Raw genomic sequence first — 71,488 nt, 5'->3', positions numbered from 1 at the left:
GGGACCAGGTGTACTGACGACAGTCTGCATGCATCCTCCTCCACACATCCACCAGGTCATGGGAGTAGACCAGCTGCTTCAGAGTGTGCTGGGAAGCTGGATGTGGCTCTGTGTGGTTGCGGTCTAAAAAACCATCTTCAGTACAATTAAAATCCCCGCCCAAAATTAAATAATCCTCCGAGCCGCAGCTGTTTAATTTATTATTAACAATTTCTAAAAACCTCTTCCTCTCTGCTCCATGGTTTGGTGCGTAAATGTTCATAAAAACCAGACTAAAACTGTGGAGCTTGGCTTTGACCAGCAGGCATCTCCCCTTCACGACCTGCTCTACCTCCACAGAGGATGGAGAGAACCTCTTAGAGAGGAAGATGCCCACTCCTCCACTTGCTGTGGTGTTGTGGCTTAAAAACACCCTGCCCTCCCACTCCTTCTCCCAGCACCCCTCAATACTTGCGTCACTGTGGACCTCTTGAAGAAATAAAGTGTCCAAGTGCTTTCTTCTTGCTGTGTCCAACACAAGTGCCCTCTTTTTTAGTTCTCTGGCTCCATTCACATTGAGCGTTCCAATTTTTAAAACCTCCATGTTTGGGATTAAGAGGTAAAAAGTACAAAAATTAAGAAATAAAAACACAGATAAAAATAAAATCCCTGTCATCATTTTAAAAATGTATTTCTTTTCGGACTCGTATAAGGTGCTTTTTTAACCTGAAGATTTCTTGCTCAGTTAAATCTGATGAACTTTTGTTTTTTATTACATGCTTGGCAGACAGAAAAAAGGTGACTTTGTCAGGAAAGTGCATGTCAATGTTCAAGTTTTTAACTCCTTTTGTTTTTTGCAAGAAGCTTTTTATCATCTTTGCTGAATAGAAATGTTTTTCTCTATTAGCTAGAGGTGTTGTTAAAACAATTTGAGAGAGCGACAATTCGCTGCAGTCAGATATGGCGCCCTCACTGTCACTGCTGTCTTCAGCCGCAGCTCCAGCCCCCAGTCTACCAGTTTTCCCTCCCCCCTCATTTGACACTGTCTGCTTCCTTTTGCTGCGTCTCTGAGACGCAGCAGTTTTCAATTCTGGTGTTTCAAACAGACCATACGTTTTTTCAGTCACACAAGACCCACCACCAGTTCTCTCATCCACACCACCCAGTGCTTCAAAACCACCTCCACCCACTATCATGTCCTCTGAAGGATCTTTTTCTTTTCTTTTTCCCTCACCTGATTCTTCTACCTCACCCGTTTCCCTCACCTCACCTATCTCTCTCACCACACCCGCACCCAACTCTGCAACCTTCCCTGATTCCTCTACCTCACCTGTCTCCCTCACCTCATCTGCTTCCACCACCCCACCATTTTCCCTCACCTCACCTAATTCATTCACCTCACCTGTCTCCCTCACCACACCCGCACCCAGCTCCGCTACCTTCCCTGATTCCTCCACCTCACCTACTTCTAACCCCGCACCTGATCCCTCCACCTCACCCGTCTCCCCTCCCTGACTCCCTGACTCACCTGTCTCTCCCAACTCACCCTCTTCCATCTCCTCGACCTCTCCACCTTCGTTCTCTCTCACCTCCTGCTCCTTCGCTCCCTCTTCCCTGCTCGGGCCAGCGGCCCCCCCCGTATCTCCGGAGTTTCTCCGTCGTGGAGCGGGGACGGGCTTCTCGCTCGGAGCTGCCGCAGCCGCGACTGCCGCACCGCCGACCGGACCCGTCGCGTCAGCACCCGCCCGGTTCGGACAGGCTCTGACGAGGTGTCCCTCCGCCCCACAGCCGAAGCATTTTACCTCCGACGATGTGGCAAACAGAGTATAATCGAAGTCATCCACTCGTACGATGAATCGATAATTAAACTCTTCCGCCCTGTTGTTTAATATCATGTAAACCTGCCGCCTATGCGACACCACATGGCGAAGCAGCGGAGATTTACACCCAGAAAGCAACTTTCTGATCGGGGAGACCACCTTACCGTGCCGGGACAGTTTTTGGAGCAGGAACTCGTCGCTGATGAAGGGGGGGACGTTGGACAGGGTGATCCGGGCTGCCGGCTGTGTGAGCGGCTGCACCGCCTCGAACAGCCCGTTCACCGTCACCCCGGTCTCCACCAGCAACTTTACCTGCTCCACCCTCTCTAAAAACAGGACCACAGCTCGGTTCATTCGGGCTGCCGACTTCACCGAGCTGTGTCCGATCCGCTCCCCCACGGCTAACGCTACGTCTTCTACGTTGCACGAGGAGCCGGCACCTAGCTTGATGCCGTGCTTCCTCGACAGGGAGGAGAACCCTGCAGCCGCCATGACGGCGCACCTGGTCTCCTCCTCCCGACCAGACGGCGTCTGGCCGCAAAACACGACAAAACAAACACTAAAAAAAACTAACTCACACTAAAATAAACTACACAAATAGACAAAAAGAACCACCAAAGTGTAAAGAATAGAAAAGAATATAGGTAGCACAATCGCTTCCAATTTTCTCTCTCCCTCTCACGCTCCTTCCGCTCAGAAGAAGAAGAAGAAGAAGAAGAAGAAGAAGAAGAAGATGCCTGTCATTTCATACTTTGATGCCTGTCATTTCATACTTTTACAAACATAACTTTCGTTAAAAAAAAAACAAAAAAAAAAAAAACACGTGGAAATAGTTTATTTTTTTGAAATAAATAACACAACATCAAAAAAAATCAGGAGTTTTTGCAGCAGTGACAAAGAAAGACGAAGCCTTTTAAAACCTTCAGTGTGGCGCAAGAAACTTTTGACAAAGCCTGAATAGAAAAGGGTTTTACGCTCCAGTAAGACTTTTGTTGTTGTTGTTGTTGTTGTTGTTGTTTATTACCCCCCCCCCCCAACACACACACACACACACACACACACACACACACACACACACACACACACACGCACACACACACACACTAAACTATAAAGTATCTGCCAGCCTTGCCTTTGACAGACGGAACCTGTCTGAAGTCGCACCACGCAGGTACTTTCTCCTCTCCTCGTTTCCACCTGAAGGATCCTGGGCTGACGCGGTGCACGTCGGGAAACCGCTGATCTCACCTCAGTGTCTGGCGGCGGCGGCAGACGGAGACGATAATCAGGCTCCACGCTCGCTGATTTTCAGACAAATTAAACGTCAGGGGAAGGCAGAGAGCGCGACTGCTAGGCCTGCTGAGAAAGCCGAGGCTATCATAAATTATTAACGGCACCCAACCTGCCTCGCTGGCGCCTCCCTCCCCCCCGTCTTCCTCTTCCTTCCTCCCTTTCTCACGTGCCGATCCCCTCCTCTCCATCCATCCACCCACCCACCCATTCATTTTCATCTCACCACATCTGTCTCCCCCAACCCTCTCTCCTCCACCTCTTCATTTTGACTACACTGATTTTCACCCCTCCCGTCCAGCTGTTACCCATTAGCTCTTCCCGCCTCAATCTTGATCGTTGTTTCCTGAACTGATGGAGCCGCACCCCCCACGGAGAAATAGAAAGAGAGAGAGAGAGAAAAAACAAAACAAAAAACAAAAGGGTTCAGGTAGCATTAGATTCTAATAATTCCTCTTTGACTTTTACTTGATTTGTATTTCAATTCTAAGTGTAGCAGGTGGCAAAATGTTTTTAAGAAAGAAATGGTTGTTTTTTAGCTTTTCGTTTTGTTTTGTTCTTGTTTCTTTGTTGGTATAATATTTTGGCGCCCACCACTGAGTGGGAAGGACCACTGCTGTCTCCATACCTATAGTCATGAAAACTGGAAGAAAAAAGAAAGAAAGAAAAGCCCAGTCTGCCTTTCCGAAATAAAAGCATCATTTTAGTTTGTGTGCCTGTCCTCAAATCCTGAGGGGACTAAATCATCTGTGCAGAACACAGAACTTCTTCCTAGTGAGTCACCCAGTCGGGCCGTTGCTCTGGCTATTCAACACAACACACAATCCTGTTGATTGGCAGGTAGAGGTTACAATCTGTCTGCCTCAGATGGAACAGCTGTGGGACCCTGAAGCGGCTGTTTCCTGTTAAAGTCATGTGAGTAAAAATAATGCTTATTTCAGAAGACCCCGCTGAAAACTTTAATGCTCAGAACGGGCTAGCAAGACATCTTCAGCACCCTAAGAGGTAAACTACACAAACTACACTCCAACCAAAGCCAATCAGGAAGTGGTGAAAAACCTTTTGTGCCGATCTTTACTTTTTTTTTGTCAGGAATTCTTGTTCAGCTCTGTTAAAACTGACATTATCGTGTTTACTCTTGTTTATCTGCCAGTTAGCTTGCTAACTAGCTACCGAGCTAAACCTTAGCTGTAGATCCCGCCTACTTTTCCTTATAAAGGATGCTGGCTGGCCATGTCTGCTTTTTCTCAAAGCTACATGTATATACATATATATATATATACATATATATATATATATATATATATATATATATACATATATATATATATATATATATATATATATATATATATATACATATATACACACACACATATATATATATATATATATATATATTAATATATATAATATATATATATTAATATTATATATATTTATGATATATATAAATGTGTGTGTGTGTGTCTATGCACTCTCACCACTTACTGCTGTCACTCACGCACATACCTACACACACACTTCACACAGCCACCCCGGCGAGCTGTGGTAGAGGTGGCGCTGAAAATTATGATAATGAATCTGGGCCTCTGCCTGCCGTCCATTGTCACCTGTTAATGAGTTTGTCCCCGAGGGCGCCGCTGTAATAGCTCATTAGCAGCGGTGGCTAATGCTGCGGCGCAGTTGCGGCAGGTGCGTCGTTCGGCCAGGGCTATTTGTTTTCCCGCCGTTTCATCACCTATCAGCCTGCATGGGTTCAATTACGGATGAGTGACAGCGTGTGTGTGTGTGTGTGTGTGTGTGTGCGCGCGCGTGCCAGCAGTAATTGTCCAGAAACGGCTGCTTCTAGGCACAAAAAACAAACAAAAAAAAAACAAAGAAAATTCAGTGCCCTGCTAGGCATCAGTAAGTGACTTGTCAATTAAATGTGTTGTCGTCGTTCTTCAAATGACTCGACCGTCTTTTCCCAGACGAAAACAAATACTTTGAGCAAGTAAGTTCATGCCTGCTCTGTGGCGCAGACACGCTCTTACTTTGTTTGCAGGGAACCCATTAATGTCCCTTTTCGCCCACTGCATCAGTAAAGTTTGATGACTATAGCTCTGAGGTTCTGAGGTAAAATGGACTGTTTATAATAGTTACAGTTATAGAATAATGGCTGTGGAGCGTTAAAGCCAGATATACTTGACTTTTACTGGGTGTCAGTGTCCAGGTGTCTTCTTCTTCTTCTTCTTCTTCTTCTTCTTCTTCTTCTTCTTCTTCTTCTTCTTCTTCTTCTTCTTCTTCTTCTCGTCATTATTATTATCATTAATCAATCTGTGTGCCATGGCAAAATGTCAATGGCCGAAGTCGTTGAAGCTAAAGGATCGGGTACTGACATGTGAGTCACACTCAAACCTTCCTTCCAAATGTCTGTCAGGATCCAACAAACCATCATTTTTTAGCATGAGGGTGTAAACATAGTTTTTTTTTCTTTTTAAATGATTGCTCCTCAAGGCTGATCCACTGATATTCCAAGTATATTTCTGCCGCTGCTAACTGCCGACTTCAGGAGGCCCCGGTGTGTTACATGAGGTGAAGCGAACCTCCCGAGAGCATACATCAGAGACGCTGGTCGCACTTCAGCCATCTTGTGTGTGTGTGTGTGTGTGTGTGTGTGTGTGTGTGTGTGTGCGTGCGTGCGTGCGTGCACGCAATCTCATCTAACGAGTCAATCAGCCATTTTAGCCGCGGCAGGCATGACTAAATCAGTCAGTCGGAGCAGCGGTTGATTAATATGCCTGGACGGGGAGGAATGGCGTTGGAGAGAGGGAGGGAGAGAAGGAGGAAAGACGGGTGAGAGAAATGGACCGGCGAATGAATAATCACCGGTGGAGTGGTGGAGCGGGGCTGCTTGGCTCATTATAATCAAAGTTTAAGAGGAAGTTTTTTTCAAATCTGGTTCCGACCATGATGGTGATGATGATGATGGGGATGACAATGATCTGTGAACTGTTTCTCTCTTCTTTTTGATTTGAAAAGAAGAGTAGACTGAGACCCTTTGGAGAGCTGACGAATCCTCTGTGGACATGAAGGATGAAAGTGATGATTGTAGAAAAGGGCACTCATCCCTTTCAAATGTCTCACAGTCCCTCAGATACACCTGAAAGAATTCGACTACTAATAAAAAGGTAGAATTATTAATGTGTCATGAAATACAGTTTCTACTTTCTTTTGGCTTCTTTTCTCAGTCATTTTGGGACCAGCGATCCAACATTTTTGGGTTGCTGCTTGGAACAAAAAAAAAAAAAATTGTCGACACATCCAAACTAAACTGTTCGACAACCCAGACGGCCTGTTCAGCAGCTGCGCTCAGAAATTCAATACCCAAAATGTAATACAGCAATTTTTCCTTCCCTCTCAAAATTGTAAATTATGGAAGGGGGTGCAGAAATTGCGCCTGTTGCTTCCGTTTTCGTGAGCCAGAGGTGACATTTCAGGGCTCATTGGCTCAGTGTTTTAGTTGCTTTCACCATGTGTGCCGGCTGGAACAGTTCCAAGTTGTCCTGGATTGATTTCACATGTCCATTTGGGGATGAGCCCTTAGAAAATGTCTGGAAAGCGAAAGTCACTTGGAAGGTGATTGGACAGAATCTTCTGTTCATGCAAAAAAGAAAATTGCAACCAGTTGCAGATAGCCTCACTTTGCTACAGTGTTTTAGCTAAACTCTTGCAAAAGCCAATCAGGAGGAGAGAACGGCATCCAGCATCCTTATTCTGTGCCTCCTTGTAAAGTGGCAGCTCTCTCAAAATTGAATTTAAGTTTTGATGAAGCAGTTTTGATGAAACCCCCTCTACTGTAGCATCTGCGCTGATGTTATCAGCGATTGCTGTTATTTACAGCTTGCAAATGCTTCTTCTACTGTGTTTTTTTTAGGGCAGCTTGCTGCAGCTACTTCCTGCTTTTCTCTCTTTGGTTGCTGTCATTTATTTGAAGTCAAAGGACTTGTCATAGGATAGGATTGTTCATGCGCTTTAGTCAGAGCTTGTAAGGTGGCCACACCCAAGATTTCAGACTTGTCTGCACTGCAACGTTAACTTCTTACCTTTTCAGCAAAATCACCAACAGCAGTGAGCATCACTGAGCCTTAAGACATACAGTTTCCCCAAATAGCAGAAATATAAATTCAGCCTTTAAAAGGGAAAATAAGCCCACATCCTCTCATTTCTCCAAGGTGCAAATGTTAACGGCAGCCACAGAGGACGTGCCTTGCATCGCACCAGTCAAAGCAAAAACAGGCGACAGTGACGAGAAACGTCTTCCACAAAGCCGCAAACCTTGTGGGATTGTTATGCAAAAAAGAAAAAAAATGAAAGTCAAAGGCATGGATGTTGTTTTATCCCCCCAAAGATATTTTGAGGCTTCTTAGGTAAAGCGACATAATCCAGCCTGGATCCCACCTTCACACTGGGAGTTTTGGGAGTTGGCTTCTTGGAACTTTGCCCGTCTTGGAGGCTGGAAGTGTCTCGGAGGTCTCGGAGCACGTTGCTGACTGGAGGGGAGGAGTTAATGAGGGGCACAAACAGGGCGGCACAGCTGCTTCCAGCTTTCCTGGCCGCTGTCTGCCATTTAGTCGCAACTGCTCAGGACAGTTTTTAGCAGGACTTGACAGGATGATAACAATAGGCATGTTTTCCTGACAAATTTGTAGCTTCAAAAAGCCTCAATAAGAATCTATTGTTTAATAAAACCTTTTTGGTGCCCCAGGTGAGGCTGTTCAGGCTATTGGGGTTTTACGATTTCACCAATTAACCAACAAAACTACAAATCCTACTAAATCCTAAAGTTTGATTCCTGGAGGATTTTAATCCCTGTTTGTCCGATATGAATCACATTCAGTCGCAGCTGGTTCTACACGCAGGAGCAGAATAATCAAGCGGTGAAAACAGCAGCGGCGCCGTTCCTGGCGTCCCGTGTGATGAACCTCAGTAACAAGCGGTGGGTAATTCCTCCGTGGGAAAGAGAGTGAAGGTTGCAAGACGTGTTTTCATCACAGAACTTTGGACTCACTCCAACCTCATCAGACAGAGAAACGTATTGCAGAGTCGGAAATGCATCAGCTTTAATTTCACGCTGCACGCATTTCGATAGCAGGGGAGAAAGCCAGAAACCGGCGGGGGGGGAGGGCGACGGTGGCGGCGAGTCGACGAGGAGAAAGATGAAGTTTAATTTTCTGCCAAGAGTCGGCACACCGAGGAGAATTAACGGCCATTCAAATCACCAACGTGCGAAGAGAGGCGGAGAGTCAGATAAAGGTGTTGGAGGATGGAGTGACGTTGAGGTTAGCGAAAACACGTTTGTAGCAATATGCCCTTTGTGATGTCACCAAGGGCAGTGGCGTCACAGTGAGCCATGTGTTGGCTCCGCCCCCTTAGGCACCTTCTAAACTTGGAAGGTCCATTTGTCGGAAGCTAAAACCCATATATATATATATATATGTATATATATATATATATATATATATATATATATATATATATATATATATATATATATATATATATATATATATACATATATATACATTCACATGTTCAGGTCTCCTTCCCTGGAGTCTGGGATGGAAACTCTAAAGCTGGAATTGATAGTAATATGGGACCTTCGAAGCTCGGAACGGCAGAAGTTCCAGCCATGTCTAATCTGTTGGGTAGAGACTATTTCCTGGACCAAATCCACTTCCTTTGGGAGCGTGATGCATTCAAATATCCCAAATTTGAAAAACCTGGCAATAAGCCCCCTGCGCTTGGCTGGCTTAGAAGTTTCGGGGGAATTAAAGGTCCTAAAATGGGAACCTGAACTTTTCAAAGTCCCTTCTGTTCACGAATAAAGCCAAAATATTTCCGTCTTCCATAGCAGCGAATGCTGCCGGGAAAGTCCGCCTGCCTCGCCCAAGAGCTTCTAATTGTTTAAGGAGCAGCAAAATGTGCAAAATGCAGTGCGGTGAAACTCAGATCCTTGTTTAAGAGGCGTCGCACAGGTTTTCAAAAGTGTTTCTTTATAAATACAAATACGAGTTTCACCGGAATCAAACCCGCAACCTTCTCACTGTGAGGCAACACTGCTAATCAACCACTGCAACACTGCGTCTCCCCAGTAGTTATTTGTTATTAACACTTTACTTTTGGTGACTTTCGGCCTTGTTTTTGTAACTCTGAGGACTTTTTTGTGGCGACACACAGTAAACTTGTGCCATTTTAATTGGGATATTTTTTCCTGCAGTACATGGGAAGTAAGATTTTTGTGTGTGTCTGTTTCAGTTGGAAGGAAATGATGCCATACCAGACACTAGCCAGAGTAATTAGAGGTGTTAGACTCCTGTCTGCTGCTGTCTGATGGTGTGTAGCGTAAATGGGCTTAATGTGCACAGCGGCTTGACCCATGCTGAGGTATGTGCCTCGTATGCAAAGTGTGGTGGTACATTGCGAAATCATATCCATTGAAAAGTTCATACTTTTTTTATGATGAAAGACAAAAATTCCAAAGACAATGAGTCTGAGACCTAGCATCATGGTACAAGTACACATGTGTGTCCAGGCTCACAGTCGCCTGGACACACAAAAGGGGGTTGCGAGTCACAGGCATTTAGAACAGGACGTGCGTCTCGTCTCCCCTGGTGCTCGTTTTCACAGTTTAATATGTTCCACGCTGTGTGCGACAGTGACGGATGACTTTATGAAACCGGGTCCGGCGTGAAGAGAAACATGTTCTACATGCACAAGCGAGAAAGCAATTATGGCAGAGATAATATTCACACTACGCGGGCACACACGCGCGCACAACACAAATGTCGTCTCTCCCACGTCTTCCTCTGTCACCCCTGGTTTCTTGACGCCGCTGGCTCTCTTAAAGGGCTAATACGTGAAATTCAGCGCCAGGTGATTAGATTGTTGCTCTGTGCGGAACCAGCGGTGTCATGACATCAACACTATGTTTGTGGATGTTGAACCTCCATCAGACGGCTTTAAGATTAACAATAGAAAGTGTAAAAGCGAACGCTATCCGATGCTAATGCTAGCCTAGCCTGCTGTAACGCTAGCGTAGGCTGCTGTAACGATAGCGTAGTCTGTTGTAACACTAGCATAGCCTGCGGTAACGCTAGCGTAGCGTGCTGTAATGCTAGCCTAAGCTGCAACTTGCTGGGAAACCAAACAACCGAGCTGGTGGTGTCGGGTCGGTAACTCAGAATCAGCCTTTCGTGCACACTTTTGCCCGCCCCACCACTCCCACCTCGCCGCCGCCCCCTCGCAGCCGCAGCCAGAGTTACACGTGCGCACCGTGCTGAGGGCTCGGTTGCCATGGTAACATTGCGCGGAGTACGCGCGCCGCATCGTGTTTGGTCACTGCTCCTTTGAAAAGAGGGGGGCCGTCCCCTGCGGCCCCAGAGCAGATGAGAGCGCCGGCTGCAGATATGGACTGCACTTCCCCTCCAGCCTGCGTCAAGGGCGAAGAGATTCGCCGAGATCTCTGCTCCTCTGAGCCCCCGGGGCTCCCAGCCCGCCTTTAATGACATGCTGCTGTTTACGTAACGCTCTCCTATCCTCCAGATCCTTTGGACGGACGGAATCTATTTTTAGCCAGCGTTAAAGGTGCTCAAGACGTGTCTGTTTTGACCTCATTTAAAGGGATGATTCACCCAAAGTTGAGATTTCACCTGTAGGCCGGCAACAGTGAAAGCGAGCCTGTTTTTTTATGGTCTCTTTAATCCTTCAGTCCTTCAGTCCTCTCGTATTTTTTTTTTTTAATGATTATATTTAATGCACCACTCAGCACAAACGTGTTTCTTTGTTGCTGCTTTAGGCTTGTTTTACAATTTTAAATTGTTATTTATTGTGATTTTGTGTTTTGTGTGTTTGCAGTATACTTGCCTACTACGCCCCCTGAATTGCCCTTCAGCCACAATACAAATTGAAGTGACTCTTTCCCACTTTGATTGGCTCATCTTGAATGCAGTTTTTCTCCAAATGTGTTCTTTGGATTCTTCCTGAGATGGATGTGTATAAAGAGAGAGAGCCACGTGAACACAGGGTGCGTTTGTGTTTGTGTTTGCACCGCTGGTGTGATTCACTTCACACTGAGCCTTCATTATCACAGCGCACATCACGCATTCCTTTGGTCTTAACAGGGGTAATCGCTTATCCTCGGTGGACACACGCTCGCACACACGCCGGCACGCACACACACACCTTAGTCACTCTTGGCCTTCTGCTGACACCATCACAGGCGGAGCGATGAAATGATTTTCCCCTCGACTGCTTTTCAATTCACATTAGGGCGAATATCGCACTCCCCTTTTAAGACGAGCGCAGCTAAATCAAACTCTAGTGGGTCCTCTAAAAACTCTGCCGTCTTCATCAGCGATCGAGAGCAGGGAACCTCGTGTGGCAGGATGCTGGTTTTCTTTTGGCCTGCGTTTATTATTTCAGCACAGAAGAACCCCTATTGAAGTTTTCAGAATTATGAGACCAAAGCAAAGAGACTTTTTTTTTTTTGTAAGCTCGGCAGGCCGTCTGTATGAGTCATTTCCTACAAGTTATGTATTCTGAGGCGAGTTAGAAATAACTGGGTTTAAAGGAGCTATATCTGCTATTCAGCTGATTGGACTGAAACAGAAACAGAAAAAAAGCACCTGAAAGTGACACCACAGCGCCCCCTGCCTGCTGGCTGCAGCAGCAGTGTGACTATGTTAATAATACCTGCGATGCACTCATTCTGAATTTTCATCGGAGGAACTTTAAAAGCCAGTATAAACTACAAACTACTGCCCGGAACTGGGAAACCTCTCGCCATGTTTTCTGCTCGACGCCGTAGTTCTTTGCGAAAAAGAAACCTGCAGCTTCCTCAGCGGCGGCCAGAGAGGGAGCGATCGAGACGCCTCGCGCCAACTAGAGGCGCAGCGGTCGTGGGATGTCATTCGTTACCTCGCAAAGTTTCTGGAGTCAAACAAAGAGCAATTCCATTGAACAAAAGTTTAGAGCGTTATTCCTTGCCCGCCGGTGTAATTCATCACATTTAGCGAGGCTGTCACAAGTTAAGTGGATTGCCAGTAATTGTGGGTGGTCCACCTCAAAGCAGAACCGACGGGGGCGGCTCATCGGGGACGGGCTGCCGGGGCGGAGGGGAGCGATCTCTTCATCCCCCGGCGCTCAATCGAAGGTGGCAATCTCTCTTTCTCTTAACTCGCCTCCTCTCTCGGCGTGACGCCTCCCTCTGTTATTATCCGCCTCCAAGCTCTGACGCCTCGCGGATGTGAAACAGATGTGTTTTCGAGTCTGTCAATTGGCGCCTGTTTTGAAAGTGCTTAGCCGAGTCATTATCGGCAGACAAATCTCTCAAAGTGTTCCCGTTCCCTCACCGACAGCACGTTTCATCCCGTCTCCATGCTGCTGTGGATGCAGAACACAAGGCGCCGTTTGTTTTTCTTTTGATTTGCGCATTGCAGATTAGCGCACACAAAGATGTGAAAACAGTAGTAATTATGTTCAACCTTTTCCCAAGGTGCCCCCCCCCCCCCCGGCCTCCAATTCTATAAACGAATGATGCATCTTAACTGATGGAAATTGCTCTGTCAAACAAGCGCTAAAGTAGCTAAAGTGCTACTCATGTGACATTCCAGGGTAACAATTAACTGTTTTTTCTTTCTTCCAGTTTCACTGGCAAACAAAAATGATTTGCTTTTACTCTTAATCAGAAAATGCCACCCTGTTCTGATTAAACCGCCGCTACTGCAGCTGATGCTAATGCTAATGCTAATGTCTGCTAGCAGTGGTTGCTTCCTGCGTTTCCTCTTTTTCCTCTTCTTCTTTTGATTGCAGCGGTCACTTCCTGTTCTTGGTCGCAGTGCTGCTATAATGTTAGCGGAAACAAGACGGGTCAAAAACGCTTCAGGCTTGAGCTGTGCCAGACGGACGTGCTGTGCATAGTTGTTTTAAATAAAGAAAATTCTGCTTCAGGTGAATTTGAGGGAGGGATTTTTCCAAAGCAACTGTTAAGTACAAAAACTTTACCAGTCAAAAAAAGGAAGATCCTTTCGTCACCACTCGTGCCTGAACGCTAATCTAATCTGATCTTCTAAGATATAATGTAATATTTATTAGAATATGTATTACTATCTAACTTCCTGCAATCGTTCCTTCCTACTTTAGGGCAGCACAACCCATCATTTAATACGACTGTCTGCTCAGAGTAGCTTCACGTGGAATTAAGTCACCTGTCAGTGCACTCTGTGGCTCTATAACAGCAGAACGGCACAGAAACCCTCTTAACTATCTCATCATGCTGCAGCCTGACAGCGTGGAAACTCTCTCCCTTTCAGGGTCGCTTTCTGAAGCGGTGATGAATTTCTCTTCCTGTCATTACGGGAGACCTCGCAGGTTTTGAAATGGTTTTGAAATGGGGATGATGAAAAGCTTGAACGCAAAATGCGATTACATGCAACGGGTTGCTCTCTTACCCCCCACTGCTGGTTTCCTCTGCTATTCTGCTACTGCACCCGTCTGAGAGTGACAAACACCAGGATGTCATCAAGGGCTTTGAGCTTATTCCTGTCTGAGGTTTTTGTTTGAAAACTGGGTTGCAAATGTTGTGTTTATTTATTTACCTCTGGTGATTTCCTTCCCCCAAAAGGGGAAAGCGAAGAGGCTGCGACCATCCAGGCCGAGAATAAAGAACGGGAGAACAACGGAGAGCGAAATGTGAAAACTGCTGATAAGCGGCTTTAATGTTCAGTGTTTTGTCAAAATGTCAAATTACAAGTGAGTCTGCTGACTAAATTCAAAGCAACATGAAAAAAAACACACCAATGTTCACTAAACCACTTGAAATTCCTCGAGAATCAACTGCAAGGCTTTTCCGAACGAAAGAACGACACTTCCAAATTTTTACCTTGGTTCAGTGTTACTCAGCGTTCAAACGCCTCTGATTTCAACCCCCAAAATGTTGCTCGTCCATCTTGCCAACCTCAAACAGATGGTGGTTTCCAGTCAGTTTCCACCGATGCATACAAAAGACATCGAAACTAAAGCAAGAATTGCCCCTTGCGCTAATAGGGATAATAGGGACGATCTGATCTCATCTTAAACAATTCCGACTGCGCCAGTTGACTGTGACTGACAGAGTCCAATCAGAAGCTCTCTATCCGCCCTCTACCCAGTCGCCTTTGATAATTCCATCGACCGTGTCAGGTTGTCAAAGAGGGGATTCGTTATTTCAGCGGGGTTCTGAGTGTTTCCGTTTGCGCTGCGTCTATGTATTCCTGCTATACACTTTCTGTATCTCGCTCGTGCACGCACGCACACACACACACACACACACACACACACACACACACACACGCACTCATTGCTCCCTGTTATTCTTTCTCTTTCTTGGTCCCGCCACGGTGTCTCCTGTGCATATCCTCCTCCTCCTCCCCCTCCTCCTCCCAACCTATTCCCATCCCCACTCTCCAATCATTGACATTTTCGCTCCCTCACCACCCCCCCACTCCGCCCTCCACCCCCGGCTCCAGACCTGCTATCTCATTCGGATGCACGGCCGTATATTTGGCCTTTTTGTCGAGACAGCCCTGCTCCTGGAGGATTCTTCTGGAATCAATTTGGCCCGCCGGTGCCAAGTCACTGATCAACAATTTACAGGCCATCAACTGCCGGGGCTGCTGGGAGGCCGTTTAACCGGTATATTAGGTGTGTGACATGACAGAGCACCCCCCCCACCCCCTCTCCTCTCTTCCCCTCCACTATCCCCCCCTCACACTCCCCCAACCTAACCTGCTTTAAACACACAGGAACACCTTTGAGGCTGCTTTTCCTCCCCCTGCGTACGCGGCGTTTCTCATTGCGGTTGCCAGTTGTGCTTTGCCTGCAGCCTCCTCTCATGTGTGCTGACATGTTGCCTTCTGGGACCTGATGGATTTAAATCGATGAGGGAGGGTTTTAGTGTGTCAGAGCGCGAGGCGCGGGCAGCAAAAGAGTGCGAGTTCAAAGCTGCTGGATGCTGCTGGTTCTGACATTTTTCCGTTTTTTTTTTTTCTTCTTTTTCTTCATCCCAAGCGTGGAGGATCGGCTTTAGCTGCCTGGTTATCACAATTCTATTTTCTAGCTTTGAATTGGCCAGCCAGAAGCCAGAAGCCAAATTGCTAATGTAAAACATTCAGTACCTACACGGGCCAAGCGTGGCCGCGGACTCTTTCCGCTGGAGGGGGGAAGGAAAAAAAAAGCCATCCCTGCTCATTTCAGCGTGACTGGAGGTTGAGTTGGAGCCGGCGTGGATTTATCTGCAGCAGACCTGCATTTGTGACTAATTTAGACAAATAACCCAATTACAGATTGCTCACATGTCCCTGCTTCCCTTTGTTACACTGCGTCAAATACCAGCACACAATTAAAAAAAAAAAAAAAATGCCGCATCCGTGGAGATTAATTAGCTTCTTGGGGATGATTTTTTTTTTTTGCTGTCTGTGTGTGTAACAGGAAGGAGGTGGGGGGGGAAGGAAAAGCAGAGTGAAAGGTGGGAAAACAAACAGAAGAGGAGGTGCGAGGCCCTGCCGGCTGGAGTGTGGTGGTTGCCATGCCGACCGCCGTGGAGTGACATCAGCTGCTGTGATGCTACCTGGCGGTTCTCATCAGTGTATTAGTCAGCTGACCGGCCTGCCAGGAATCACCACCAGGCCCAGTTCCAAAAGCCCAGTTCCCAGGTTAAAAAAAACGGAGCTGGAACTTCGCCGCAGAGGTCAAAGGTCGTTGCTCCCGTCCCGAGTGGGAGTTTGAAGGACCAGCGCGTCACATTTCAAACGTTCGATTGATATTGGCAGTTTTTTTTTATTTTTTTTTATTTAAAGCTGTGACAAAACGCCCTTCAGCTCCCCTTTAATCAGAGCACAGATGGCTCCCGTGTCATGAAGGGTGTGTCAAGTAAAACGCCAACACGCACACACACACACACACACACACACACACACACGCACACACACCTGCAGGCACACTAGACGTGGAGGTCTTATCAGGACGCCCCAGCTGTGTTGCCAGACGTCGGGGCTCGGCTCTCCGTCTGTCGGCCGAAGTCGAACTGCAGGTGTTTAAAATTAGATTTGGCATCGATCACCCCCCCGACCCCCCATCCCCGCCTTCCGCCCTCCACCCCAACTTGAATTGGCGGGGGCGGGCCCGGACGGCAGAGGTGATCCCTCTCCGGCTGTCCGTCCGCTGGACCCCAGTCCGGGCCAGTCAGGAGGGAGAGAGGGAGGGAGGGAGGAGGAGGCAAGGAGACGTGGAGGGGAGGAGGGGGCAAGGAGGGGATTCGGAACAAAAGGGTTTTGGTTTCTTGATAAGAGGAGTAAGGAAGGTTGGAGAACTTTAGCAAGTACAGAACAGATCAATACCTGATGTCTGAGTTACAAACACAGGGAACACAACGTTTGCTCTCATGATTATAATTGGCCGCAATGACGTATTGGCTGGAGATTGAAATACGAGCAGTGGCTGCAGTTTGGATTCTTGAACGGGTATTTGGTTTTTAGAAACAATTTTAATTAGACTTTTAATGCCCAGAAAATGTGAACAAACACACACATCACACCTCAACACCCCAACAACATCCAGTCTTAAACTGGTATCAGTGTCAACATACTGATCAGGATGTTGTTGCCACTCTTCTCACTGGTTGGCTGGGGTGATGATTGGAGGCTACAGGCTCCCTTAGTCATATCACTGTTGTATATACTATATTTGCACGTTAATTGCATTTTCCAATACTACGCTTCTCCTCCTGAAGTGCACTGGACTGAAAGCTGATTTTCGCACTTTTCTGCGTTTCCGTCCGAGCTGGAAACACATTGCCATTCTCACCGCTGCTGACTGGACATCGGGAGGTTTTATCCTGCCTCCACCCATCAGCCACCCCCCCCCCCTCCTGCTTGAACCTCCGGGAGCCTGAGCCGCTCGTCCCTTTAGCGGAGAGGCGCCATAAAGTCTCGCCAAGCGTGACGTCCGCTCATTCCACGCCCGCTAACGGCCCGCAGCTGCAGTGGCTCCACTCACTGGACTGTCGGCGCCACCATCACTGCCCCTTGTTATGTCTGTGAAGTACTGCCTCGCCAAATGTGAGGTACATTGATTTTTTTTTTTTCTTTTCGGTTAACATGCACCCACCGAGGTGTGCAGCATCCCGATGTCAACCTCAGCGCCTCTGCAGGGCCGTATTTACGATCTCGAGACGACTCCGGTTCGGATCCCTCCGATATCTCCCAATCTCGGCTGTTGTTTCGGCTGATTCCCCAGCGGCCCGTCTCACCGCTGTCTTAATCGTCGTCCAATTAGAGCTCCCATCGCCCCGAATGGGAGGCACATTAGCCTTGCTGCCTTCGACCGCGAGCTGCGGCGGAATCTTTAATCCAAAGGGGCCGTTTGGGAACGCAGGAATGGGTTTTGCCACATTGATGAAATCATCGCAATGCCATAAATGTAATCAGCGCGCCGCGGTGCCTTCGCGGTCTGCGCTTTGCTCGTGGATTGAAGCGGGGAACGTCTTGAAGGAACCAAGAAACCAGTCCAGCTGCATCCAACTCAGCACGTTGGAACTTTTTGGGGCCAATGGCTTCCACTTATCGGCTTCTCCCCAAACGCTTGTGTCTGAGTTTTCCAGCAGAAGGTTTGAACTCACGTTAAACTCCTGCTAGTTGCTGTTAATGTTGCCCTCCGCCATACAACCTTGATTTTTGCCGTAAAAAAAAAAAATTTGAGCTGAAGCCAGTCAGTTAGAACGGAAGCGACAAGCAGGGAGTTTGCTTTTTACCGTATCACATCAAACTCAGTTAAACTCACCTCTCCTCTCTTATTTTCCCCTCCCTCCATCGCTGTCTTCTTTCCCACTCGACCCTGCCGCGATATCCATCTATGCCGAACTGTTGAGGGACGCACTCATTTCACAGGTCAATTAATTTTAATCAGAGTGTGTCAATTTAATCTGACTTCAAACCGCTAGACGGACACTTTTGTGAAAATCTCATTAACCTTCCCGTTTCCAATCTGCTCACTTCATCTGCAGGCAGAGCAGCGGCATAGCCTTTTTTTTTGTGTCTCCACTCCCCCGCAAGATTTCCACGCTCATTCTGTTGGTAAACAAATTTCAGCAGAATACTGATAAAGTCATCGGGATTAGGGATGCCCCCTGCTGGGAGGCGCTGACACTGCCGCTGACCCCAGTCTCCTCACGTACCTGTTTTAATAGCAATAACGCCGGCGAGAAAATCAATGTGATCTCAAGATAAGGTTAAGGTTAAATGATTGTCACGGCGATAAGAGATGACTGCGGCGGGAAGAGGGCGGAATATAAAAAGCCCAGGAAACGAGGGCGGGCCGCAGAGAGCGCCAACATAAAAGTCTTTCCTGTTGCACCAACCTGAGTGTGAAAGTTACACACTGAAGATAAAAACGGACGTATTTTTTTTTCCAATTCAAACACGTTCTTTTGCAGCTGTGTTGTTTTTCCCGGTTTTTGGCTGTACCGCTCTGCGTGTGAGAGATAACTGTTATTAGCGCTCTGTGTCCATTTGGCAGGAAATCCATGGAGGAACACCAGCCGTAAACACACGGCAGCCTATCAACTATAATTATTTCTGTTGTTGTGATGTTTATTCCATTCCAAAGAAATTACATTTCAGGGTGTTTCTGGGTGAAAACTGGGGGGACGGATTGTCAACAAGAGAGAGGAAAAAAAAATCTATAGCTGCACGGAAGATAGGACAAGAAAAACATGATCACGTGATCTCTCCAACAGAGAGAAAAACTACCATTAAACTAACAATAATATATGTGAAGAGATTTTTTGAAGAAAAGTGCTATAAAATGTTAAATATATTAATGCCAAATATATATATACAGTATATATACAGTATATGTATACAATATGTAGAAGAACTACAAATGTGACGACTAATTGCAGATTCGTGAATATCTTCATAAATCCTTGACAGAGTTGGCAGAAAAGAAAAAGCATTTGCTGTTGAATTCTGCTGCCCAGTATGATGAAAATATGAAAAAGAAAAAAAAGCTGCACCAGAGGCTCTGAGAAAGCCCCAAAATATTAAATAAATCAATGAACCAGTGCTTAAATTAACTGCTGTGTATTTCTGCTGATAAGTGTATTTACAAAAATTGCATCATTAGCATTTTAACGTGCAAAAATGGGCAAAAAAAAACCCCACAGTCCTTTATGTTATAATGATAAACAGCGCAGGCCTTGCGACCAACATTGCAATTACAGCAAACATAGCAATTAGCCGCGGGGCTGCTGCACGTGTGCAGAGTTGTCACAGATTAAACAATGTAGACAAACAGCGTCCTGTAGACCAGTCGTTATTTTCATCATCGCACAGCAGCTTTAAACGAGAGGTCCAAAATGTTTTTTTTTTTTAAATGTGATTCGATACTTAAAACACTTAATATATGCTGAGTTCTGGTATTACCTCAGGGGGCGCCGCACACACTTCATTAGGCCCGACTCTTGCTGCAGCTGCGGCGCTTTTGGGTACTTCTGCAGACTTCTGTAGAATGAAAAGCAGCGAGCGAGGAAACATGATTAAAAGGTCAGTAAGCAAGATTCAGTTGCATCTAGTGGCCAGACAGCAATACTGCAACTGAACAAATGGGTGAATCTAAGCGGACTGGCCTGGAGAATGCAGACAGCAGCATCATGCACAGACATTTCTGGATGTCTTATGAGTGAATTCCATCTGCAAAGGTGTAATTTCCTGTAATCTGGTGTCCCTGAAGGTCTCACATATTTCTTTATGAGAGCTTTGAAATGTGTTAAACCTGTGAGATTCACCTTCTGTTCGACTATAGAAACATGATCAAGGACTTTCTCTTTATGTAATATAAAATAATAAATGTGAATTTTTTAATTTTTAAATTCCATTTCATGGCAGTTGCATCTGTGTTGCATACAAGCTTGTTTGTTAGTTGTTGTTTTTTTTGGATTTGTTGCTCCGGAAGTGGAGAGACGTGCAGGCCTTTCATCTCCGTCTTTATCCCCATCCGCTCTCCCATTCTCTTTCTTTACACGGTTGCACATACCCCACCTAGGATATAATAAAGAAAAAAATAAGAGAAAAGGGGTCTGAAGGCGTTTCTTTACGTGCCGTCACAGCTTGTCATTCTCACCTCCAGGTGATTTGACTCAGTCCACCTGCTCTGCACGCTGTCCTATACACGGAGTTCAAACTCTGGGAACGTTCTTTTCCTTTTGAGGGTGTTCAATAGAGGACATTTGGCGTGAAACTAGATGGATTCAAGAGGAACCGGCGATTGTCCCTGCTACCAAACACAACTTCCTACCTTTTGTCGAGCTTGTAATTTTTTTTTTTATGGAGCAAGAATACGAGAGCATAAACGCAGCCGGGCAGCAGGCGTGCATCAACACTCCGGGGCGCGCTTCATGTACAGGCGCTGACCCCGGTCTCTTTAGTATTCTGATGATGGTGCGCGATTCTCTGTCAACATTTGACTCCGCAGGCGGCGGGCATCAGACTAATACAGCGAGAGGCCGGCGGCCCCGTGGCTCCGCCAGGATTAAGCGGACAGAAAAGGCAGACTGACAGAGAGAGAGAGATTCGGCGGCGACGACTACGGTGACGGCCGTCCTTACACGTGGTGTTAAATGTTGGTGTCCAGTCGCCGATCTGAGCGGATCCGTGTGTTGTCAGGTCACGGTTGCAGACGGGAGAACTGAAGCTTGTGAGACTTTCTCTAGGTTGTTTCATTCCTGCAGAGTCTGATGTGTGCAGCCACATAGAGACAAACCATCCATTTGCACTCACGCACGCACCTACGGACAAGTTAGAGTTCCCAATTCACCTCCAATAGCTACCAATGAACAAATCTCGTTTAGGTTCTGGCAAAAGAAGGGAGCTGATGCTGCAGGTTGCACTTTGAAAAAAAAAAAACACCAAAGAAGAGAAAGGAGAAATACACAAAGTATCACAGTCGGAACAGCTTTATGAGGATGGTACATTAGCATAACAAAACAAAAAAGCAACAAAAATAAAACGCGTTGCTCTTTCAGCAGGACGTTAATATGCAGCTTTGCATCTTTGAAAATGTTGTAAAATGGCTTAACTTGTTGTTGGAGTCTGATTAATCATCTTAAAGTGACAATTTACCACGAGATGTTGTATTTTTGCGTTGCATGTTCAGCCTATAGAAGTGTCCTCAGCAGTCTCCAGTGTAGCAGCAGTGAACCTCCACTGAGCAAACTAGCAGAGAACAGATACGATGGGACCGTCATTGTTTCATGGAAAGGAACTTTTAGTGTGGTATTTTTGAAGATGTGAAAAAAAAATAATAATATGTGAAATAAAATTTAAAAAAAACTAAAAGCATATAAAACAAATCTAGGAAATGATCCTTGTGTTCACTGTGGTTAACTGTAGCTCAGGACGTGGAAAAAAAAGCCCCTCAAAGTCAGACCCTCCGCCCTTCATGTCAAACGCTACATTATAATGAAGCAGTTTTGCTTTAAGCCCCTTTAACATTCCCCTCACACACTGATTGCCTCTGGATATGCTTCAGCTGGAGTACATTTACGCCCCGGCATTAAAATGCGTCGGCAGTACGCGCAGCGAAAATTGGATTTCTCTTTGCCTCGCTATGATGCAGATTGTGTCCTTCACGTCCTCGGAATGTGACAGTAAACATCTCGTCTCGCCGGCTCGCTCAGATGTTTTTTGACAAGTGTTTCGTACTCCGGGACGCTCTGTCGGCTCCTGCGTTTGCTCCTTGTGGGTCTTTAGCTAACATCCATCCATCCATCCTGCGTCGCTCATACTGTCCCGGCCACCTCAGGCTGCCGAGGGGCGTCGGGGGTGATATCCTACACACACGCACACACGCACACACACGCTCAGGGAAATACAGCCAATGCTGCTGCAGTAATGTCCTGATACGAGCAAAGCTGATAAATAAACAGGCTTTGGAGCCGTCGCTGAGAATCTAAACACATTTACGCTTCTGATAGTTCAAACCCAGGAGACAGCTGCTGAGAGGGTCTGAACCCAAACACACTTTTTTTTTTTTTTTTTTTTAATATCTGCAAGTCCGATTTATTATCTTTGAGCAAAGCACCTCAAGTCATGAAGGGATGGTTCCACCAAAATTGGAATTTCAACCACACTGTGATGTTTTCAAATCCACGTAATCTTTCGGGAGTTTTTCGGAGTGAAAGAATGTTAACATAATGCAGTGCCAACACAGTGGAGCCTGCAATGTCGTTTACTGCAGAAACAAACAATCGAGCCAAAAAAACCCCACAGCAACAGGAAAAATGCGACACTTCTGCATACGAATCACCTGGCACCACAGAAGCTAGTTCTGTCGACTTGGCCGATGGATGACTGGAGAATAGTCAGCCACGACAATATTCGAAAAACATGTATTAGGACTATGAGTGTATTGTGACCTCAAGCAACTTTTGTTTTAAGGCTATTTGCAAAGTACAACCGCTGAAACGTGTCGATAAACTGTTAGCCACCACCGCTAACTCCGTGTTCTGCTTGTGTTTTGTGTTCGCTGACAGCGAAACTCAAGAGGCAGCGATTGTGCCTCTCCAGTTTCGCTCCTGTTAGCCGTTTTAACACTGCTGGCGTGTTAACACCGTTTGAGTTAAGCTGTTGCTGCGTTCTGCTTTTTGTGGACTGTGGACGCTCAGGTAGTAACAAAGCCAATGGAAACGCGGCCCTACCAAGCCGTCTTTTTCCACTGAGAATCGTCTCAATTGACCCTGATCGGTTAAGTAAGACTATGAGTGAAAAATCTCTCAGCTCGGAGCTTGGCAGTACGGATGAGTGCGTTTCCAGGCTTGGGTTCTCGTACCTCCAGATGCCTTGCAGGGTGACGTTTTTCTGTATTCAGTCAAACAAAATCAATGTGTTATCAGGGTTTTTAACTGATAGTGCTTCAGACTTTGAGAATTGTGTACGCGCCTCGTCCTTTATCTTGTCTCCGAGCTTCACAGGGATTTTTTTCTGATTTATTCGAGCACATCTACAGAAGGACTTGCCATTTTGCACGCCCTCGAACCAAGTTACCCGCTTCTCTAATTGGCAGAAGTTAATCTTTGAACCTGCGGCGTAGATTAGTGTTTTGCCCGGCGTCGAAGTTTGTAGCGAATATTTTATGGCTAATCCTGCTTTATCAGATCTTCACGACATGAGGGAATTTTATTACGCGCGCCAGGGCGCAGAATTAGGTTGAGAAGTGTTGTGCGCAGCTTCGTGTGGATAAAATTTGAGGGAGAAGAGAAGCAGCGTGCAAATGAGTTTTGTGTGCTAGTGCAAATGTCATCAAAGATAAACTGAGCTCCAGGGACGTGATCGTGCGCGTAATTATTGAGAAGGAGCCGAGGAAGGATTAATACCGAGGGCTTTTTGTCACTGTTTTAAATAATCCATTAAAAACATGAGAAAGCAAAACGATTTCGCTTTTCCAAGCGTCACTCGAAACTGAGGCACACCTCTTAGACTGCATAACCCACCGAAAACAAAACCAAACAAAAAAACTAGTGCGGCACGACCAAACCTTCAGGAATGTTTCTTCTTAAACTTGTGAGGCAAAGAGACTGAATGAAAATGCTTTAGACTGGAGCTCGGCAAGATGGACACGCAAGAGTTCACACAAGAAATTCCATCTGGCCAGAATATTAGGTTAGTTCTCCCTGCTGTGTTTTGATAGCAATGACATCCCTGACATCTTTGGAGGTTTTGATTTGCAGTTGTATTTAGAAACTATGTTTACAAGTGCACGGGAATTGTACATCGATTTGAAACAGCGATCAAAGAATGGTTGTTATTTTTCAAGCTTGATTTGTGCATTGGTCTCTTTCTTTGAGTCTTCTATCGTTTATTTGCCCTCTGTTTGTTTAGCTGCTCCTGGTTATTCACCTCTTTGTCTGCTGTTGATGTTATACACAAATGCATTGAAAATCAAGTTTAGCTGTGGCTATAGCTGCTGCAACATCAACATTGATATTTCTTCATACAAATCAAAGAGACAAAAGTCGCTCCCTGCTGCCCCCTCGTATTAAGCGGCGAACCGGAGCTCCCGGAGACGGACGGCGGTCCTGTGCCTTTAAATCAGCTCCCCACTTAAAACACAAAGAGCGCAGCAGACTCATTAATTGAATTAATTTCCATGCCTCCCCAGGAGCTGCTAATCCACCTAAAACACTTTTGTCCGTATCAGTTCTACTGGAGAGAGCTTTTTGTATCGCATCTTGTTTGAATTTTTCAGTTTCCGGAGAGGCCACTCAATGCGTGTGTGTGTGTGTGTGTGTGTGTGTGTGTGTGTGCGTGCGTGCGTGCGTTTGCGTGCGTGTGTGCTGCTCCAATGTACTGCTGAGGGCTATGCTCACCCACCACACGGCACTGGCCGCCACCACGGCCATCATCGTCATAATGGAGATAAAATTAATTTACTTTACACTTCCTTCCTTTATTGGCCTGCGACTCCCCGTCTCTTTCATCTCCTCCTTGTGCCTTGTCACCACAGACTCTCTCTCTCTCTCTCTCTCTCTCTCTCTCTCTCTCTCTCCTTCTGTACAATTTATCTCCTGTGTCAAGTGCGTGTGTCCCGCTCTCCCGCTGTCCTCTCGCCGTCTTCCTTTGTGTTTCCGCTGCAGGTCGGCCTGCAGCCTCCTCATCCTCTCTGTCTGGTTTTGTGCGGCAGACAATGGGAAGCTAAGACTCCCAGACGCACGCAGACCGGCTCAGCTGCATTTCTGTCTCATATGTTTCGAGCTCCTCCTTTTGTTCTCATTGGAACGGCGCCGTAATTTCTTTGCACTTATCTTTCTCTGAGCAACACCCTCCTGCAGCAAAGTCGTGTGGTGGCTTCGCCGCCGCTGACTGCGATTCGTCCTTGAGTGACGTTTCCAAAAGTGCTTCTGACTTGCGAGTGGCTGTTTAGGAACAAACGCATGGAAAAAATACAGCAAAGTTTGAGGTTTTTTTTTTTCAGTCGTCTTTTTTGCTTAAGCTCACACCTGGTATTTAAAAAATGAAGTTCATTATGAGAGGCGTGTGACTTTAGACGCATATGAATAAAAGCATATTCCAGTCTATTAACCCTAAAACATCAATTTGTTTCCGACCTAATGTAATACTTAAAGGGGGACATTTTAATTGAAACTCTCTGTGAAACAGCCCCAGGTGGCAAGTGATCTGCGGAGATTCTTTGCCTTCACCCCAAAGACTTTTCTCATTTGATGAGATGAGATGATCTCATCATTTGAACTTCTTTTCATTTTAGAATTCCCCCCACAAACTTCCAGTCGCAGCTGGGGCCTGATCTCCGTCAGTGTGTTGTAAACAAGCCTCAGCCGTCGGTTTGTGCTTCCCTCCGCTGCGATAAAGCCCCCCCCCCCCCGCTCCCGCAGACCTCATTGACTTTGTGTTTATTTGACCAACAAACTGTACGGTGAAGTCTTAGAATTTGCATTTTGTATTGCTCGTTATCCATTCGTCCATCATCCATCTGGTTTATGACCTGGCAGAGAGAGCTAACGCTAATCCATAGCTACATAACCACACATGCCGTGGAGGAAAATGTGATCAAGTGATTAGAATTCCGACATACAATAACGTTAAACTAAAGAAACTCACTTTGTTTTGTATATACCAAGTTCTCCGATGGGATAAAACATTGCATTTTTGTCGCCTCAAACCAGACCTGGGCAAAGTACGGCCCGCGGGCCACATCCGGCCCGCTGCGTGTCTCTGTCCGGCCCGCATGAGGCTGATCACCCACCCCCCCCCGCCGCCGCCGTCACCGAGAGCTTGTCAGCACGTTAGCACGATAGCGACAGCGCGTTTCCCCAGTCCCCATCAACGAAAGCGCGATTTCACCCCCCGGGTCCGTCGACAAAACTTCCGTGGCCCACCGACACGATTCAGGTTTGCCATGTGGCCCTTTGCAAAAAATAATTGCCCACCCCTGCCTCAGACACTCTCTAATGGCGGAGGACGTTTTTCTTTTTCTGGGAAACGGCACCCCAATGCGCTTTGCTACTAAAACAACTTGCAGACTCTCAAAGTTCTGTGTAAATCCAGGACCTTAAGTATTTAATCTCTGAGCTGCGCATCGGCGAGGGAGGCGGCTTTGAAGGGATCCAAGTCGTGCGGTGCATGACTAAATTCACAAAGGAGGCTGAGGAAGCGGTAAAAAGTCGACCTGGCCTCATCGTGTCTCTCTCTCTCCACTTCAATAACGCCGTCTGAATTCTCAGGGACATTTGCGAGGGGCCTGCGCTGCGTGTTATAATCACCCTGACCTGAGGTTGATTTAACGCAGGCGAAGCTTCGCAGCTTGTGCGAAGTAGCGCCGGTGCTGCTTCGGAGAAAACGGCCTGTGACTCTCTTCGGAAATGATTCAAGGGTGTCGGCCGCCGAATTGTTCTGCGGGGAAATGATGAGGCAATGTCATTAAGCAGACAGTGGCGTACGAAAAACCGTTTGGCTCCTTTGGGGACTGTGGAATGTGTTAATCATTGTGTAGAACAAAAAGGATTTGTAATAACGCGGTGGCAGCTGCTGCTGCTGCTACTGCAGCAGCAGGGAGAAGCTCTCCTTCTTTCCGGTAATTTGTTTGCTTTGCATTTCACATTGTATGAAAATATCAATCAACGTTTTCATTCAACAGCTGTTATTCATCTTGCAGTTTTTGGTTGTTATTTTGTCTCTTTGAACATTGAGGTTCAACTGGTGAAATTGCAGGGTTTGCATTGGCTTTGAATGCAATGCAATGCAATATGCAATTTAGGATGTTCATATATGTATCCGAATTAAAATGTTCAATTAAAACTGCAGAATTGCAAATAAGTCAAAAACAAAAAACTGACCAAATTAAGCATCTGCTGATTGCATTCACACAACAGTTTCTGTTGGGCTTGAACTTAGTTACACTTTGAATTGCAGATAGATACACATGCTTTGCATTCAGGAACAGTTGCATACAAATGCATCTGTATTTTGCCCCCCCCCCCCAAAATCAGTTGTCAGCTTAATATAAAAAACAAGTTTTCTCTCCCCAATCAAGGCTTGCATACACCCAGAGTTGCTCTCCGTCTCTTGTTGTTGGATTTACATATAAATGTCTATTTCCTGCCCTTTTACTCACCCTTCCTCCCTTGTAACCCTGTCTCTGTCTCCTTTCCTTTGATCAAACATGTTTTTTTCCCCCCATGTTTGCTGGCAAGTCAAGCTTGACTGGCTGGCAGTGGCCTGGCTTTTAAATGTGCTGTTTCTTTTTGCTCCGCTGTCACAGATCACTAGCCAGAGACTGAAGTGGCAATGCTCTGCAGTGCAACTCATACATTTCCCAATGATGCTTATTGAAAAGGTGATTTTCTGCCCGTCTGTATTAATAAGCCAGCTTGGCATATGAGGCTCCGATGGCACGAAAACAGTAATAAGAAGTAGGATAAAAATTAAACCCTGTGGACTGGGATTTATCAGCGAGGTCTGATGAGGAAACACTCCCTGCTAATTTTTTTTTAACTTGTGTTATTAGGAAGGCCTTATTTCAGCGCTGCCAATAAAACTTAAAAAGAGTCGACACATATCCACGCAGAGCTACCCTTTTAACACAGGGATTGGATAAATGTGCATGGTGCAGTCAAATTGAGCGCAGTCAGAGGATTGCTGGGCTCTCGTAATTATACCACTCTTTGTCCTTAAACCAGTTACTGAAATAAATAGCATGGTTGTGTGAAGTATTGCCAGTCTGTGCTACTCCGTGCAGCCAGGAGTCCGTGTAATAGGTGTTGGGGCCGCGGAAGATGCTCAGGGCAGTCCTGTTCCAGAGCGAGTACACGAACATGTCGTCCTGTAGTGCAATTTGTCACGCACAACGTAGCAGAGCCCTGAAGCAAAGTGTTTTATTGTCTATTTTGCTCCTAATGGGATCGCAGCTTCTGATAGAGGACCATCCTGCCGCAGGAAATGGTTGATTACTGAGCTAATAAATCATACAAGAAGCAGGGCATTCTTTTTTCTTTCTTTTCTTCTTCTTCTTCTTTGAAATAAGTTTGACTTCTTCGGCAAGTATTTGGCAAAGAAGTCGCCGTGAGGTTGTGACCCACTGGATGCCCAGATTAAAATAGGAAAATACATGTTCCTAGGAACAGCTATGCTGCCATTTTCTGAGGTCTGTGTGAGGAATTTTCATTTCAATTCCTTATGAATTTATATTTTATATATTTTTTAAACTGTCATGATAATGTGAAAAAACCCGTAATATGTGTGTTTTCCAGTATGGATGAGGAAAAGAATATCTAAAATTGCAAAGTATTGATCAGAATGTCATTTTTAGTATCTTAATGCATATGTTAAATGAAAGTAACACTACCATGGCACTACGTAGTCGCAGTACAACCCAGTAGTTTGTAGATAATTCTGAAAACAAAAGTCAGAATAATTACAACAAATTTGATTTGAATAATAACTTTATTATTATTATTATTATTATTATTATTATTATTATTATTATTATTATTATTATTATTATTATTATTATTATTATTATAAGATAGAGAATCACAGATTGCTTTACGACAGTCACTCACCACGTCAGTATCCGGGCCGCTTTACGGCAAGCATGGGGAAGCGGACAGCTTGTTGTTAGCCGAGGAAAGCTTCCTGCTGCCGTGGAAACTGTTCAGCTGTAGTATCAATTCAGTCTTTGCCCGAGCACGAACAACACATTATACGTGTCGGCATTGTCAAAGCGGTGGCATGGACGTCGGAGAGCTCCTGAACTATCAGGTAAGCGTTTTGTTTTGCCTCACGGCGCTGCAGAGCTTCCTTGGTAGCTCATTCATTGGAGTGCATTCGAGAGCAGTGCTAGCACTTTGCCGCCAGTAGAAGTTCGGTTTCGAGATGCACTTTGCTGTTTTACAATCTCATTTTAGGCTGCCACCTGCCAGAACATTGCACAGGGAGGAAAGCATTTTGAGGCGCTTAACGCGACATGATGCTGGTCCTTGTTTAAATGCGGATGACGTTAGCTGTTAGCCTGTTAGCACGCCTGACGCTATCATCACTTTCCTCTGCGAAGTTAGTTTAAAATCGCGTTTATGATCGGTTATTGGCTTTATCGACTCGTAGGGAGGCACTATCGAAGCACCCCTTTCAGCGGTACTGAATTAAATAGATACGAGTTTGTCTGTGTAAATGTGTAAAATTAGCAATATAATGACGCATTGTTGCAGTGAGTTTTATGTCATGCTGGTCAGTGAGTCCAAACTATGAAGTATTTATCACAAAATTGTACAAATAAATCGTGTAGGATTTGGGTGTTTCTATGTTTTTTGTGAAATGAAAGTGGTGATTTTAGGTGACTGTGCTCTAGTAAATGCTGATAACGCTCTTGTTTTACAACACTGAATAAATAAGAGACCGTCTTTTTTTTAAATTTATATATATATATATATATATATATATATATATATATATATATATATATATATATACATATATATATATATATATATATATATATATATATATATATTTTAGTAGATTTATGATTGCAAAGAGAAACCAGAAACTCTGAAAAGTCACTTTGCCATATTACAAGCTATTTACTTTTTTCACGGAATTACATTTTTTTGTTGTTCTTTTCGTTCTGTCTGAATCTTCTGTAAAGAGATTTACGTGCATCTTCTTATCAGTTCTAAGCAATTAAATCTTTGATGGAAGCCCCTGGTTTACCTACCACTTTATGCAATCCTTCCATTTGACTGTGCTCTTTCCCTGTGCAGCCTGATAGGGGAGCCAAGCGCCCCAGGGAGGAGGACGGCGGAGCAGCGGGGGGAGATGAGGACGTTCGGGGTGGGAAGCACCTGAAAGGACTGAGTGCCCGGGACCTGGCCAGATACCGGGAGGCAGCGGGACTGGCAGTGGAAGCAGGGATTGACCTGAGGGAGTCTGACGAGCTGAGAGAGGACAGGAAGAAGATCCTGGAGAAACTGATGGACCAGGACGAGGACGAGCCAGAAGTAAGTTAAATTCTTCATAAAAGAGTGAAAAAAAAAGGATTAAACGTAAGTTCAATCCTGTTTCTATCGTCTATGTTTTATTGTTCTATGCGTAGAGATGAAACTGTGCAGCACTCTGCGGCTGAGGCTGTTTTAAAGCGTCCTAGAAATAAAGTTGGATTGGATTGGATACACGCTCACTACACTATAAGCCACTTCTTGGCAGAAAAGTACCGTATTTCTCAGATATATCCTGACGATTCTTACCTGAACATGAACGTTTTCAAAGTGAAAGCACCCTATTAGGACGGTGGCCGAGTGAAAAGGCTCCAGAGCAGAAGAAAACGTGTTATTACTGCGCGCTTGTTCTTTTTCTCTGCCTTTTTAAGCTTTCACTGCGTCAAGGCTCCTTGGAACTAAAAGCTGCACTCTCCCATTATCAGACAAGTGCAATTTCTTAACCGCAATTATCTGCGCAACAAATTACAGGCTTTCGAGCCCGTCGGAGCGGTGGTAAAAAGAGACGCTCTCTTGTTCCACCCACGAAAAAAAAATTGCTGCTCTGCTCATTTTAAAATTTCTCTTTGTCCTGCTCAAACAGTCGGAACCAGTGGACGAGAGCTCAGTGAAGAAAATGATCCTGACCTTTGAGAAGAGGTCGTACAAAAACCAGGAGCTGAGGATTAAGTTTCCAGACAACCCGGAAAAGTAAGCCTATTACAGAACGTTCAAACGATTGTTCTCTGTCTTTAACAACTTAGTCCTCTGCAAGAAGCTCAAACGTTTTCAGCCAACGACGGTTCTGTGTGTGTGTGAGAGCGGCGCGAAAAGAAGGGCGCGACGGGATAAACGATTGTACCAATTAACCGTTCCTGAACCCAGGTTCATGGAGTCGGAGCTGGATCTGAACGACATCATCCAGGAAATGCACGTGGTCGCTACGATGCCCGACTTGTACCACCTGCTGGTGGAGCTCAACGCCGTCCACTCACTGCTGGGCCTCCTCAGCCATGAAAACAGTGATATCCTTTTGTTTTTTTTGTCCTCGCCACACCATTTTGGACCGTTGGCTCAAAAACGATGCATGCATGTCAGTGATAGAATTTGAAATGTGTTGAATTTTGGATAGGAGTTGCATATATTCATTGTGTGTTAGGGCGTGTTTACAGTGCCTCGCCACGGTACGCCACGCCTCGGTACAATTGTCTTTTCATTGGCTCTGTGATCACGAGACCGTGGGCGGAGTCGGCGCGGTAAAGCGGGACAGCGTTTTCGTCGGCATCATTTCTGTACGACACACAGCAGCGCAGCAATGGGACAAAGTAGAGGTTGTTTCATACCTGCTGCTCGGTCTGTGGTTGCTTTTCTGTTGAGGAAAGAACAGTTTTCCTCACTGAAGTCACAGTTGATCATTTATGCAGGCAACATTTATAATTTATTGTTTCGTTTTCTGGGAGAGTAAAGGTGTAGTTCAACCTTTACATTTTCAGCAAAAGTAAACACGAGACAGATATAATGGGAAAATAGCATTTATTTAAAAAAACAATTGGAAAAAACAGCCAGTAAACACGCCCGGAATAGAGCCTCCTACTTATTTGAAATGGCCTGTATGAGCTGCCCTAGCAAGCCAAGGAAGGCGTTGTTAAATGCCGCGGTGTTCAAGGCTTCCTCGTGGCGAAGAGCCACGTCCTCTCGACGAATCCGTATTTCCTCTCGTCTCAAGACGTCCTTGGATTCCCCAGCTTGCCGGGCCTCACGCCGGAGCAACTCGATTTGTCCCGAGCGCTGCGCCGTTTGCCGCGAATACGGTTTGAACACACCCGCGACGTCGAGGGCATGGCCCGGATTGCCCGCCCCTCCCCAAAAGACAAAAAAATCCAAAACCTATTGAAATAGCTGCTTTCAAAAAATGCATACACATATAAATGTATTCGTACAACATCAATAGTAGCTACTTGTATTCACGGTCGAATGTGCCTGACACGGAGCGCTGCAGCGGACATCGACGAGGACGCGGAGCCAATCCAGTGCCCTGCTCGTCGCTACGTCACCACTAAACTCTCTTCCGCTCACTTGGCCCCTCAACGATAGAGGTACCAAAATATGTGCCCCCTACAACCGTGAAGCGGCCAGTGCAAAGACCCTTAAACCGTACTGTGGCGAGGCACTGTAAACACGTGCCTAGTCTTAGTCTTACTGTTAGTGACAACACCCACAGCCAGGCGATGGCGCCCCCTTTTTTTTGATGGCCTTTCTTTTTTTTTTTTTTATCCCTTTCAAAATCCAAAAAAATCCACTCCAGGCTCTAAACAGAGTGCTAATTATTCCGTCTTCTGAGGAAGGAGTGTTTTGTATCGTTAATTGTGCAAGGCTGCACCATTGGAGTCTGGAATTGAGGAAAGATTAACATCACCCATGAAAATTCAATTTAGGAGGTGCGAAAATATCAACCGGTTGAGACTGAATATGAGCAATTCCATTCAAAAGCATGTGATGATGTGCCAGATTGCTGCTAATACGAGCAGTTCTTTAAATGTGTAAAAATCAAACGATATACTTCCAACAAATTTATGAAACTTGAAGACAAAATGTGTTGAACTAATCGAGTTGAAGTGAGAACAAAAAAACCAAAACAGCATCGGTGCTCACATCAGGCCTTCTCTCCTTCCTCTCCATGACGCTAATGACTGAGCAGTGCATCAATAACGGCAAATCCAAATCTCAGGCCAGACTGAATTGTTTGGCAAGCTGTGTCGTGGATGAGGCCCAGAGGTTTAAAAAAAAAAAAAAAATATATATATATATATAAATAAATAAAAATGAATAAGAGCGCATCGATTCCGATCTGGGCCGATAGCTAGCCGGTGCTTCATCAGGCCAGTTCTATAAGCTTATCCGTCCTTAGCCGCGGCCACATGTTGCCATAGCAGTGGTGGACCTGCTGCAGGAGCTGACGGATATCGACACGCTCCACGAGAGCGAGGAGGGCGCCGAGGTCCTGATAGATGCTCTGGTGAGTACACTGCTCTTTAATTATATCGACAAAGCGGCACTTTGAGGAGCCGGCGCTGTTAAATTCCCGTCGAGAGGGTTTGATTAAAGGCGTCCGCGTGCGGAAGGCAGTTTGCTCTGACGCAGACGTTTCGGTCTTGGAGCATGTCTAGATTTTTTTTTTTTAACCCCCCCCCCACCAAACCCCCAGTGTTGTATTTTTGCTCTTGCCATGATGCTGCTTTACACCATTTGTTAGCCTCGTTATGTTTATCAATTGTATGCTAATCCAATTGTCGGTTTGCAGAAAATGGTATTAAATAACAAATTAAAAACAAACGTAATATTATACATATCATTTCACCCCTCCATAAGTATAATTTAAAAAGCAATTTATTTCCAAAATCGAATTCATTTAAATTGGATTCCATTATAAAGCCATTTTAATAGCCGGTGTGGCAGTGCGAGTTATTGCAGGGAGTGAAGTTTTTGCGAGTGCATTTAATATTGATCGGAATTTCTTGAGGAGCGGCACAAATTGGAAGCAGCGTCGACCTGACAAACACCTTCTACAGTACCGGACAGAGGCGTCACCCTCCAGCTGTGTCATATGCCGTCTGTTGGTTCCGTTCACCATCCTGTCCGTCTCGCTCGTTTGTTATTATTATTTTTTCTTCATCTCAATGCTCTGGTCCACGTGCTGAACATTTCCAGTGTGACGGACAAAGGTCAAACTGGAGCCGCGCGCCGATTGACCTGTAACGGAGGCGGAGACGGCGCGGCGGCTCTGTTGCTCCTCAGGTGTCGAGACTTCTCAAATCACTGTGAACGTGCAGATGATTTGAAAAGTATTTGCGAGGCAGGTGCTGGGCACCTGCCTCGCTTGGCCTTTAAATAAAGTAATTAATTAATTAATAAAAATAAAAGTCATCCTGCTGGTCTCTTTTGATTTGGTTTAATTTGACGAAGCTGTAGCTTGAGTGAGTTTGACAAACTTCAAGTGGAGTGTCGAGCTTGTGAGGGCCAAATATTGAGGTTGGGTGTTTTTTTGCAGCCTCGCTAGCCGGCTGAGGCTTCGCTCGCCTCATTTCAATCTTCTCCCTTTGCCTCGGCGCTTCCTTCTGTCCTTGCTGATGCGAGGGGGTGGAGCAGGCAGATGCGTCCTTGGTGAAACCAATGAAACCGATCCGGTTCAGATGGCTCTGGTGTGTTTCACTGTCCCTCTCTCTCCGCTGTCCTTCTGCACCAGTTTTAACGCCGCTAACGTCGAGGCAGCGTCTCGCCACTCTCCAGATGTGACTTGCTCTACATCCCTGAACATGCCTGCCTCTACAGTGAAAAGTTAAAGTGAAATGATTTTGTCAGCGTCCTTCTGAAATGTTGTATCAGTAGCCGCGTTTCCATGACAGTTTTTCGCAAAATAAAAGCGATGTTTCTAAAATTTGTACAGTTGCGATTTGCGATGTGTCTGGAAAAACCACCGCTTTTAACGTGATGCCGAGATATCGTGCATGAATCCGGACCTCAAACCCTGTGGCCTGTGCTCGCCCGCAGCTGGAAGGTCAGGTGGTGGCCTTGCTGGTGCAGAACATGGAGCGGCTGGACGAGCAGGCGAAGGAGGAGGCCGACGGCATCCACAACACGCTGGGTAAGCGGCACTCGACTCTGAGGGCTCGAAGTGGAACTTTCTTTTTTTTTTTGTTTTGCTTTCAGGTCCCATGTTATACCAGATAATTTTTCTTCTCTTCCTGCTAAAACTAAAACTGGATGCCTCGGTGTGATTGTGGCCCTTTGTGATTTCACAAATGGTCGATAGCCTGAAGTGCTGTCTTTTGTAACACTCTTTGTAAAGACAACCAAAGAACAATCTATTTTTTTTTAATTTCTTGGGGGAGTTCTCAAAGCAGAGCGATGGCTATTGTGTGTATACAATTATGATCAAAGCAATTTAGTATTAGATTGAATCTTTAAAAAGACTGCTGCGATGACTGATGGCTAAACTGAGCTGACGTTGACTTTTTTCTCATCTTCTTTTTAATCCGTGCAGTAACTCTCTTTGTCGTCGCAATGTATCTCCAGGGTGCAATTTGTTACTTTACTGCAGCCACTTCCTGTTTGGCCGACATGTTTACAGCGTCGTCTGTTATCTTTGGAGATGTTCTTGTGCCTCCTCGACTGCGTTTGAGGCACCAAAGTATTGGACCTTCGCTTTCCTCTGAGGGCAATAGAAGCATTTTTAGACGTTTCTCCGCCTTATTTTTGCTTTGTCTTCGCTTCATCCGAGCGAGCCGAGGAGAGAAAGACGTCGCGGTCGTCCTTACTTGATCACGCGACGGCGACGCTCCTCCAGCGACTTCTGCTCTGAAGCTTCTTCTCCTCCTCCTCCGCGCCGTCTCTTTTCTCTTTGCGATATCAGATGGTTGCCGTGGCAACAAGCCGCGTTTTCAAACGCCACAAATGGAGAGACGCGCTTTTATTTCAACGGGCGCACGTGACCCCCGAGCGATCCGAGAGGACCGCAGATGTCGGACTGAACGAGTGGGGAGCCGTTGTGGTGACGCCGCTGATGAAAATGTTCCAGTGTGTGGATGGTTCGACGTGGAGTCGATCAAACTGGAGACTTTTGAAATTCTTACGAGGAGCTCTTGACTTCTGCTTGCGTCGTCGATACGTGGATCGAGGCTTCGCCATTTCCATGTTTACATGTTTATCGCCGGCGTGCACTCAACGTGAGCGCGAGAAGGAACGTCACATGACCGGCCGATCGAGGCTCTCGGCTCTAGCGGAGGGGGAAAAAAAAAACACATTTTCCATCAGTGCCAGCCTGTAAATAACAGCCTGGTGTTTGTTCAACTGGTGCATGTGTCGCGAGGAAATATCTCTCATTATCCCTCGGCTGCTGGCAGACACTGTTTTTCTTTATATGATGTCGGCGAGCTGATCAGTCAGAAGCCAAAGTGCAAATACAATCAGCAGCTGATTTCTGCTCTTTATTTATTTCGCTCTCGGGTCACTGCGATGGATTGAGCAGCGGAAAACATCCTTTCTGATGTCGGCTGTGCTTTTTTTCTTTTCTTTTTTTTTCAACATCGGCTTTTTTGCAGGAATCTTTCATCCACCTCTGCTGAGGAGCGCAGGCACGACGTGTAATAAAAACGGGAAGTTAATAATAAAAAGCGAGGGGTTGGAGAGTCTCCTCATTGAGGGAACCCCCTCCCCCTTCCCCCGTACCCAAGGCCCGGCGACGGGAGCGTTTCCCCAACGCCGGTCTGATCGGGTGCCACTCGGCGTTTGTGTGTGTGTGTGTGTTCATTTATATTCAGAACATGTGTGACAAATAATCTGGGACAGACTCGACTGCGCTGCACCGAAGACGGAGGCTCGGATGAGGAACAGCCGAACATTTGTAGTTGGAATTACTGATGGCGCCCAGACAAGTCGTTTTCTTCCTCTCTTCTTCTTCTTCTTCTTCTCCTTCTCCTTCTCCTTCTCCTTCTTCTCCTTCTCCTTCTTCTTCTCCTCCTCCTCCTTCTTCTCCTCCTTCTCCTTTCTTTTTCTTCTCCTTCTTCTCCTTCTCCTCCTCCTTCTTCTCCTTCTCCTTCTCCTTCTCCTCCTTCCTCCTTCGTCTCCTTCTCCTTCTCCTCCTTCTTCTTCTTCTCCTTCTCCTTCTCCTCTCCTTCACCTTCTCCTCTTTCTCCTCCTCCTCAAACATTGTGAGATAGTTTTGGGCAGCTCAGTGACAGCAGGTCCTCCCGGACTTTGGCTTTGATGTCACACACACTGCGGACCGGCTCTATTTGTATTCTTTGGGCTTTTCGCTGCGTGTCGCCCCCACTGCCAAGTTGTCCTGGACTTTTCTCCCCCTGACAGGGTGCCTTCAATTTCCCTTTGAGGCAGAGAAAAGGCTCTGCCAAAATGCATTACATCTCAAGTTTTCTTTCTTTTTTTTGTCCAGGGTGTGATGTGATGAAAAGTCTCTTTGCCACGGTTCTTGTGCCCCTTGCTGCACAGGTATGAGAAAAGTCTACTAAGTGGAGGCTTAGTTGGCTCTTAAGCACGCAGGGTTAAATAAAGCCCCACTAGCTGTCACATATCAAAGCACATTCTCCACACTCGACCTCCGGTCACAACACTCGACTAGGGGGTGCAAAACCTAAATATCGCAATAAAAAACTGTTAATGGAACCACCCAAATTTGGAAAAACCTCTCAAATATGGCTGGTTTTTCCAGACGTATCGCTATAAAGGTATATTGCACGTGACCAGTTGACTTCAAGGGAAAATGGCGTGTTATATTTGGACGGAGGAGGAGACAGAATATTTTTTTTAAACAAGTAATCAAAGAGAAAAATATAACAGCCATTCCTGACAGCAAACAAACGTAAACAAACAAAATCAAACGGAATTCTCGTAAAATCTTGTGGGACGAGATTTCACGAGAGTTACGGCTTATGCGCTTCACACCATTCAATGGAAACACCTGCAAATCGCAATTGTACTTTTAGAAATACTGCTTTTAATTATTGAAAAACTGTAATGGAAACGCAGCCATTGAAAACGCTGCACTTTTTCCTTTCTGCGATGACATCCAAGTCTCCAGGGGGCGCTGTAGTTTTCAATTTGTCGACGCTAATATCATGGTTTTCTAGCCGGAATTCTCTTGACAGGAGCGGCGTGTGACTTGATTTCCATTTCTGAGCGACGCCGCCCCGCTGCCTCCAAACCGCTTAAATCGGCGGGGGTGAGGGGGTAGGTCAAAGGCATTGGTGGATAGAAGTTGAAGAAGTCGTGCTCTCTGTATTTAGCGCCGCTCACCAATCCCACTTTTCTGCCTCTCAAGCGCTTTCTTTTTCTTTCTTCTCTGTGTTGAACGAGTCCGCTGAGGTGATTTTGCTGCTGCTGCTGCTGCTGCTGCTGCTGCTGTTGTTGCCAGATTGAGGCCGAGTATCAGGAGGGCGGTTAAGGTGTGTGTGTTTTACTCAGTGTATGTGTGTGTGTGTGTTGCAGATAGACTCGGGGTGTGTGTGTTTTATTGTGGAAGCAGAGCTTGTGCATCCTTCCAAGTCCCCCCCCTCTCTGTGCGTGCGTGCGTGCGTGCGTGCGTGCGTGCGTGCGTGCGTTCGTGCATGCGTGCGTGTGCGTGCTATCAAGGGAGCTCTCCAGGCTTGAATAAGCCTTTTGTCTGCTTTGGCTGCTCCCTGCTCTGAGCCTGCTGTCCTCCAGGATGCTGTCTTTCTGTCTGTCGGTCTTCCGGCCTGTCTGTCTATCCGTCTGTCTGTCTTTCTGTGTGTCCTGTCTGTCTGTCTGTCTGTCTTCCTGCCTGCCTGTCTGTCTGTCTGTCCTCGTGCCTGTGTGTCTGCCTGCCTGCCTGCCTGCTGTGTTTGAATCGTAGATAGAGAAAAGCCTCTGTTGCCCCCCCCCCCCCCCGTCTCTTTCTCCCAGCGTTCCTCTATCCTCCTCAGCCTCCTCTCCCTCTCCAGATGTTGTCGCTCTCTTTGTCTCCCCGTCCTGGTGCGTCTGTCGCGCTCCCTGTCGCCCCCTTAATCTCTCAACTTTCCGTCCTCTCTCCTAAAAATCTTCCGCTCGTCATCCTGGATCATTTTGCCTCCCATCTGCTTTATTTTCATCCTCGTCGATCCCTACAGTTGTTTGTTTTTTTTTGTCCTCCCTTTCATCGCCGGCAGACAATCTCTCCCCTCCCGCTCCCCCATGATGGAGATATCATGTGGCAGAGGCGGCTTTGATAGCGGCAGACGCAGCTGGGACAGAGGCCAGAGGAGACTCTCTATAAAAAGACGACTGTCGCACTTCATAGTTCCTCTCCCCCGCCTCTCTAAAAGTCTGTTGATTTAAAGGCTAAGAGAAAAGGCTGCGCTCCAGTCGAGACGGCCACCTTGTCATTTTACGTCGGCCTGCGGATCAGTCAGCGTAGCGTGTCCGTCACGCAGAACGTTTCCCCAGCACCAACATCCCTGTGTTGCCTGTCTGGAACCCGTGTGCTGGTTTAATACGTCTCCCAACGGCAAGAAACAAAAAAGAAACGTGCATTTTTCTCTGATTATAAACCTGCAAACGAAGGGCTAATCCGCTTTTTTTTCCGAAAAGAAAAAAAAAAATGTCGTGTTTTTCGCAGACTTCTCAATCTCGCAAAATGGGTAAAACATGGGACCTTTTTAATTTGTGGCAAAACGTTCATTCTTTTGTGATGTTGCCATTGTTTTATTTCATTTTATTTATTTATTTTTTTTCTTCAGCGATTGTCGAGAACATGGCTGAGTTCCGACCAGGCCTGTGCTCTGAGGCGGCTCAGCAGGGACTCATGCAGTGGCTGCTCAAGAGAATCAAGGTAAGGATGGCGACCGTTAAGCAGGAAGAGTTCAAATCCAAACATATTGGACGTAAAGTTTGCTGCCACTCCACTTCATTCCGCTCCAAAGCTGCACTTTTTAGAGTGCATTTTTTTAATGCATGCCGCTGCATCGCACCAACAAATGAAATGGCAACATCAACCTTGAACATTCATAATAATTTTCATGTCCCGCCCCCCCCCCCCCCTTTTTAAATTTCTTTACTTTTCTGGGCGAAACTTTTAATAACCCCTCTCCACTAAGAGCGGGGAGTGAGAAAATAATAAGCAAGGGACTGAAAACACGCGCTCCGTTTGGAGAGCACCTTCTCATCTTCTGAGGGCCCCTCTCTCTCTGCACGACTCCGGCTTGTTTGAATTTCGGTCTCTCTCTCCCCGTCTGCTCCCAGGCGAAGATGCCGTTTGACGCTAACAAGCTGTACTGCAGCGAGATCTTGGCTATCCTGCTGCAGAATAATGACAGTAAGTGTGTGTGTGTGTGTGTGTGTGTGTGTGTGTGTGTGTGTGTGTGTGTGTGTGTGTGTGTGTGTGTGTGTGTGTGTGTGTGTGTGTGTGTGTGTGTGTGTGTGTGTGTGAAATGTTTTTTTTTTCATTCCCTCCCAGTGCTGCCACATCTTCATTTTCCCCTGAATCTCACATGCTCGGTTTTTATTGCCCTCCTCTTTTCTGTTCACTCGACAGATGTGGCTGGTTAAAATATTGTGGTGTTTCATCTGGTTACGTTGGGTTTGTGTCAAACAAAGACGCACAAAACGAGACTTAATTTGTAGGCAGAAACCCTAAAATCACCACCTGATTCAGGGGTCGGCAACGTTCGGCTCTTCTGCGCCTCTGCAGTGGCAAAATAAAAACAAACAACAACCACCTAATAACATGGAAATACATTTTAGCCATTTTTATGGCCTCGTTTACAAGGAGAGGATTTTGTTTTTTTTTTGTTTTTTTTTCAACCGAGCGTGTTAAGAAAAGCGCTTGAAAAGGAAAAATGTAGCCCGGTGTAGTTACAGAAACTAGCAGCTAGCTAACATAGCACGGCGAAGACGGCAAAGAACGCACGCAAAAAAGACGGTGTGGATAGACGACAAAGTTGAGCTTCTGCTTCAAGTTACTTACTTACCATCTCCTCCATCTTTGCTTCGTGTCCACAAAGGTTTTTGATATGCAGGCGCAAAAACGCCCCTGAAATGCGGCACGCTCTCAATCGTCAGATCGTCAGATACTGGAACGTTGGTGCAAGCGTCAATCACCGGACGTTTAATTTACAATGGACTAATTTATTTATTTATTCATTTATTGATTGCTGTCAAATAACATGTACAGTGGCTTTCTTCCCGGGAGATAGTTGCAAAGATCCCCATAGCCTCGGGTCTCCGTCACCCTCTCAAAGAGGCAGTATAATGCCCTCCCGGCATCAGCTGAATGTTACATGATTGCAGATGGGGCATGATGGCTCTTTTGATAGTGAAGGTTGCCGAGCCCTGGCCTAGTTGGTTGAATAGAAGCGTAAAATAAATCTCACAAATGTCACCAGATCCCCAAAAGACTAAATAAAATGAAAAGTCGCTCCACCTGTCCTTGGCTTGACTTGTTGGACGCTCCCTTATTCTTTATTCTGCTCCACCCTTGACGTGGGAACGGACTCGGAGAAATGAAACTATTTTTTTTAAGAATGCTGCTGACATCGAAGCTGTTATTCCTCAGCTCATGCTGCTGAAATTTCTATTTTTACATACGTCTCTCAAGACACTAGTTTGACTGTTTCCAGGCGTCTCTCTCTCTCTTTCTCTTTCTCTATGTCTCTCTCTCTCTCTCTCTCTTTCTCTCTCTCACTCTCTCTCGCATCGTCACGTCTTCTTTGACTCCTTATTTCGCCCATCGACGCTCCTTGTTTCTTCTCGGCAGGTAACAGGGAGCTACTGGGCGAGATGGAGGGCATCGACGTGTTGCTGCAGCAGCTCTCGGTGAGACGCTCGACTCTGTCGCTCTGATTCCGTCTCCGACTCACCCTCCTCGGCTCCCTCTTGAACCCGTCCCCTCTCCTCCTCCCCACCTCCACAGGTGTTCAAACGTCACAACCCGTCCACGGCCGAGGAGCAGGAGATGATGGAGAACCTCTTTGACGCCTTGTGCTCGTGCCTCATGCTGCCAGCCAATCGGGAGCGCTTCCTCAAGGGGGAGGGGCTTCAGCTGATGAATCTGATGCTCAGGTGAGGCTGCGCCGCCGGAGGACGCAGGTGGACGGAGGGCCGGTAGCGGCGCTCCGATGCGGTTTAGGGTCGGCTGTCAGCCGCAGTTTGACAGAGTGCAGCTGCTGCTGTGCGGTTATCGCCGCGCGGCAGATGCGTCCTTCCTGTCGCCTGTTTAATGAACACATCAACAACGTGCCGCGGCCTGCATTCATGCCCCTTTCAACCTACTTTGCCACAGCGACTCTTTATTTTTATTTATTTATTTAGAGTAGAATTTATTATGAATTCTCTCTTTTTTTCTTCTGTTTTTCAATTAGAAATATAATCCTTAAGTTGTTTGCCAGCTGCAGTTACTCACATTGTTGGAAAGATTTAACATATTATTGTCGATGATGTTCAGGAATTCTGGCCTCTGTGTCTTAATGGGAATGGTGACAGACTGTAATTGTGGCCATAATATAGGAGATAACTCATGCTGGAAAGAAAAACAGTTGAATGAAGAAGAAGGTTATTTGTTTGCTTTATGCTCAGATCTGCTATAAAACCTGGCAGCAATCATTGGTTTCTCCTCCCACTGATGTTGCTGCGATGATTCAGATCCATGCAAGCAGCTTCGGCTGAACTTCCGATCAATAGCTCATATTTAGTTATTGGGGCTTGTTAAACCAGTCAGGTGTTTGGACTGGTGAGGAATCGTCTCCGACCAAACGGTTTGTTTCAGTGCGGTAACACGGCCGAAGCCAGGACCACCCAGAACAGGAGCTGGCAAACTATGGCCCGGGGGCCATATGCGGCCCGTGAGGCTTTTTAATCCGGCCCGCTGAACTTGAAGAAATTTTATTCATGATAAGTAAGTCATAAAATAGCTGTTTGGCATTATTTTTTTTTCCCAGTGTTTTAAGAGTCATTTGAATAAAGAGCGAAATACCACAAGCCTTCAAAGACACATATTTTGTGTAACTTGCTCCCCCCCCCCCCAACACGACGTGACAAATCTGCCTGCCGCTCCCTTCACTTCCTTCCTTCCAGTCCTTTCTGCACCGTGAACACGGAACAACCGCGCAGTCTGTCACCTTCGGCGCCTGGCGAGACGCTGATCAATCAGCAGTGGGAGGACGGCGACGACCGCCTTAGAGAGTCATCAGGACACTTTTAAAGGCCTTCGTGAAAACCTCGACGTCTTTGGCGCAGATGTAGATTTAGTGTTTGGATCAATAGCCCATTACTGGAGCGTAAAAACCAATTTTCTGTCTTGTTTTCCACCACGGAAGAGTGCGCGGTAGAAGGACGAGGGTGGCGCGGAGGTGGGCTTACGTGATGCCCTCGTCTTTGTCTCACCTGTTGTGATTTAGAATTCACGGCCATCATGCAACTATGATCCCAAGGCAGAAAAAAAACGGCTAACGCGACAACCTTGTCGTGTTTAACTTTATCGTCCAGGTCCGTTTTAACGCTCACGCCGTTTTTAAGCGAGCGGCTCCTCCATCACCAGCCGCTCTTGGCAGGCACACACAAAGAAATGCTGAATAACAAAATGACAGGAGGCAACGGAATGCTAAGATGGATTTTCACCAACTGGAGCACAAACAAAGAGCTCCCATTTCAATTCCTCGTGAGCCTCCACCCCCCCCCCCCCCCTCCGCCTCCTCAGCAGCCTTGCGCTTCATCCACATTTCACACTCGGTGTCTTGTTGATGAAATCTTGGCAAAACTAAATGTTTTTCATCCCGCCCCTCCTGCGCTTGAGAGACACATCAATCATTCTTGCAGATGCAGATGAAGTGACACCGACGGCCCCGGTTTCCTTTTTTGATCGCGCCTGAAAAGTTTTGTTCTGGAGTCAAAAGAAACGCTGCGGCTTCTCTCTCCAGCGTCTCCCACTCAAAGTTAATAGACTGTCGTGAAAGAAAAAGTTTTCAGACAACCTTGAATTTTTTTCTTTTTCCAAGCTTAATTATTGTGAATTTCATTGTGTGTTTCAAAAGGTTTGGCTGCATCAGAGACACACAAACAAATGGAAATTGGTTGTATTGTTTGTTGATAAGACAAAATAAGGAACCTCTTGTAGCTGTGGATGTGTTGCAAGGGATGGAACCTTGCACGTGCAGTCACGTGGCTAAATGTTGTTGACTGCACTAAAGCAAACTGCACTCGGAGACTTAAGACACCATTACAAATGCGTGAGGTGTCAGAAAACCTTTTTTCCCACCGCTGTGTGATGTCGAACGGACAGTTTGTACATCCAGCGTGCTGCTCGGTGGCAGGTCGAGCCTTTACCAGCCGCAGTACAGCGTGCAGCGGCCCCGCCCTCTGCAGCCGTCCATCACCTCCCATCATGTCTCTGTCCGGAGCAGCCAGACTCAACTGTCTGAAATATGTGTCCCTCCTCCTCCTCCTCCTCCTCCGAGATGAACTCTGTCATCCATCCGTAGCGTGAACAGAGGACGTCGCTCCGTGATGGACGGCTGCGTCTCCCCGGGGGGGCGGGGGCGGGGGCGGGGGGGGGGGGGGGGGGTGTTTGTGGTGTTGACGGAGCGGCGGCTGGTCGGTTCTCCTTATCACGCCGCCGGTGGTGGTGGTGGAGAGAGAGAGAGAGAGAGTGATATCTGGAATCTTGGAATCATCCTTTGATGGAATGACCTAAAAGAAAGATTTTGGAATAAAAATAGGCTGAAATTAAAAAGTGAAAAGCTCAACCGTCCTTGTCGTCCCGTCTCGGCCGCACAGGGAGAAGAAAGTGTCTCGGACCAGCGCCCTGAAGGTGCTGGACCACGGCATGATCGGCCCGGAGGGGACGGACAACTGCCACAAGTTTGTGGACATCCTGGGCCTGCGCACCATCTTCCCGCTCTTCATGAAGACGCCCAAGAAGATGAAGAAGACGGGCACATCGGAGAAGGCGCACGAAGGTCAGTGTGTCGACAGACGTTGGCGTTTTTTGTTTTTTTTTATTATTCGCGTTCCCAGTTCCCTCCCTGCTCCTGCTGCTCCTACTGCTCCTGCTGCTCCTGCTGCTCTCCAGCCGTGCACGGCTGCCACTCCAGCAGCCTGCAGCGGGCCCCCCCGGCCCTAATCTGCCCGTGTATCGCACTTTGCCGCTACTTGGGCCTGTCACTTTACACTATCGGGGGCCAATCTTGATTGATTTTGCTGCCTGCGCTCTCAAAACCGCCCCCTCTTGTCTCTCCAGTGAGAGGGAGGGAGGTGCAAACAAGAGCCGGGGAGACGGAGAAAAGACAGCACGTCCCCGATTTTTTTTTTTTTTCACATACATAATGAGTGAAGAACACTAACAAGAAATAGGAAGGAAGAAATCCGCTGGAATTCATCTCTCCGCTCGGTGTTTGATCGCCCACCTCCAAAATGTGCCGTCCCTCTTCCTTACGCTCTCTCTCTCCCCCCCCCCCCCCCCCCTCTCTCTCTCTCTCGCTCTCTCCCTCTCTCTCTCTCTCTCTCGCTCTCTCTCTCGCCCTCCGTCGGTATTAATTAAGTTGGGCTCATCTGCCGGGATTTCCAGGCCCTGTAGAGACGAGCAAATTGCCTGCTTTTGTGTCCCTTCTCGACCGGGGACGGGATGAATTAACCTTTGTCCTTCTCCGGCAGCAGGAGGCAGAGTGTGGAAGATAAGGCTTCCTAACTGTTAACCCTCCTGTGTGTTCAAGCCCCTGGCAAGGCAGTCGCAGTGAAAAGACCAGCTTAAATTTTTTTTTTTTTTTTTTTTTTTCAAACATCTAAATTTAGCACGATGATGTTTGTAGTTGAGTTTCTAGCTAAATGTCCTGCTAATATTAAGCTCATTTTTGAAAGTTTGTCGTGTTGTGAAGTGATTTGCAGGAAATAAAAGATCAGGCCGCATTGGCCAATAGGATTGCTGCTCTAGACTGGGGCAGATGTTGTCTCACCAATGTTGTGGCACTCGTGGTGGAAAACTACAAATTATAAAATAAAATGTAAATTTATCGAACTACATTGAACAAAGTAATCTACTGATTCTGTTTCATTTGACTTCTTATTATTAGCCTGCAGCTGGTGTGTCTTATGTAGCGTAACCTGTTTCAAAAAAAAAAAAAATGCAAGCCACCCGGGAAATATGATCAATACTAAACGCATGTTAGCGCTGCAATAATTAGATAATTTATGGTTGCTTGCAAAAAAAAAAGGCAATTAAATTAACCGCCATCCATCTTTTGCCTCAACACCTGACAATATTCTGTGCCGCAGGTAAACAAACCGGAGGAATCGACTATTGGAAAATATGACTTCTTATAATAGGGCCTCAAAATGCAGAAGAAGAAAATCTGTAGGGCACGCAGGAGATCCCGACCCGCGCACCGCACAGCACCGCGCCGTCACGTCTCGCACGCAGCCTCTCGCAAATTAAAAAGTTTCACCGAGTCAAATCTGCAAACGAGCGTTTGTTTGAAAAATAAAAGAAAATTGCTACGAGGCCCTACCCGTAATTACGCCACGTTGTTGTTCTCCCATCGATTGCCGAGTCCCCCCAATCATTTCCCCATTGATTGGGCCGGCGGCCGCTGGCGTAATGAGACGCCTGTCATAACAGGAGGGCTATTGAGCGGCGCCGTCCTTTAGGGCCGCTAATTGAAAACGCCGCGAATCAAGTGCTTCTCCGCACTAACACAATGACACTGTAGATTAATTAACTATCAGCGGCCTCAAACAGACGTAATTAGGAGGTAGAGACGGCCGTCCTTCTTCACCTCCTCTCCACCACCATCCCTCCTCTGTCTCTCTCTCTCTCTCTCTCTCTCTCTCTCTCTCTCTCTCTCTCTCTCTCTCCCTCCCTTCAGTAAAACCTCCGTTTCGACCCCGGCCGAGATTGATCCCTGTGAAATCCCCTCTGAAATTGAAACAGCCCCAACGACCAGGGCCCAGCCAGGGCCGCATTAGCATGCAGAATGGGCTAATTAATGGAGACGCCGCGATAGGACGGCGGCCAGGGGAGAGAGAAGGAGGGAAGGAAGAGGAGAAAACCCAAACAAGCCATTACGCTCCCCTCCGCCGTCTGGCTGCTCTCAGAGTTGCTGCTGCTGCTGCTGCTGCTGCTGTTGTTGTTGTGCTCGTCGTTGTTTGTCTTTTTTTTTTTGTCGGGTTCTCACTTTATTGGTTTGTGCACCCTGTCATTACTGGTGAGAATGAGCCGGCGTGATGGAAATTGGTGGCAGGCGGCTGTTATATTTAGGCGGCCTAATGATGTGCAGGGAGCCCGAGAGGCCGCGCCAGTAAACAGCTCATTTGCGCGGCGAGGCGGCGACGGTCGTGGTGGTCGCGGCGCCGTCGCCTCCAGATTTAACTTTTGGGGAGAAGACAAAAGAGAGAGAGCGAGAGACAGACAAACAAAGAGAGAGAGAGAGAGAGAACGTCTGGGTTTGCTGGAGCGTGCGCTTGTTTTGGGCGAGGGCGCTTGATGGGGCGGAAGAGCAAACAAGGAGGACAGAATGGTCTTCTTTTTTTGTTTTTGTTTGTTAGGCCGCTACGCAGAAAGAAAAGCTTGAATGAACGCTGAGTGTGTTAAAATAAACAGCGCTTCCAACATAATAACCAACAAAAGAAATGGCTCAGTCTGCGGCGCTCGCTCGGGCCCTGTCGGCAGGATGAGGCGGCAAGACGGAGGAGGGAAGAGCCAAATTTTGAAGCGGTAAAAAAAAAAAAAAAAAAAGAAATGTTTTTAATAACAGAGATAAAAGCCTGGAATTTTATCGGCCCATTACTTTATCTCCGCCGTCTTTGTCCTCTGATAGGGACAAATGGTTTTAGGAAGCGGGACTGCCGCCGAATCTGTGACAGGGCCGACAGATAAGTCGTCCGTCTGGCTGCTAATGATGAAGCTTCCTTTATGGATTCCAGTCCGGAGACGAGCATCAAACGCGGCTCTCAAGCCGTCGCTCTCCCCTTCTTCCCGGCTGCGGGGGCCTGTGGCACGCGTTGAAATCGCTCGCATCTTTCCTTTTTTTTTTTTTTCCCCTCCCCTTTTTACCCCTTTGCGTGCGCGCGCGCGCGAGCGACACAACTTTCGATTGTAATCCGAGGCGCGGCGTGTAATCCCATTATTAGCGCATTTCAGAGGGAGAGATGTGCCATCAGATCTCTGCGCCAAGACGTGACTAATTAACATCTTCACGTTTGGTCTTTTTATCCTCTGGTGCAGCGTGATTGAGTTCCATCTCTGCTAAAAAAAAAAAAAAAAAAAAAAAAAAAAAAATCACACGCTCTAATGAAATTTGCTGGAGGAGATCAAGAACTGTGGCAAAGATTTATTTTTTTTTATTTTTTTGTGCTCGCAACGCTTATTTCACGAGTGTTTTAAAATTAGAGAGGGTGGAAAAAAAGATCCAGGAGCTGCAGATTATTAGATTTTTAATGCATTTTGATCGCAGCTTAGCGCACTTTCTGTTGGAAATGACTGCCTTCCTGTTTCCACTTAATGACAAAATGTGCTGGAGATAAGGACCCATAGGTCTGCGTGGCTGGAGACACTAATCCTAGCATGAAGCTAAATATGTTAGCGTTGTGTTGGAGGACGAGTTGATGTTCTTTACGTTGTTTCTGCTGAATAAAAGCTCCGGTAACTTTCATTCACATGAAAACAAGTCGGAAGACTTGGTGGGAAAGTTTGTGGATTAATTGGATGATTTTTTTTTTCCCCCTCCACAATATTCTCTGCTCAATGAACTAGATGCCTTTTTTTTTTTTTTTTTTTTTCCTGTGTTCTGCACTTTTCTTACTCCTTTAAATTTCTTTCCCACCGCTGAAAGATTTACTGGCTGCCCTGTGGCGCTAAAAGTCTGATTGCCCTGCTGGACACAGCTGCAGGGGTACCACCTCTCTTGCTTTGCTCAGTAGTTTAGAACTTATGGTCGCCTCCTTCAGCTGTCAGTCAGGCAGTGAATCCTGCCCGCTGGTGGGATGTTTGTATTCCGACAGCTCTGGGGCGATTCTCAGCAATCGGACGAGCGCGGGGTCGTACCATCATCAGAGATGTTTTCTGTTTCTGCCTGTTGGATGGATTTTGTTTTGTTTGTTTTTCCGGCAATGTCTCCACCAACAACAACAACAATGCCATTCATCGCTGGCCGTTAAGTGGATTTGTTAGTGGGGTTTCGGCTTACAGGATGTTTGGTATTCAGCTGAGTGCTGCTTGGATGCATTTGGATGATTTTGATGGACCTTCCGCCTGTCATGTTGAAAATGTGCTCATGCTAGCCAGGATGCTAAAAAGCTTAAAGTATCAGTAGCTGCGTTTCCATTACCCCTAGAATTGCCCAAAACCTAAAAATCGTGATAAAATGGAAACACAGAAAACTTTGAAAAACCTCTCAAATGTTGCTAACAGGTTTTTGCGCTCTCATAAGGTGGTTTTTCAGACGTATCGATGCACAGGTACATCGCAAAAGTATCTTGGAAACACTTACACGTCACCAGACGTGACGTCGGGGGTCACGTGACCAGTTTACTTCAAGTGAAAATGATGCGTTCTGTTCGGACGGAGGAGACAGAATATTTTTCATAAGTAATCAAAGAGAAAACTATCACAACCATTCTTGACAGCAAACAAACGTAAACAAACAAAAGCTAACGTAATTATCGTAAATCTCGCGGGACGAGAATTACGTTCCGCGAGAATTCTCGTAATTCTTGTGGGGCGAGATTTTACGAGAATTACAGCTTATGCGCTTCGCACCATTCACTGGAGAAACACCTGCAAATCCCAATTGGACTTTGTCGAAATTTTATAAGTATCGCTTTTATTTTGCGAAAAACTCTAATGGAAAGTGCCAAGGCTGGTAGCGTTGGCTGGTCCACTTGTGTGGAGAGCAAAAAAAAAAAACAGCTCATGTTGCTTCAAAGGGAAGTTCAGATGAATAAAAGTGCATTTCAGAGGTCAGGAGTCTCCGTTGAGAGGCTAGATGTGTGAAAATACCAGGTGATCGTCGAGTTCTTTTTTGGCTTCCCTGCATCTTTTTGACGGGGTGTTTGGCTGCTCTTTGATCTGCCGTGTCATTTTCAAGAGTTATCACAGAGAAACACCACTCTGCTTTATCCACACCTGCTGTCAGCAAGAGCAAACCGCATCTCGGACGACGTTCGTCTAAAAGCTTTTTCCACTCGGCGGCCCGACATCCTGCCTCCGTCCCTTCCTTCACAAATCTCGTTGAGAAGAAGTCGCCTCAAGTCTAAACTGTGTGCAGAGAGGCCGTTCGGCTGCCAGCGATCAATAGCCCCCCCCCCCCACCGCCCCCGGCAGGGCGTGGAGGTGGCGACATCAATTACCGTCCCGAGCGGGTTGATAAAGCGGCGTCCTTTCGTAAATGGCAGTTCGCCTCCCTGTCGTTACGTGGCAGGAAATCAGAGTTTTCCACGTTGAACCTGGGAGGGACGCGAACACTGCCGACTTTCAAATGGGACGAGAAATATTCCCCCCCCCCAAAAAAAAAGAAAAAAAAAAATGTGACCGTGCATTATAAAATCGCACCGAATGTAGTTTTTTTTTTTTTTTTTTTTTTTTCTCGTTGCACTCAGCCGCGGATGTGGGAAAATGGGAAACAGCCCGCGGCAGCTTGTCGAGTGGCTGCCCTGAGTGACGACTGGGCTGCCCGACACAAACATCACATTCACTGCTGCTGACGCCGTAAATCCTGGCCGGTGCTCACAGACAGTATGATTTAAGAGACACACACACACACACACACCCACACACACACACACACACACACACACACACACACACACAGCTGACACCTCAGAATGGGCTTATTTGGACACCTGCGTCCGGCGCTTTAAGTCACAACATCAACTGTGTTTTATATTCACCCACAGTATTTGTTGGCGTTGGAACAGATGCCGTTTCAAAGACATATATACACTGCCAGTCAAAAGTTTGGACACACCTTCTCATGCATTATGTTTTTTTTTTTTTTTTAATCTTTAAAGCTTTCTACACTGCGGATAGATACAGAAGAAGCCATCAAATATATGAGCAAGATATATGTAATTATGTAGCAAAGAAAATCACTTTAAATAAGGTGGCTATTTTGAAGAATTTAAATATTAAATTCATTGGGTGTGTCCAAACTTTTGACTAGGAGTGTATTTTTTTTTCTTTGAGTTGAGATGTACATAGGAGTGATCACAAATCCCGTGTCCTTTTTTTTTTTTTTTTTTTTTTCCATTAAAATGAGTGATTTAAGGCGGAACGTCTTGCGAATGTCTGCTGCTCGCTCTTGTTCTGAGGATGATGTGGCCTTGGTTGAATATGTCCTCCCACTGGGACCCACTTTATCAGGACAAGAGTCTTTGTGTCCCGATGGCGTCCGGACTCACCATCACAATCGAAGCGTTTTGACTCGCCTGGCGATCCAGCCGGGCCGCGTGTGCCCTGTGAGCGAGAGCGGGCCAGGGTGGATCATGGAGGGAAGGAGGCAGCGCACAACCCATTCTTCTTCTTCTTCTTCTTCTTCTTCTGCTTCTTGATTTCTTTTCTTCTTTTGAACAGCAGAAATGGGATTGATTCCTTTGCTCCTGTTGCTTAGCAACTGCGAAGCCTCCTTGAGCGAGAATATTGACCCCTTGTTGATAAAGTCCAATTACATTCCCCCCCCACCCCCCCGACTTTGTCGTATATCAGGAGATTTCACAGTGTCACGTTCTGGCCTCCCACCAGCCTCCACCCCATCCACACCCCTCCCCCTTCCGCTGCCCCCCCCCCCCTCCCCGGCGCGACGTTCATTCGGCATTATAGAGAAATATTACGCCGCGATTGTCACATGAAGGCGCCGCCCCCCCAGTCAGCCGCTCTTTGAGTAAGACAACACGTCTGACATCGACTCAGTCCTCATTGTTGGGGCTCTTGATCTAGTTTTTGTCACCAATTAGCGCGTTTTCACGCCGTCTCTCTCTCTGCCACGCGGCCTACTTTAAATTTCTCTCACGCCTTTTTTTAGTTCTAAATAAAGCCTTGTTTCTCCAGCTCCGTTGGCGTTCCTTCCCTCCTCCTCCTCCTCGCTCTGCCTCGCAGCTGCACACGAGTTCTATATTTTTTTTTCATTGAGGCCGTGTCGGTGCAAATTCAGCGTTAGCCGTTTTAAAAGTTAAGCTAACGAGCTCCTTGATGGATTGCGACCGCGGCTCACGTGTTGCTTCGGGCCGGTTTCCGGGTCGTCCTTCTCGCAGAGTTGGCGCCGAAAGGCCCGTACGTCAGCCGGGCGAAGGGCGAACTGCTTTTGCCAAAGATGAAACTGTGGCTCGCTCGCCTCGCCTCACTTTGCCTCGTTCTCTCCCCCAGAACACGTCTGCTCCATCATCGCCTCCATGCTGAGAAACCTCAAGTCCCAGCAGAGAAGCCGACTCCTCAATAAGTTCACGGAGAACGACTGCGAGAAGGTTTGTGGTTGCTTGGTTTGTATGTCCTCCTCGTGTTGTTTTTCCAGATGCCAATTAGCAGCGGTCGAGCTGGGCGGACAGTTTTTCTTTGTTTGCCTGCGCTGACGCAGTCGCGTCTGGGAAAACTCAACGGTCCCACATTATGCAAAATGTTTTCACTCCACTGTGGATTTCCAACAATTATAGATCCCCAGTTTGTCACTAAAATCCCAGAGAAATTTAGAAAAGTCTTTTTCTCCTCTTGTTTGCTCCCCATGTAACAGCTCCAAATTGTCTTGCTGAAAAATAATGCACTGAAATGTCAAATTTAGCCTCTGTGATGTCATTCCAAATGATTATTTATTTATTTATATATTTTTTTTATTTTCTTTAACTTCTGTGCTCTTTAAACAGTTTCCAAATTGATTTTAGATCAGATTTTTAATCAACTTATTTCATAACAATGCACATTGCTTTAAAAAGACTTGACTGGGCCCAAGAATGTGCAAATGTTTTTTTTTCTAAAACTATATTTTGCTCCTTTGCCCATTTTGCCCAGAAACGAATGTAAAAGTCTGCAAAGTTCCTTTTTTTTTTCCCTGTGTGCTTTGTTTCAAAGTTCATACACAAGCCGATAAAAGGCTTCAAACTAAGATTCCTGACAGTTAATATACGACTTTACATCCAGCTTGGCATATTCAATTACCTCAGAGATGATATTCATATATGCCTCACTGCTGTTATTTTTACCAGCTGGGTGAAAGTAGGTTGGATGTGCTCAGGTTCATATTCCGGTCAGCCGTCTGCACTGCTTTGAATCTATTTTAGATGTTTGGGGTGAAACGGTTGGAGACACAACCTGTCATACAGTAAAATGATGACTTTCCGATTAACTCTGCCCAGTTTTTTTTTTTTTCCCTTCTAAAAATGAGCCTCTCTGGCAGAAAAGTGTGGGACTCCATCATTGCATTTTTTTTTTTGGTTTTGTTTTAAAAAGTCTCAATTCTTTTTTTGCTCTGCAAACCTCATCTGATTAATAAAACAGCTGGCAGCAAACACCAGAGAAGAATTGGTGAATAATTAATGCGCAGAAAAATGAATATTTCTTTTCCGAGTCTCCTCTCGTTTGCTCTCGCTGTTGTCTCTCTCTTTCTCTGTCTCTCTCTCTCGCTCACTCTCCATTTCCAATCACGTTTCTCCCAGTTTTCCGTCGTTCTCTTCATGTGTCTGTCTCTCTCTCTCTCACACTCTCTCACTCCGCTCCATCCCTCACTCCCCTGCCCGCTTTCACTCTCTCCAGGTTGATCGACTGATGGAGTTGCATTTTAAGTACCTGGAGGCCGTTCAACAGGCTGACAAGAGGATCGAAGGAGAAAAACACGTAAGCCTCGTTGTTTTTCTCCCCCCATCCCTCCCTCCCTCCCTCCGCCTCCTACGTGCTCCCCTTTTTCTGCGCCGGCTGCAGCTCCCCTGCTTTAAATTCTGCAGCGCCGATCACTTTAAAAGGGCTGATCAGTTTAGTTCTCGTCGCAATTGAGAAACCTCATCCTGGAGCAAATTGCAGACGGAGATGTGTGTGTGTGTGTGTATGTGTGTGTGCTGACTGTTGAGGACGACTCAAGGCTTCCTTTTGCTGCAGCGGTGATGCTGGGTGACCTTGTTGCAGCTCCATAAAGAATGAAAATATCACATTAGAAAACTTGGAAAAGTTCAACAAAGCTTTCTGGAAACTGGCTTTGCAAACCGAATAAATGGTGACGTTCAGCTGAGGCGAGCGCTCCGATTGGCCAGCTCCTCTCCCCATCCCTCTGCTGCTTCTGTCCAGCCCATGGATGTATTATAAGAACTGGATACCGGACTGGCAATATGGCAGTGCACCGATTTTTCCCAGGGACCACTTGAGGTACTGCAGCAAAAAAAAATCCCATGGGCCCAAAAAGCATTTTTCCCATAGACTTCAATACAAAAATAAACACCTTTAAAACGGCTGACAGGACGACTGTGACCTGAAATGCGATTCATAGCAAATCTTTCTATTGTAGATTTTTTCAATCATGGTTTTTAAGTCACAACATCGTACATGCTGCTGTGTCTCAGCTCGTTCTGATTGGCTGCGTCCTCGCGTGTCTGCAGGTGACGCTCTTCTTCCTGTAGCCACGCAGCGGCGTCATGTGACCTCACTGCGTCTCACGTAGCAGCTTCATTTATCCGCTGCTACGTGAACTGAATCCAACGTTCGTCTGAAAGTTGACATTTTGTGGCGTTCTGCCAGTCGGGAGCAAAAACAAAAAAAAGTTTTATTCCTTCCGTGTCGTTTTATTGTTCTTATCTTGTAATGCAAAAATTCCTCTCAGCTCAGATAAAACAGCCGCCACTGCAGAGTCTGTACTGCTGTAATGATAACTACAATGATACATTTTACTTACAGAGCGCTCCTGAAAAAGGTCCTGAAAGACACTTTACAGAAAAGACTGAAAACATATTAGAATAAAATTTACAAAAAATACTTGAAAGTACAAACAAACAAATCAAATGCAATTTACTGTGAAATGCAGCGAAACCGTTTGGTTTTTAAGGACGGCTTGAAGCAGTCAACTCCTGCTTGTGCTCAACAGGCCACTTTCATGACCCAACCAAAACACTTACTGTACCATCAGAGATCGGCAAGACGGATGGGCCACATTTCTCCGTCAGCCACATTGCACGTTAGAAAACGGGGCCGTGAATAAAAAAAAAAACATCAAATGAAAATTTTGGTCCCCTCCCGCCTCGGCTTTTAATTCCTCCACAAATATCCCACAAACCTAAAAGCCAGACTTCTGTGGAACTGCAGCGGCGATAACTTTCCTGCGGAATTATCCCCGGCTGGAAAGAAAGTGTTTTAATCCCATTTCACATTCATGGTTTTTCTTTATCGGTGTCTGGACAGGGGGAACTGCATTATAGATGTCCAGATAGCCCACGGACGCGCCGCCACTGCCGCTGCCTCCGCTCTCACGCCGAGCCATCGAAATGCCGCAGATTAGATGTTGCAGTCCTTTGCGCCGAGTCACATCCACAGCCAGGAAGTGGGAGGGGAAAAGATCGCAGTCCGGCCGATAACAATAGGCAAGCTTGATAGCCGTGTGTGTGTGTGTGTGTGTGTGTGTGTGTGTGTGTGTGTGTGTGTGTGTGTGTGTGTGTGTGTGTGTGTGTGTCCACCGCGCTAAGCTGTGGCCGAGACGGAACGACGGCGGGATCCAGATAAAAGATAAGCAGCCAGCGAGGGGATAATGGCTTCGGCGAGATCGGCATCTCTTCCCCGGCGTGAAGGGATGATATGCGCATTGTGAAAATATCAAAAGAGGAAGCGGCGGCGGTGGCGGCGGCAGGTGCTAAAAGGGACCAGAATAAAACGGGAAGCGAGGCGGAGGAGCGATAGGGGAGGTGTGCGGCCGACAGACAGATAAGTGCACGATTGCCACCCGAAGATGACTGGAGATTAATATCTGGCGTCGCGGCGAGGTCGCCGAGCGAAAGGCCAGACAGTTTGACATTTCCTCCCGCCCCCCTCCGTCACTCACTTCTCTCCCTGCCCGTTGCTCCCCCGGCGCCTCCTTCAGGATGGCCAACGGATGACTTTGTGATAACCTGCCGATAAGGAGACGCCGTCGCCCGGGATGAGTCGCTATCTCCGGAAGCCACGTGCTCGGCCTTCCGTGCCGGAGAAGAACTCCGTGCGCGTGTCTCAGCGCAAGCAGTATTTTTTTTTTTTCTTTCTTTTACGTCTTAAACAACTGTCAAAATCATTCCGGCGCGCCAGGCAGCTCGTTTTCCGCTGCAACGAGCATGAAAAACACAGCAGGTTCACTGTGAGGGTGGTATGGGGAAAAAAATACACATTTATCAAATCTAATCCACTTTATTTATAAAGCCCAATTTGAGTTAACACAAAGTTTACCAAAGTGCTGTACAAAAAGTAGACATAATCAAAGACAGGATACTAAACATAGGACACAATAGATCATAATTTCTATGCACACAAAATCAACAACCTAAGTGGTGTTGACAGCCAAAGAAAACAGCTGCGTTTTAAGAAGAGATTTGAAATTGGACAGTGAAGAGGCCTAATGTGCAGCAGCAGTTCCTGCCACATTGTTGGATGAAGTTGGAGTTTTGAATGCTCGGTCCCCCCTGAGCTTCAGCCTGGTATTGGGAACCCTCAGGAGAGGCTGGTCAGCCGACCCGAGAGATCGGCTGGGTGCGTAGGGGTGCAGAAGCTCTGAGAGGTACACTGCGGCAAGACCATGTAGGGCTTTAAAAGCAAATAAAAGAATTTTAAAATGAGTTCTAAAATGGACGGGTAGCCAGGGAAGTGAAGCTGAAATCGGTGTAAAGTGCTCAAACTTCCTTGTGCCAGTTAAAAGACGTGCTGCTGCATTCTGTACTCGTTGCAGATGTGCAATGGAGGACCCACTAACCCTCATGTTAGTGCATTACAAAAATCAAGCCGGGTGGTTACAAAGGAGTGGATTACCCTTTTCATTTACTGAGAAACTCCACCAGACACATTTTAAGCTTAATTTTCTATCTTTTCTCATAGTCAGTGTTGCTTTTTTTGATAATTAGTTCAGAATTAAAATTGCGCACATGAAAAATTCTGGATGGATTAATGTTCGTCGAGATTCCTCTGAGTAGAAATGCTGTCCTTCACCTTGACACTTAATTTTATTTTACATTGTGTCGACGGAGTTGCAACAAGAAGCACATCAACATAATCAATACAATACAATCAATCGTTTGGCTGCAGAACTGAAGCGACGTGCTAAAAATTAATAAATGCACCTTGGAATTAATCTCACCGACTCTACATAAAATGCCCGCCAACACTACGTCCGTGTCGCGTGAGCGTCCACAGTGCGTCCCAGCGGCATCTTAACACCTTAAGAAGCGCAGACATTAAGCCCGCTGATGCGTCACCGCTCGTAAAACATAATCGGCCTGATTTATATGGATGCAGCGGACGAGTTGAGAGCTCGGGATTAACAGGCGGGGCCGCAGATAATAACACCCTGTGACGACTCTCGGCAGTCGGCAGCGGTGGTGGAGGCTGAGCCGAGCCGAGCCCGGCCGGCCGGGCCCGAACCTCTGACCGAGTCGTTGGGTTTCGATGCCGAGGATTTGAGGAATTCTCTAACTGGTTGGGTCAGCCTGATCCTTCTAGCTTGTTTCCAGTCCACTGTGATTAGTTCTGAGCGAAGTGACGGGCGCCTGTGTCGCAACGGTGAGAGATATTCAGCGTACTTGCTGATGATGGCATTGACTTCCAAGTCCCGCCTCTGGCTGCCCGTCACTGCTTTATCGCTCAGAGCCCAACCAGGAGGCTGAGTCCCATCGACCAGGTCCCATCTTTTTTTTTATTTTTTTTTATTGTTCTTTTTTTTTTTATTTGTTTATTTGTTGAGGACAATGCACATTAATTTACATTTCTGTTCTGAGATGTAAAATTAGTATAAATGCAACAAATCCACGGGGGCAACAGAAACTGGCAGACAATGACACTAAATAGGAGATAGTCAATACAGTACTACCGAAACAAATACAACATGAAGACAGTAATGCACGACAAAAATACATCCATCCACAATACATTTAACCTGGGGCAAGATGACACTGTCAGGGATGGATCATTTAGATAGGGGTGCAGCAATGCAAAGACCAGGGCAGGGTTTCTTCTTGGAGTTGTGCTAAGATGGACCGAGGAACACAACAAAGCCAAAAACCATTAAAGTGCTACAGAGCTCATGGAAGAGGTTGAGAAAGGCAAAGACCAGATTGCGATTTCTTGCTGGGAGTTGTGCTAAAATGGAGTTGAGAAAAGGTACCGTATTTGTGAAGTGCTGCAGTGGGGAAAAACCTTTATGGATGTATTTTACCATCGACGTCGTTGATTTAAATCATGTTTGACTTCAGACGTCCATCCAACTCACGTGGTGTTTTGTTCTTCCCTTCATGTTGTGATTTCTAACTTCCTCTGATTCCCCTTTAAAGCCTCGCTGCGTGGCTGGGATTTTGATTATTTTTCTTTTTTTGCGCGCATCAAAAGATGGAACAAATGGCTGCAGTTTAATTGGTGCCACGGCGCCTATTAACAATAATAATAATAATAATAATAATCACACCTGTTTGAAACCAACAAACCAAGAAAAAAAATCCTCTGTGCACGGCAGCATCACACACGTGCGGTTGCGGATGGCAACCCAGTTCCTTCCTCGGCTCCTATCGGCCGGCGTTTCATCTTCCTCCGCCTTGCTGCTCACTATCCTCTAGTTAAGCCTGTTTTTTAAGGGGCGGTAAGCAAAATGTTTTTCCTCTGCAACATATTACCGGCAGATTTCTCGGGAGGATAGAGGAGGAAGCGGTGGGCGGTGGTGGTGGAGGAGAGAAAGCTGCTTCTGCAGCTCGGTCTCTTTATTAAGCTGCTTATATTTCTCCCACCTCTCTCTCTCTCTCTCTCACTCTCCACCTGACTCTCTCCTTCCCTCCATTCCACCACCCAGATAAATGTGTGGGGTTTTTTTTTTCAGCTCTGGCTTCTTGGTTTCTTTGACTCGACCATCCCGTCGTTGCCACCGCGCAGCCCGCCACTACTTCCTGTCGTCCTGATGCCTCCCTTCCTCCCTGCTGTACCTGCCGGCCCCGCCTCTCTCTTTCTCGTTCCCCTTTTCTCTCTTTTCCAGCCGCAGTGACACCATTTCTTTCCACTTTCGTAGCAGCCCAGTTTATGGCCCAGTTTTCAGCACATAAAGCTGGATAGTAATCTCGGTGTTTACACGATAATAAATAAATATATATCTTTTTTTTTTTTTTTTTTTTTTTAATCCTGGTGCCTGATTGCTTCGGATGTTGACTCTTTTTCAGCTGCAACCTATGGTTTTTAATTCCGAGGTGGTAGATGAGAGCTGCTTCCTGCCGTTAGAGGTCGATGAAGCCTTGCAGCTTCTTCTCTTCCTTCATCTTGAGTGACGCCACACTGGTGTCGTCTTTTCTCCGATCAAGTATCAGGGCCTCTTCCTGTTTCCTGCAACCAGGATACAAATTTTTCAAGCACAAGCTACCAGTAGCACCACTTCCTGTCCTGTTCCTCTCTGTCCCCCCTTCACTTCCTTTCCGTCCTCTTTTCCTTCTACTCTTTTTTTTCTCGGCCAGTTTCCCCCTTCAGTGCAGGCGCTCTCATCCCCTCTTTTCCGCTCTCCTCCCTCACCCTCCCCCCCTGCCCTCAACCCGTTGGTTAACGGCTCCTAGAGATTGATGAAGCTCAGCAGAACATGGCCGAGGCCCGACCTCAATGCTGTGAAACGCTCAAGTGCACTTTCCCGCCACCTCGCTGCCCAGTTGCTCGCTGTTCTGTGTGTGTGTGTGTGTGTGTGTGTGTGTGTGTGTGTGTGTGTGTGTGTGTGTGTGTGTGTGTGTGTGTGTGTGTGTGTGTGTGTGTGTGTGTGTGTGTGTGTGTGTGTGTGTGTGTGTGTGTGTGCGTGCGTGCGTGCGTGCGTGCGTGTTTGTGTGTGTGCGCGCGTGTGTGCGCTCTCGCCTTATTGAGCTGTAGTGGGGGGAAGGAATTGGCCGCTTCGGCATCGTTGACATGTCGACTTTCACCGAGAAACTCTGCGTTAAGTTGGAATTGGGTTTGCACCCAGTTGCAGTTTTTTACAACGCTTTCCCTCTCTGCCGGCTGTGCAATTTAAACTGGTCTCACTCTTTCACAACCTTTTCCTTCATCTTGGCCATCGGGCAGCTCTGTCTTGTCAGTGTCAAACCACAGTCTCCGTTGTTTGGTGCTTTGCGAGGATGTTAAAGATTTTTGCAGGAGATCAGGTGCAGAGGAGCTCAGCGACGTCATGGAATCCAATTACTGATGAGAATTTGTCAACCAAATTTAGAGAACCGGTGATACAGTATATTCCAGAATCTCCATGAAGCAGCTGTGTGTGATTGTCTGTCAAAAACCTTCTTCAGATCTCCTGTTAAAAGTGCATTTAGCCCTCTGTTTGCAGCCTCCTGCAAAGACTCCGGAGTTCCAGCTTCCCGGTGAACTGATGCTTTGTTGGACAGATGGGAAGAAAAACAACGTTTCTGAGGAATTACTGAGGTGTCACTACCCTTTGTGACTTCACAAAGGGCTGATCTCGAGAACTGAACTTTTCTCATCTCTGAGTTTAATCAACCTAACAGTCAGATAGTCGTGATACATCGGCGAAGTGAATCTTGGCTAATCCGACCTTGAAGCGCTGTGAAGCCACGTCTTCTGTTGGCCTCTGCCTGTCCGCCACCGCAGACTCTTCCGTCCTTTGAATTTCCAATGTCAATAAGCAGCTTTTAAAGATGGATCCGCTTCGCCGACATTCATCACAAGCAGCCCCCGTTGCTTCCCGAGCCGAGAGGCTCCGAGCGCAGCCGCGTCGGCTCTTTTGTGTTTTTGTTTGTTTGTTTCGTCAACACAGGCTGACACTGCGGCATTTCGCTTTTATTCTTTTTTTTTTTCCCCTCCGCGGCGAGCACCTCCACCTCCCGGTCGGCACTTTGTCTCTCGCCGTGGCCCACTTTCCCCCGTCACCAGTCTCTTAATTGACGTGCCCACAAAGCCCAGGCAGGGCTCCTCGTCAGCGCTCGGAATTAGCGTGTTTTTCTCTGGCTCTTAGGGTCCTCCTCGTTATCAACCCTGTGTTTATATAATGAGGACGGATCCAACAACCTTCTCTCTGCCCCCCCCCATCCCATCGCCTCGCCTTCAAAGAGCACAACTCACAGCCACAGCGTGACGGCGGGCCGTCGCAAAGTGCTGACAAAGAAATCACTTTAATGCCGGATCCGAGCATCCCGGAGGAAAAGAGGGCGCAGAAATAACACACACACACACACTAATACACAAACATCCTCACACACTGCGGAACAGCGGTTATTGTTCCGAGATGCACGTGCGTTGCTACATTCATCCGCTACAGGAGCATGAAAAAAGCCCACATGGTTTTTAAACATGCACAGACAATGTGCTGCACGTCTGAGCTTCCATTAATCACACACGCACACACACACACACACACACACACACACCCTGCGGCTGAGTTACAGTAAAGGGACCGAGACTGAAAATCACTGCAAATTACTTTGTCTCCACTGTAGCCGGGCTGCCAGGCTCCCCCGAGGCTGCGGTAATTGACTTGTCCAATTCCGTCTCTCGACACGTTTATTCTTTCCTGCACGTCCGCCGTGGCGGTGCCCCTGCCGCGGCGGACCCAAAGGTGCCACGCGGCGAGACGTTGGTGGGGACGGGGGACACCCCGTCAAAACTAGCCGACGGACAAAAAAAAACTTAATGAATTCTGTCACGCCGCCTCTTGTTTTTAATATCCCCGCACGTCCACTTCCCCCGTTGCTGCAAGAGGATGAATATTTAATGCGGCTGTCGTTGGTGGTTGTAAACGTTGCGCTGGCCGCGCAGGTTCAGCAGTTTCAATTTTATGTTTCAGTGATGCTGGTTGACCTTCATTTAAAACAAAACAAAGCATTCTTTTAAAAATGGATTTTCTCGCTGACAGTTGCTTCTGCACATTGATATAAATCACTGCGAGAGTTTAGAAGTGTATTTCAAAAATATGGGCAGAATATGATCCACATACAGTCATCAGAAAGGATATGTCCAACATGCACAAATAAGAGTTAGAAGAAGACAGAATATGAATAAAAAAAGTCTCAAATCTTTATTGGCCTGAATCTCACTGGTGACGCAGAAACTTCTGTTGTCTGCTGAAGTCTTTTGACTGAACTGTACAATTCATAGAACAGCGGTGGTGTCCACAGACGCAAAGAAAAGGGAGTAGGTGAAGCAAATATCTAAATACCTCATTGTGGTATTCTCTGCCGTGAACTTTTGCCCTTGGGCAACAATCGTGCGTGCAGGTCGCGTTGTCTAGTTGCCGTAACATTTTCACACAAAAGTCACCGACGGCATTCAGTTCCGTGAAAAAAAGCTAGGGGGGAAAAAATCTGCCCTTTTGTTCCTGTCAATTGATCAAGGATGCAACAAGCAACAAAAAGTTTTCTTCCCCCGGAGCAGCGTCTTGGCTGAGCGGCGTCTTCTAAACACCTCGCCGTGTGTCAGTTAGCTTGATGAACTGCCTGACGAGCGCTCCGAGACCCCGGCCCGCAGTTTGATTGCTGGCCAGCCGACAGAACACGGTTCTGCTTATCGTCTTTGGCTGTCGGCCTCATTGTGTCTCGCCCCATCCGGTTCATCCTGATACACAAAAGAGAGAGAGAGAGACAGACAGAGAGAGAGAGAGAACCCCACAATGCATCTGTTCTCTCGCGGGTTTTTCAGCTCTTCCGCTGGCCGCCGCAACTCTTGTGTTCTTTGATCTTCCTACTGCTGATGCCACGCAAAATGTCTTTTTTGTGCGTTGTTGCCTTGAGAGACGCCAGAACAGTCCTAGAAAGTTGAAGTTTAAAGGCCCAGTGTGTAAAATTTGACTTGAGTTATGATTTTTATTTTTGGTGAAAACTTAATATACTGCTAATAAAGGTGGACGAGGTATCCAGGTTTGGGTGCGCAGACCACTGTAGTTCACTGGCAAACTCAAGAGGGGGAAAAAAGGGGGAAAGAAAGACACTGCAAATGAAACCACTTGACGTTGCTGCTTTGTTTTCAAAATTTAAACACTTAACCTTGAAAGCTTCCCGCACTAGCACAGACCAAACTCCTGGACACCAACCATGATGTTAGGAATATTTCAAACACAAACCAATAAATAAAGTACTAAGTACTCCACTCCAAGTACTCAAAAAAATTGACAAGATTTTGTTTACGTTTTTGGTTTTTCCTAGTGTGTAAACAAACTTGATACACTCGCAAGAAAGAGCTCAACTCTACTAATTCAAATCATTTTGAACTATTTCAACTCTTTCAATTTCTCGACCTTGTTTCCTTCATGCCTACGTCAATTTAACTTTATTACATTAGATTATCTAGGCACTCTCTTAAAGGCACAAAGGATGATACAATACAACTCGCCCACTCGCTGGTTGTCTTTCTCTCGGTCTCTCTGTAGTCAATCTGCATATTTCTCTGTGTAAATGCTCCTCGGGGTTGATGTCACCTTGGCTGGGAGTCTCTGCTTTGGGCAAGGACTCCCAGTCATCCACTTTAACCTCCACTAAATTAATTTGTGGAGTTGTGAAGTTGGCGTGTGTGAGATTGGTGCAACGTTGCCGCGAGCCGTCAACATTGGCGCCAAATAATGAGCCGAGTTGTCCGGGAAACGAAGATAATCTTTTTTTTTTTTTGTCCTACAGGAAACACAGTTTACATTTAAATAGCTGCGTCCTATAGTTGTGCTTAAATGCATCTCGAAATGGGTTTGACTGAACAGCAACTAGACCAGGCTTCGGGCTTCTTTTTTTTTTCTTGTTTTTTTGCTAAAACTTTTTTGACGCAAAACTTAAAAAAAAAAAAATAAAATTCCCTTGACAACAGAAAGCCTGCGGTTCACCCCAAGGGCTTGGAAGCGATAGACGCTCTGCATTCCATTCAGTTGCAAATTTAAAAGTGCTGCTTTTAGATTTTGTACCGTGTTGTTGTGTATCTTTAACCGAGGGTGGTCGGGGGAGGGGTACTGACTGACAAGAAAACGACATGCAAAACACTGCTGAGCACTAGCAATGCAAACCTGTATTGCACTCGACACTGTAAATGTCAAGGTTCACTCATTATTGATTCAAGGAGAACTGAGATGTTATTTCCTCCCCCCCCCCCCCCCCCCCCTTTTTTTTTTTTTTTCACTTTAGTCACATTTTGCTCAGGATTCACTTGCAGTACTTGCAGTATGGTATATACACTACTTACTTATTTATACTTACCTCAACTGCCCCAGCCTCACCTCGGCTTCCTCGCTGCCCTCTGATTGAGGCGCCATAATGAGCTGAACTTCTGCCATAATTGGGTTTTACAGTGTAATTGATCTTCCGAGGCCCTTTGAAAGTTTTAATTTTCCCTCAGATTAAATCATTGGAATGTAAATGTCACGTGCGCTACCCTTTAGCTCGACGGCGCGGGCTGTTTGTTCTCATTAGCGGCACGTTGAAAAGTTGCCCTTTCTGCTGATTTACTGTGTCACACTGAGGAGGCACGTTTTTTTTTATTTATTTTTTTGTTGTTGTTGTTTTGTTAAGCCTTAATGCTCTGCTATTCTCGCCGCCGAGTCTCAAAGAGGCACAGAATGAGCTGCCCGTGTGAGGACTTGGTTTCTGCTGGATGGTTGAAACGTACCGCAACGTGTTCTGCAGATCCTGATACGTTCAAGTTAAAATGAACCAATAATAATGTACAGATGACAATTATAATAATAATTATAACAATAATAATAATAATAATAATTGTCGAGCATAACAACATGTTTGTGTCGTGCTCCTGCTCCGGACCCCCCCCCCGAGATCTGCTTCTTAATCTCTAATGATGATTAATGTGGGCAGTGTGCATATTGGCATGCTGGCAGGGTTGTTGAGATGGATAACTATGCAAGAGTGCGTGTGCCCGCGCACGTGTGTGTGTGTGAGCGGCGGGGGTTCTTCTCCCACAGCTTCATGAGCGGGAATCGATGGATCGGAGCGACGGGGGGAGGCGAAGAAAAAAAACGCTGACGTGCAAACGGCTAAATCAAATTTGGTCGGCCGGTTTTTTCGCGTCGGTTGATTCCGTTAACCTCGCAGGGCAGCTCGATGGGCAGGGCTCTTGCTGATCCATCAGCCAGAGCTCCCGTTTGAATTGTTTTCCGTTGCCCGATCAATCGGACCAATCGCTTGAAGAGAGAGAGGGGCCGGGAGCGTCGGCCAGGTGTTAGCTTTAACTTTAGCGGAATCAGGGATTCGCAACATTTTCTCATTGAAAGAAAGAGCCAAGGAAGAAATAGGCGCTTCAGACTTTTCTCTGTCTTGACCGAGTTGCAAATCCAGCTGTACATACAGCATCTGATTGGCCCACTTCCAGTCACCAATCACGGCCCCTTTCATAGAGAGCTGCCAAATCAACCTCACGCACCTGTGAAACTCGCGCGTCCGATTCAATTTCAATTGAATTTTATTTTGAAAAAATTCCACCGTGAATTTACAATCATTCACCTCCTGGTGTGTGTGTGTTTGTGCGTGTGTGTGGCGCTGCAGGAGATGGTGCGACGGGGTGAGATCCTGGACGACGGCATGGAGGACGAGTTCTACCTGCGCCGCCTGGACGCCGGCCTGTTTGTCCTCCAGCTGATTTGTTACATCATGGTGGAAATGAACAACTCGGGCATATCGCAGGTACGCACGCGCGCATGCACGCGCGCACACACACACACACACTTTCTTTCCCTCCCTCCCCCGGAGTTTCCCGCCGCGGTGATTGCGAGCCGCCCGATTAGGCAAGATGCTGAAGCAGATGGTCGTCAGATGGTCGATACGAGCGCCGCGGCCAAGTGGCTCATGTACTTGGACTGTGGCGGAGCTTCTCGCCGCTCCTCCGATGCGGCGGTGGCGGTGGCGGCGGCGGCTATGCGGCCGCTGTCGGTAAAACATTTGGTTTTTCAACGGGACGAAACCGTTTAATTGAAATGACTGCTTTAAAATTTTGCAAACAGTGTTTGCAGGATCCTGAGCAGGTTGTTTAACTGGCAGAGGCCGACTCAAAGCCGAGGCAGCTCGGTGGCCAGACAGTGTAACTGCAGCATCGTTTTGCAAAATGAGATTTCCAAATTGTTTTTATAATCGCTTTTATATTTATTATTATATATCACTTAAATTTACAGATTACGACCTGGTAAAATGCTCTTGTTGTGTCAAATTTGCATGCAAACTGCAAACTACAGTTTTATCGTTGTAATTACGTGGTAGTTTCTTCGGAGTTCATCTTTTATCTGCTCTCTCTCTCTCTCTCTCTCTCTCTCTCCTTCTCTTGCTTTTCTGCCTTCAGCTCCAGCAGAGAGTTCACCAGATCCTGAACCTGCGAGGAGGTTCCGTCAAAGTGGTTCGCCACATCATGAGAGGTAAGAGACTTCAGTCTTCACCGGCACACCAGGTGACTCTGACCCACTTTGTTAAGAAGTGCTGTGTCTGAAAGTTTGGGGGAAATCAAACTTCCACGAAAAAAAAAATTTTTGCAAATATTTTGTCTTTCTTCTGTTAAATCCTTAAAACTTCTGTTCACTCCTGACTCATCAGTAAAAGCTACACATTTGGTTAATTTTCATTATCATTTTAAAAATCAGAACGAGGTCCTGGAAGCTCTCTATAGAGCTGTAGCGTGAGCAGGCAGGAAAGTCCTCCAGCAGGTCTCCTGACATTTGACCTGGAACAGATGTGAGGTCCGTCCGACCTTTTCCTCAACACTGTGTGAAACAATAAATCCTCTCGTCCGCTCGACCCCTGTAATGGAATCTACACAGTCTGGAGGTCGTGAGGCACCGCTGAACAGCGAACTCGCTCAAACATCCTACGATACCAGGATCACTGTGTTCTGGTTAAATTTCAATATAAATTAATTTAAAAAGAAAAATAATTTTAATATACATATTATATGTAATATATATTATTATATAAAACCCACAGTGACCCAGAAATCATCTCCATTATAACTAAAAGCTTAATATGACCGAAATCAACACATAAAAAAGGGATTATGGAAAAATGGGATAAAAATTCTTGTCCCATCCGCTTCATATTACTTAAATTGATAAATATGTATTCTGCAAATGCACTTTCCTACACTTCGCACAGAGTGTGCGTGTCCAGGTTTATCGGCGTCTTTCATGCCAGTCATTCCACAACCAGTCCACGTTCCCACACACCCACCAAATACTCTGCAGAAATATTCCACGATATTAGGAGGGGGGAAAAAAATGACTCGGTGGAGCCCAGCCGTCTGTTATTAGATATGAACACGATACAGGAAGTGTCCCCGGGGCAGCGCAGTGTTTTATTCATGCCGGCTGCAGAAGCCCGGTTCAAATCATCACTTTTATCACCGCGCGCGGAGCCTCTGAAGGTTTTTTTCACTTTTCCAACAACAACAACAACAACAACAACAACAAAAGAAAGGGAAAGAAACCCTCTTCCGAAGAAGAAGCAGCTCCTCTGTGGACCCTCCAGATCAGATCAGAGAGAGGGATGATGATGATGATGATGATGATGATGATGATGTAGGCCGAGCAAACACAACATTTCTTTGAATTTACATCGCGATTCCTCCCCTCGTCCTAAACACTTCCTGTCCTGTTTGTGTCGCCGACCGTCGCGGCGCCGCGTTGGCGCTTCCTGTATCGCTGTCGGGTTGGGGGCGCGTCGCTCCAAAGGCGGAGCTGTCCGTCACGCTTGGCGCCGCGTGTGTGTGTGTGTGTGTGTGTGTGTGTGTGTGTTTGCGAGCACGTTTTCCATCTCATTTGTATGTATGGACACAAACGCAATCCCTCCTTGTTCAGACCGTTTCCACATCATGTTCCTGCCCGTTAACACGACAGATGACGTGCACGTGTGTACGTGCGCGGCCAGTGCTGTCGCCGCTTCCTTTCACGTGCACGTGCACGTTTCACAGAGAGAGAGAGAGAGAGAGAGAGAGAGAGACACAACAAACCCCCGTGCACGCTCGCTGCTCCTGCGTTTGTGTGCGTTTCTTTCTTCACGCGGACGTTTAAACGCTCCACTTCGCTCGTTTGCAAGTCATTTACATTTAACCTTGCGTTGTTGTTGTTGTTTGTGCGTTCTTTTTTCTCGAGGCTCAGTCATGCAGCAGTTCGTCCCTCCCGTCGCAGTTTTCTTAGGCGCGCAGTCAGTGTGGCACTGAAAGCTACTTAAAGGGTACTACTCTCCAAGTACTCGGCATCCTGAGCTGGGAACCTCCAGAGACAAAAAAACGTAAAAACTGACCAAAAATAAAACGCTGAAAGTGCGGGGGTCTTATTTTGTGTGACTCAGTGAAACCCTCTCCCGTCCCAGGTGGACGGAAGATGATTAGAACCACATGAATAGAAAGAAATTACCATAAGAGATTTTTTTTTCAAATTTCCGAGAATAAAGTTGAAATTTCAAGATAAAAGTCCGGAAAAATTTGTCTTTTTTTACGTCGCCTTTTCGCCCAAAATTTTGACGTTATTCACGAAATTTCAACTTAAAACTCGAAACGAAAACTTCAATAAAAACCTCCTTCCTGTAATATTTTTTTTTTTCTTTTCTTGACGCCCTAATCCTCTTGCGTACTAGTGGCCCATTTGATCCGGTGGGAAAACTGCCATCAAAGGTTAAGCACATGCAGAGTGCGGCTCCGTCGTCTAGACCTTAACGCCTGCGGCTCTTTGAGTCTGGAGCAGCAGCATGGTGGAAGGAAGGGAGGAGGGTTTATCACGCTGGGAGGAGGAGCATCAGTCTCGCCACTTTAGAAAACCTACCTGCAAGACTCTTTACACTCTTCACCTTTGACCTGTATCCTCAATATTCCCTCGACCTTTCAGACCTGCCCCGGGTCAAGGTGTTTGCAGACACTGTATTGATGCTTTCGATGGCATTCATCAAAAATCTGACCTAGAAACTCCATCACGATTGTTAAAAAGAACAGAAAAAATGTCGGCAAGCCGGCAACAGTGGCTGACTAAGAATTGTCAGCCCAACTTTTCCAATGACTCAGCGAGACAAACTAAGCTGCAGGGGCCAAAAAAAAAGAAAAAAAAAGAAGTAGGAATACAGAAGTTCTGCCCTGCGCTGATTAAGTTGGCAGCCGTATTGAACTGTGAACTCGGGCTTGTCCAAACTTCCACCAACTTTCAGCCTCCCAACTTCGGGCGCCTCGTTTCCGCTCAGCCGTGAACTCAGGAAAAAAAATATCTGTAAAAAAAAAAACTCCTCAGGTAACCTCCTCCCCCTCCCCCTCCCCCCCCTTGTCTTCATACGGCAACAAATCCATTCAGAGCTCATATAGGACGACCTCAGAATCAAGCGGGAAGTCTCTCCTCGCCGCCGTCTTATTTCCCTCGCCGCTGCCCCCCCACCACACCACCACCACCACCACCACCTGCCGGTGGTTCCCCTCCTACTCATGGCGGATCATTCCCAGGCGCTGACCTGAGTAATGGCCACGCTGGCTCCTCCATTGTCCCCGGCTGCGTTGCCGTGGTGACGGGAGTGCGGGTACCGGCGGCGCGCCGAGGAGGAGGAAGAGAGCGGCCGTGCAGAGAGTCGAGGAGTCGCTGCGTTTCTGACCTTCCCCTCTCGTGAGGCCGGCCGCCGCATCCTTCACACGTGCGCGCGCGCGCACAGACACACACACACGCACGGTCAATGATGGCAGCCGGCCAATGAAAGAAGCTGCAAGTTTTTCATGTTTTTGTTGGATTTCCTTCCCTCTCGCTCCGTTTCCCTGCTTTTCCCAGTCAACCATAAAATTGTACCAATTTTTTTTTTTTTTTTTGCGGGGGAAGGGAGGGCGGAGGGGGGGGTTCCTGTGAGTCCGCTGCTACAAGTATTTTTTTTTTGTTTGTTTGTTTGTGGACCTCTAGACCATTAACAATTAAGATGTAGAGCCGGTCGTGAAAAGCACGGTTTGATTTTTTTTTTTTTACTAATAAAGACGGAATTAAGTAAATTTAAATTGAACTCATTGAAGTTTGACGCTGCGGTTGAGATATCTGACACTTGCTAGCATTTGCTGGTTTCAAGTCCTTCCCTGCACAATTTCCTTGGTTTTGCAGTGTTTGTTCTTTGTTCCTGCGCTTCTGTACGACACCGCGACTCTAATAATAACAATAAGTAACACACCAAGGGCTCCCTCACCATGTAAAAAACAAAACAACAAATCTCCTTGTAGTCTTGGTCAACCTGGCTCTCTTTGGGAAAGACCCCTTCAGTCCCCCCCCGCCCCCCCCTCTCCCCCTGCCTCGCCGTTCCTGTTCTCCGTGCCTAATCCCCACCGTGGCGGCTGCCCGTGCCCCCCAGCAAATGCGTCGAGTCCGCCGAGGCTGCGCCGAGTTTAACCCCCAACCTCACTGTGTGTTAAACTAACAAATCCAACCGACTCAGTGGACTTCCTATGCTTTCTGCTGTGCGTGTGTGTGTGGCGCCGGAACTAGCCGTCAAAATTCCAGATCCTGAGACATCTGAGGAGCCAAATACATGTTTCAAAGGCTCCATATTGCATAAAGTGGACAATCTGTCTGTTTAATCTCAGAAAAAACAGCAATACGACCACAAGAATAATTGTTTTTGCTCCAAAACTAAATATTTTGCTGTATTTTGGTTCTTTCGTCATGTTCGGCTGCACTTTAATTCCCTTTTTTCCTGTTTTTCTACCAGGAGTAGTTTAAAATACTAAAAAAACAACTCTTCTTCTACTCTGTGAACTCTATTTGCTATGAAGATTCAAGGCCGCCTCTCCTGTATCTCCGTCTCTTTGTGCTGAATGATTTTTTTGGAGCGGTGCAATGCTAACGGGTCAAAGTGGCTGCGACTCAACTGGCTGCTGCTTTTTCTTTCTTTGGCAGAGTTTGCTGAGAGTATCGGGGACGGGAAGAGCGACGAGTTCAAAGAGGCCGAGCGCAAGAGGATCATGGACCTTCTGGAGAACTTCTAATCCCACACATACACAAACACACACACACACATACAAAATGTATGTGCATTTTTCTATCCAAGGACTTTGAGATCCCCAGGTTTGCTTACAGCCCCAGTGATCTCCAGTCTGCTCAGATCACAGAAATTGAATTATTGGAACAATCTGTTTCTGTGAGTGATATTTTTCTAAATACCGAGTGTACAGGATCCTCACGTAAAAAGGAATTTTCAAACATCAACCTTCTGCCGTGCTTGTAAACCCAGAATTTGGAGGGCAGAAATCCTCCCGGCTCCTGTGGGTTTGTTGATTTGTTTGTTGTTTGTTGTTTTTGCGCCTCAGTGTTGAGCACCGCGCGGTAATTACCGGCAAGACTTTGCAAAGACTCCAACTTAATATCCCCTTAATATGCCTCCTCTCCCTCGGCTCCGCCGCGTTGCGTGCTCCGTTTGTTTTGGATTTACGTGCGAACATTTGTTTTCTAATAAAACATCTGGTAATGAAATCCTGCGCGGCCTGTTTTGTGTGCTTTTTTTTTTTTTTAGCCGTCAGATTTAATATCACAGCGTAGCGAGCGTCATCGGCACAGCTTGCCGCGAACCGCCGCGGCTCCCGCGCTCGGCTACTGTTGCGCCGCGCCGCAGATGGAGGCGTCGCCTGGGCCCGCCCACTGACGCCGTCACCGCGGAGGCGTGTCCTGGCCCAGGTAAGTAAACCAAACCTTATTCCTTCCAGCTCCAGATGAGCACAAAAGAAGCCTTAAGGTTTTGCCAATGTAAAAAATAAAATCATAAATCGAGACAAATTTTA

General features: G+C 46.6%; 1 protein-coding gene across 1 annotated transcript; it reads left to right on the top strand.

The window, feature by feature from the left end:
* Positions 1-28,751: 28,751 nt before the first annotated feature.
* ctnnbl1 (catenin, beta like 1) lies at positions 28,752-71,188 on the top strand. Its single transcript, XM_076026589.1, has 16 exons — positions 28,752-28,939; positions 29,938-30,174; positions 30,755-30,861; positions 31,036-31,177; positions 33,071-33,166; positions 34,699-34,792; positions 39,399-39,490; positions 39,901-39,973; positions 41,414-41,472; positions 41,570-41,718; positions 44,428-44,609; positions 52,004-52,101; positions 53,381-53,461; positions 65,272-65,409; positions 66,059-66,131; positions 70,611-71,188. Exons 1-16 carry the CDS (start codon positions 28,910-28,912, stop codon positions 70,697-70,699), a joined length of 1,740 nt encoding a protein of 579 aa, XP_075882704.1. The 5' UTR covers positions 28,752-28,909; the 3' UTR covers positions 70,700-71,188.
* Positions 71,189-71,488: the final 300 nt, after the last annotated feature.

This window comes from Nelusetta ayraudi, unplaced genomic scaffold (genome assembly GCF_046127955.1).
Source record: "Nelusetta ayraudi isolate G7.1 ecotype Tasmania unplaced genomic scaffold, CSIRO-AGI_Nayr_v1 ptg000019l, whole genome shotgun sequence".
Lineage (NCBI taxonomy): Eukaryota > Metazoa > Chordata > Actinopteri > Tetraodontiformes > Monacanthidae > Nelusetta > Nelusetta ayraudi.
This window is presented reverse-complemented; position numbering and strand designations above follow the sequence as displayed.

Coding starts and splice junctions, on each gene's coding strand:
- ctnnbl1 (XM_076026589.1), top strand. CDS start 28,910: ATGGACGTCGGAGAGCTCCTGAACTATCAG. Junction 34,793..39,398: donor CGGCATCCACAACACGCTGG/GTAAGCGGCACT, acceptor TTTTTTCTTCAG/CGATTGTCGAGAACATGGCT. Junction 41,719..44,427: donor CTGATGAATCTGATGCTCAG/GTGAGGCTGCGC, acceptor TCGGCCGCACAG/GGAGAAGAAAGTGTCTCGGA.